This window comes from Cibotium barometz, chromosome 48 (assembly GCF_041138505.1).
Source record: "Cibotium barometz isolate CiBa-2024 chromosome 48, ASM4113850v1, whole genome shotgun sequence".
In the NCBI taxonomy this organism is placed as follows: Eukaryota; Viridiplantae; Streptophyta; class Polypodiopsida; order Cyatheales; family Cibotiaceae; genus Cibotium; species Cibotium barometz.
Window position 1 is genome coordinate 25449784 of NC_141093.1, and position 72089 is coordinate 25521872.

A 72089-nucleotide genomic window follows, 5' to 3' on the forward strand; every position below is an offset into this window, starting at 1 on the left:
AAAAGAGGAATTCCCATGGTAATTGAGATCCAAGAAATTCAATGGGAAGAAGAGGAATTTTTAGTATAATTCAATTTATGATTATTTACCAAAAGTGAAAATATGGATAGAATTGATTTCTATAAATCTCATGAATTCTTTTATTCATAAGAGGAATATTGAATATAATTCAATTGAGGAATTGAGAAGGAATATAGAAATAGTCGTTCGAGAAAAGGCACCTTTAATTAGGCCAAGCAATTGGCAAAAATTTAGAAAAAGTCCCATTATCGGGATTAACCTAGAAAAAGCTATTAAATGGGAATAGCATGTGAATGGATGAGATAACGTGAAAATAGGATGTGATAAGATGTGTATGGGATGTGATAAGATATAAACGGGATGCGATAGGATGAGAATGGATGTGATAAGATGTGTATGGGATGTGATAGAATGTGAATGGATGTGATAAGATGTGTATGGGATGTGATAGGATGTGATAAGATGTGATGTAATGAGAATGAATGTGGATGTGTATGTGGAAGAATGAATGTGGATGTGTATGTGGAAGAATGGATGTGGATGTGTATGTGAAAGGATGTGATGTCGATGTGAATGAATGATATGAGATGTGAATGGATGAGATGTGAATTGGGATATGAATGAATGAGATGTGATGTCATGTGAATCGGATGTAAATGTATGTTATGGGATGTGAATGGATGTGATGTGATGGATGTGAATGGATAAATGTGATGTGATGGATGTGAATGGGTGGATGTGATGTGATGTGAGTCGGACAAGTATGAATGAATGATATGTGATGTGAATGGATGAGATGTGATGTCATGTGAGTCAGGATGTGAATGAATGATATGAGATGTGATGTGATGAGAATTGGGATGTGAATGAGATGTGATGTGAATGAATGTAATGTGATGAGAATTGGGATGTGAATGAATGTGATATGATGTGAATGAATGTGATGAGAATTGGGATGTGAATGAATGAGATGTGATGCGAATGAATGTAATGTGATGTGATGTGGATCGGGGTAGTTATGAATGGATAAGATGTGAATGAACGTGATATGATGAGATGTGGAGATGGGTAGATGCGAGTGGATGAGATGTGAATGTGGGTAAATGAGGAAAGATGTGATGAGATGAAAAATGACGTGATTGGATGAGAATGGGTATACATATGAATTGGACGTGGATTAAGTAATGTGGATTGATGTGGAACAATGTGGAAAGACGAGAGTTCATTATAGAAACTGTATTTATGACCTATTTTTAAATGACTGTTTTATGTCAATAATGCTGGGGAAGCATTTTGACCGTCTTGAGAATGAGGTCTTGACCAGCCTTGGTCTGATTTAAATGGTGAGCTTCCGGTATGGTGGATGAAGGACCAAGGAAGCGGCCTATGAGCGAGTGAAGAGCTAGGTGACTTGCAAAGGATCCTAGAGGGTGCTGACCATACGGTGCTCTGGGTCGCCGAAGATACCCACACGTGCGTCGGGGAAGATATTGGAACAAGGAGTAAGAGTTGTTTTCTGAAACCGGGCATGGATCTGGTTGATTGACCTTGCTGGTCCTCAACGGATGAGTCCATGGCTCTTTTATATGGATCTGTTGGTTGATCTTGCTGATCTTCAATGGAGATTCCATCTTGATTTTTGTAAGTGAATATATTATCGGGTACTATGAGCTAGGAACTATCGAAAAGGCCCCTGAGGGACAGGTGGTGAGCGTTCTGGTTGCCAATGATGCCATAGGTACACCGATGAAGGAATGATTGGAAATTAGGATTCAACCGGAGATTTTGGAGGATTATGATCAGTGACACTATGGTTTCATTAAATGATTGTTTTAAAGATAGGTGAATCTGTGAAAAAGGCAATTTCATATTGGGTGTGTAAGTGGTATGACTGGCATTAAATTTGCATGAATATCCGGCTAGGGGGCCTGGGAACTCTTTTCCCTGGTACCTGAGACAAAACCTAACCAAATTTCTAATTGGATCCCATCACTACAGTGGTGGGCAGTTGGCTAACCCATGGGATGGGGTTAGGCTGGACTGATGGATCCGTAAAATAAGACTCAATTTTGTGATAGTACGATAGATGAAGTAAATCCCGGATAGTAATTGTTCTATGGAAAAAGAATCAATGGCTGTGCCTCTCGATGGGGAAAAAAGTGTTGGTTTCTATGATCCAAGTGCAAGTTTCTTCCTTGATCTGACCAAGTGACTCACAGGTTTGGTCGGATTAGTTTGGTCAGTAATGACCCTGACTACGTTAGAGTACAAATATCCTGACTACGTTAGAGTACAAATATCCTGGTGGACTGGCCCGTGCTTTCCGGTAGGGAGAAGTTTTTCTGGGTTCGGTTTTTGAAGAACCAAGGGAATAGTCTCTTGTTTGGATATCCGTGGGTGAGGCCCTGAGTGAGGGATCCAGCCCGGTGCAAGAAGTGCTACTTCCGTTGCGCTAGCACCCCCCGAATCTGTTGTGCCGCAAAGGGGGCAGGGATCTTTCATTGGGAACTACCTACTGCCATACCTTTGTGGTGATGAATTTTGGACGTCAACTAGTCTCTTGCGATTGCATCCTTGGCCCAGATCATTCATGAGAGAGAGTAAAAATGATTCATGATTGGGATACCAATCACATATACATCCGGCAAAAAGATCTAACATTCAAGATCAATCTACGAATGTGGAAGGTCCACCCCATGAGCGGTAGACCATTTGCAGAGGACTCTGTCACAAAACGATGCGATCCACTGCAGTCCATTTGTGCCAAACATGCCATAAGACACTTGAAGATGAAAGGGAGAGTCAGGGGTGTGCACCACTTCCAGAGCCTGAAGACTTTGAGAATTGGATGCACATCCTTGCTACCCTGGACATTTTGCCTAGACACACCGGTACAAGGTTTGCCATGGTAGATGGGCAAGAGATTACATCGCTATACGTGCTTAGCTCAACATACTTGCCCAATGTTGCCACCACCCAAGAACTTGAATAGGCTATTAGAACAAAGCCACATTTGGTAGCACACACTCCCATAGAACACATAGGCTTGAGGGATTCCCTGGGCCTACATCTTCCCAAATGATTTAGATACTCATTGGCTGAAATATGTGGGTGTTGTGGAAGCACATGACCAATTCAATGAAATGTGGCAAAAGGGGTTTTCAAATAGCTCTGTCTTGGTCCACACTACCATCCAACAGCCAGCAGTACCCACTGAACCCAAACCAAACTTCAAAAATTTTTGCCGCTCAGCACACAAAGCACACAACAAAAAGCTAGCACAAGTTGAAAAGGAAGCCAAAAGGCTAGTCGATGAAGAAAGTGCTAAAGCTAAAGAGACCAGGCAAGTGCCTAAACATTTCAATACCTTCCATATGGCCGATCGATTTTTCCAATATGATTCGGCTTAAAGGCTTGACAATGGGCAACCTAGGACCTCTTATAATGGTCCAAGCTAAGGTCAAGGAAACAAATTTGGCAGGCTCGGGTGAAGACCCAAGGCTGGTATTTATTGGAGAAGATCTCTCTAGAGAAGAAGAGACCGAGCTTATCACTCTACTGACTGAGCTCCAGGATTGCTTCGCTTGGAGGTACACTGACATGAAGGGTGTACCTCTAGAAGTGGTCTAGCACACCATTCCAATGGTTGATGGCGATTAAACAACGAGCTTATTTGATGAACCCTAAATACTCCAAGATGGTCCACAAACAGATCAAGAGACTTATAGATGCTAGATTCATCTATGAAATCAAGCATACAGAGTGGGTATCACCTATTGTGATAGTGCCCAAAAAGAATGGAAAAGTTAGAGTGTGCGTCGACCTCAAAAAGGTTAATGCCACAACCATAAGGGACCACTATCCTTTTCCTTTCACCGAACATGTGCTAGAATGAGTAGCAAGAAAGGAAGCTTACAACTTCCTTGACGGATTCTCTGGAAACGATCAAGTGTGCTGATCGATCCCAAGGACCAGCACAAAACAACCTTTGCCACCGAATGGGGCACATACGCATATTGAGTCATGCACTTCGGGCTGACCAATGCTCTTGGAACCTTCCAACATCTTATGTGTACGACGTACAAGGAATATCTTCAAAAATTACTTGGGGTCTTCATGGATGACCTTTGTGTCAATTCCTCTTGGAAGGAGCACCTTGCATGCTTGCACAAAGTGCTAGAAAAGTGTAGGCTATACCGTATCTTGTTGAACCCATTGAAATGCCAATTTTGGGTTCGGCATGGAGTTATGGGACACATTGTCTCCAAGCAAGGAATCTCTACCGATGATATAGCAAAGTGCGGCTCATCCTAGAGTTGCCCGCCACCCTCAAACTTCAAAGAAGTCCAACGCTTTATGGGACACGGTGATTCATTTTTATGTACACTGATATTGCTCGACCTCTGTACGGACTCCTCATTGTCTTCGAGTGGACTGATGAATGCCCAACGGGCTTACACTATGCTCAAAAAATCTTTGGCAACCAAGCACACCAATTCTCATATCCACAAATTGGGACATCATCTTTTTGTCCACATTGATGCCTCAGCCTTTGCTATAGGATGTGTGCTGACCCAACTAGGAGAACACAAGATGGATTTCCCCATCAATTTTGCCAGCTGCTAACTTAATCAAGCTGACAGGAAGTACACTACGAATGAGAGGGAGGGACTAGCCATGGTCTACACCATCAAGAGGTTTCACCATTATCTTTTGGCGACTAAGTTTGTTTTTTTTGTAGACCACCAAGCCCTCCTGTACTTGGTAAATAAGCCCTGTAGTATGACATGCATAATCACCCGGTGGTTGCTTATACTACTTGAGTTTGACTTCACTATTTACGGTGAGGATTTGAGAGGCACAGCCGTTGATTCTTTTCCATAGAATAATTTTTGTCCGGGATTTACTTCATCTATCGAACTAAACAAAAATTGAGTCTCGATTTACGGATCCATCAGTCCAGCCTAACCCCATCCAGTCCCATGGGCTAGCCAACCACCCAACCACTGTAGTGATGGGATCCAATTAGGAATTTGGTTAGGTTTTGTCCCGGGTACTAGGGAAAAGAGTTCCCAGGCCCCCTAGCTAGATGTTCATGCAAACATAAAACTAATCACACCACTTACACCAATATGAAATTGCCTTTTTCACAGATTCAGTCATATTTAAAACAATCATTTAATGAAACCATAGTATCACTGATCACAATCCTCCAAAATATCCGGTTGAATCTTAATTTCCAATCATTCCTTCATCAAAGTATCTATGGCATCATTGGCAACCAGAACGCTCACCACCTGTTCACTTAGGGGCCTTTTCAATAGTTCCTAGCTCGTAGTACTCGGCAATATAATCACTTTAAATAAAAATCAAGATGGAATCTCCGTTGAAGATCAGCAAGATCAACCAATAGATCCATATAAAAGAGCCATGGACTCATCCGTTGAGAACCAGCAAGGTCAATCAACCAGATCCATGCCCGGGTTCAAAAAACAACTCTTACTCCTTATTCCAATATCTTCCACGATGCACGTGTGGGTATCTTCGGCGACCCAGAGCCCGAGCACCGTATGGTCAGTACCCTCTAGGATCCTTCGCAAGTCACCTAGCGCTTCACTCATAGGCCGCTTCCTTGGTCCCTCATCCACCGTACCGGAAGCTCACCATATTCACATACATATTCGCATATATCCATTCACATACATATTCGCATATATCCACATCCACATCCACATTCATACATCCACATCCACATCCATACATCCATTTTCACATCCACATCCATACATCCATTTTTACATCCACATTCATACATTCACATTCACATCCACATTCACATTCATACATCCACATCCACTTCCACATCCATACATCCATTTCCACATCCACCTTCATACATTCACATTCATACATTCACATCCACATTCACATTCATACATCCACATCTACATCCACATTCATACATCCACATCCACATCCACATCCATACTTCCATCGACATCCACATCCACATCCATACTTCCATTTCCACATCCACATCCATACTTCCATTTTCATACATCTACATCCGCATCCATACATCCATATCCACATTCCACATCCTCATTCACGTTCACATACATCCACATCCACATTCCATATCTACATCATTTCTTTCACATACATATAACTACATCCATTCTTTCACATACATACATCTCCATCTGTTCATCGTTCATTTTCATCTATCTGATTCGTTTCACATCCTCATATCTATTTATAGAATACAAGAGAATTCTCATTTTTGATATAAGATTTCTTTACGCTTCTATTTATGCATAAATTCCATTTTAAGGAGAATAACACTTTCGAAATAAAAATCATGCATAAATTCCATTTTAAGGGGAATAACACTTTCGAAATAAAAATCAATCTTTTATGCATCTTCCTATGCATAAATTCATTTTAAATGAGAATGACACTTTTGAATTAAAAATCAATCTTTTATGCATCTTCCTATGCATAAAATCAAAATTGACGAAAATAACTCTTTTGAACTAAAAATAGATTTCTTTATGCATCTTTCTATGCATAAAATTAAAATTGATGAGAATAACACTTTTGGATTAAAATAAATTCTTTATGCATCTTTCCATTCATAAATCCAATTTAGTAGGAATTACACTTTTAGAATAAAAGAATTTCTCTTATGCATCTAATTTAAGCGTAGAATCATTTATGATGAAAATCACACTTTTAATATAAAAATATCTTTTATGCACCCATTTATGCATAAAAATCAAATATGATAAAAGTAACACTTTTACAATAAAATAATAATCTTTTATACATACCTCTATGCATGAAAATCAAATATGATAAAAGTAACACTTTTATAATAAAATAATAATCTTTTATGCACACCTCCATGCATGAAAATCAAATATGATAAAAGTAACACTTTTACAATAAAATAATAATCTTTTATGCATACCTCCATGCATGAAAATCAAATATGATAAAAGTAACACTTTTACAATAAAATAATAATCTTTTATGCATACCTCTATGCATGAAAATCAAATATGATAAAAGTAACACTTTTACAATAAAATAATAATCTTTTATGCATAGCTCTATGCATGAAAATCAAATATGATAAAAGTAACACTTTTATAATAAAAAATAATCTTTTATGCATAAAAATTAATAATAATGAAAGTATTATTTTTATAATAAAACTAAATTTCTTTTATACAAATAATCAAAATGTATCTTCTATGCATGAAAATGACACTTAAAAAAATATAGAATTCATAAGGATTACTCTTTTAGAATAATGAAAGATAATACTTATTTCTAAATTTTTTAAAAAATTTACCATAACCTCCTTTGTATGGTTGACCGTTTTTTAATTTTAAGTCTCTAAAATTAATTAGAAATGCATCAAGAGTATTTAAATCATTCTAAAGTAACATTTTCTACTTATTTAAGAGAAACATTATGAATGTTTATTCATTAATCATTCACCTAGGATAAAGAATGGTTGGATTTACTAGAGAAGAGAGGGGAATGCCTTTTGCAATGAGGCATAACATCACTTGCAATTTTAGAGAAGACAAAAAACAAAAAAAACCATAAAAACCATAAAATAAATGGAAAAGAGAAGAATCACCAACTTACTAATGAATTTGAGAGCTTTCCTTTGGCTTGATGGTTTGAGGGTTCAACTCTTGTTTGAGACAAGAGTGGCCACCAATCTTTTGGAAGAGGAAAGGTCAAAAACTAATGAATTATGAGTAAAATTCATTGTTTTTGGCACTTGGGAGAGGCAGGGTAACAGTGCAAAAACACTATTAAGTTTCAACAAAGGAGAGGGCTTCTATTTATAGGAAAAAGTGAGCCTCTAACCAAGCAAACTGATTCTAGAATTTTCCAGATCAGTTTGGTCAAATTTTGACCATTTTTAGGTCAGTTTTGCTCACTTTTTGGATCTAGTTGAAACAGGAGAGAGGAGAGATAAAAATATCTCATTATTTGGGAGTTTAAAACTCATTCAAGCATGTGAAATAGGCGCCTCCTTTATGAGGGGAATTCCCTCATGCAGAGGTGTCAAAAATGCATCATTACTTCTAAATATCTCTCTTTTTTAACTATTAACCTTGTCCTTAGTCAACTCTTCATCTTATGTGAGTATTTACTCATTTTTGGGGGATTTTTCTTTTATTTCTTCATTTATCTCCTCCCTACATTTGGATGAATCTTATTGGTCCATAGGAACCTTAATTTAAAATTTCAAAAAATCTTCACCCCCCCAGGATAATGCCTCTTGATTTCTAATGCACCTTCTGGAAATCTTTTTGAACTTCTGTTTTAGGGAAACTTATTTTAATAAGAAGAGATATTTTTTCATCCAAAAATATTTAAAAAACTGAATTACCACTCTCTAGAAGATTTTCTCTCTCTAGGCCAAAACTGATAGAAACAAGATCTTTTATATTTTTGAAGAGGGATTTGACTACAGGGGAAGATATGACACATAAGTGCCTATTGTCATGATGTTATGACTTGCTCAAGGGATAATCAATGCGCATTTGCATTGAACATCAATGCCTGTAGGGAAATCCAACCATATCATGATAAAATCTTCCAAAGGAACCATGGGTGTTTCAGTTAGTGTTTCAGCTTCAGATCCTGTGTTTGTTTCATATTCCCATTCACTTTGATCCTCTGTTTGGGTCTCAGCTTTTTCAAAAGTACCCAATGCGTACAATGGCACACTTGGCCCTCTGACAAGTCTTAACGAGGGCTGTTTGGAAACTTGCAAATCCTGACGTTCCTGGTTTATGTAGTCCTTGTCACTAACTCAGGTTGAGCCATGAAAGGTGCAAGTGTTGATGTAATTTTGGCTTTATCATCAGAGAAGAGCATTAAGGTTTTGAGAGATTGTTTTAATCTTGTAAGAAGGGAATTATCAAATTCCTTATGTGCTTTCTCAAGCCTATGGTTCGTATAATCTATCTCAAATGACTCTTCTGTAGTAGTAGTAGAGAGTATGTCTTCCTCTTAAAAGGGAAAGCGGTACTCCTCTAGGCTTTGTATCATGGTTTTGCTGGTGTAGGTTTGGCATTATGAGGCTCAATCACAGTCGGTGACCCTGTAAGACATTCAACCATACTAAGCATGCACTCTTGAGCTCATTTTTTGCATTCTGTATATGTCATGTGATCATTATTATTCATTTGGGGTGGTTGGGTGGGTTCTAGTTTCTTGATTGGTCTATATGGTGCACTGAGCGAAGAGTAAGAACTTGTCTCATTTTCTTTTGGGTTTTTGTATCCTGTGTCACACATATGGGTGTTGAAGTTTGTGTGGTAGTCTTTAAGGTGGATGCATCTGCATCATGTATAGCTTTTGGCTCTTTTGTGTTTATGTCCCCTTTTGGATTTATGGCCTCTACAGACTCCTTTTCCCTATCTTTTACTTCGACCTTGGTTTCGATAGTTTTTGGTCCTTTGTTTTTCTTGGGTTTAGAAGGTTTTGTTTTCTCTTTTGGGTTCTGTTTTAAAGCATGTTCTTCTACCCATGTTGAAGTGTTGTCTTTTACATCTTTCGGACTGTTTGTTGTGCCTTTGCTTATAAACGTGTAAGTACATTCAATGGTACCATGGACAATTGCCCATTTTGTATACTTAAGATGTTAAGAGTTGTATTTTGTATACTTAAGATGTTAAGAGTTGTATTTTGTGAGACAAGTTGCATTGAAGCAACTCGTCTTGGGCAATCTTGGAACATGTAATCAATGCCACATCGTTCACACATGGGTCACAAGGTGTCACTGACTATGGGCATGGAAGTCTTCCAAACTGTGCAGTTTGCCACCTTGTGAGGTCCTTTTTGAGTCCATCATGGATGAAGCAGGACACTTTTTAGTATCATGGTCAAAGGTTTTACAATAGATGCAATATAGAAAAACAGGTGCCTTGTATGCACAATGAGGATTGGGATAATCGTAGTGATTGCATTAAACACAAGGCATTTCACTCGTTTCTTTTATAGGCATTAAGGATGTCTGGTTTTGAAGGTTTTATAGGCATTAAGGATGTCTGGTTTTGAAGTTTTTCATCCTCTCTTATAGATGTTAGCTCTACAAGGTTTTAAGCAAGGCTGCATAAAATTTTAGAAATGTCAATTCCGAGATTGATCTTTCTTTTGCCATTGCTTCATTTGGTTTAGATGAGTAACATCTCGTAGCATGATCATCTTCTAGCCTGTTGTCATCTAAGCGTATTACCTCTTTACAACAATGATCGAATGTTTCCGGATTGGATACAATGATCAAGTTGTGTAAGCTGGTATTCTGTAAACCTATCATGAAACATCTCCTCAATTGAACATCGTTTAATTTTTCCCATGACTCACAACGTGAGTCCAAGAGTTTTATCCGAAGGATAAAATATCTAATGGATTCATTGGGTTGGCGTTCAATTGAATAGAGTTCTGTTGTCGCACTCCACTGATCACCTTGTCTGGAAAAGCCATGTACAAAGGCCGATTTCAAGGTTTTGAAGTTGGTCTTGATCACCGCCATCAATGCGATGAACCATCGACTAGCTTTTTCCTCTAAGCATAAGTTCAACGCATGTACTTTAGTGGGGCAGTTGGGATTTCCAAAGGCTTCATATCTTTGTTCACACTTTTGAATGAATTGAACAGGGTCTGTTGTTCCATCATATTTGCCCATTATTTTGGAAATTTGTATAGCTGTATTTCTGTATGAGTCATTGAGACCATATGTGAGTGCTCTTGTTGGAAGAGACTCACTGAGTCCTTGGGCCCACCCCCTTCTTAGACTAGTTCGTATGTCCAAGGTGTGGGCATCCAGAAAAGGGTTAGTACTTATAGGATTTTTGGGAATGTTAGGCAAAGGACCAATGAATCGAAGTGACAGGGAGGGTGTAAAACCCGATGACATGCTTGTTATAGGCATGGCCAATGGCATGGGGAGGTGAATTGGTGGCATAAATCTCAATGGCTCGAAGATGTCAACCATTGGGTTGAGTCCTTGTGTGATCCCTTCACGCGTGGAGTGTTTCATGGCATGAAACAGCACTTCACGAGGCCAAAAAAAAAATCAAAATTTAATTTCCACGTGAAGTCCGGTTTACACGTAAAGAGTGTTTCACGGCATGAAACAGCAGTTCGCGTGCAGTTCACTTTGGAAAACACCCCTGTTTGGAGGCCCGTATCTCCTAAACCATGTATCCAATGAAGGCACTCTAGGGCTCATCAGAAGGCTGACATCGAGCTCTTTGACTTTGGACTCGATCGTTCATAGTCAAAATCGATCATTTTGGACTCCGACCAGTAGCCTCAAAATTTGACCCGAAAATCGAGGCAAAAAACAGCCCAAAAACCACGATAAAATCGTAAAAAACAGCACAAAAACGATGAGACGAGCCATATTCGGGCTACTTTTTGAGGGTCTAGCGACAAAATCACAGATGAATCAAGGAAACAAAGTTGTAGTACTCCAAAAATGCTACAACTCCCTCATACAGAGTTTTTTTTCAAAATTCCTTTTAGATCACCCTAAAAAACGTGCTGCGAAACAAGGAAAAAATTCTTGAAATTTTTTTTCGACTTGAGACAGTGATGGAAAATAGGTTTTAGGACCCCCTCTTCCATCTAGAAAATTCCTAGCATATGCTGTTTCCAGAAAAATATCTCAAAGGTCATTCACGTGCGTATAGTGCGTCTAAGCTAATTAGGACAAACGAACACCTGTTTGATTCAACGAAGAGTACGCCAAGCCTCTAGAGGTTGTAACGGGCTGTGGGAAAGTATAAAAAGTAAAAAGAAACAAAAAAAACCATGATTTCTCATTAAGGAGCATTTAGGCACTCTGACATGGCCACAATAGAGGGATTACTAGGGATCACACAAAAACACGTGGAAATTAAATTTCATTTTTTTTATAGCATGAACTACTGTTTCACGCCATGAAACACTCTTCACGCATGAGCCAGAATTCATGTGGAAATTAAATTTTGATTTATTATTATTATTATTATTATTTTTACGTCGGATTTTCGTTCACGTGATATTTCCGTTCACATGAGATTTCCATTCACGTGAGATTTCCGTTCACGTCATATTTTCATTCACATGATTTTTTCCTTCACATCATTTTTTCGTTCACGTGAGATTTCTGTTCGCGTCATTTTTCGTTCACGTGAGAATTTTCGTTCGCGTCATTTTTTCGTTCACGTGAGATTTCCGTTCGCGTCATTTTTTCGTTCACGTGAGAATTTTTTTTGAGTCTAGTGGGAAATACGAATTTCCTTTTTTTGGGGGGAATATTTTTTTGAATTTAGAATGAAAGGAATATGGGCATTTTCCTAAAAAAGGTAAATGGAACCCTTTAATGACACACCTTACACCCCTCATAAATGACTCCCAAAATGGACAAATTGACAACTCATGAGCATCTTCTCATTGAATGCTCATTAGACTTAATGAGTTATGTAAAAAGGTGATTAAGATTTAATCCAAGATTAATCCTTTCACTAATCTTTCCCTCTTTTAAACTAATCAAGGACTCCAATCAACCACTAATCCCTAATTATTTCACACAATTGAGCACATCATTGGATGGAGCAAGGAAAAACTAATCTATGTGCATCAACAATTGTATAAATTAATCTAAATTAGGGGATTAATTAGACTCTTAATTATAGTCTCCTCTTTAAGGTAAAATTTAGAGAAGGGAGTCAAATTTCTCCAATTGATCAAACAATTGATGTGATTATGTGTTTTGATGCATTAGATGCTCTCAAAACACTCAAAAACCTCAATTTCGAATACTCATGATTAATTTAGAGCCCAATTAACATATTTTCTAATTTTTTAGCCTCTTGAACAAGATTAATCACCCTAAATGATAAAAACCAGTCCATTAAGAGAAATTAGTCAAATTCAAGAGTTTTTTGATGGTTTTAAGAAATTTTTTGAGAGATTAAGCTACTCCTAATGCTTGCTAACACTCTAATCCAAACAATTTCAACAAAAAATGTACAATTAAACTAAAATTAATGATCTTAGATCTATGTTTAAACTAAAGAGAGCTAACATTCACTAAAAAATGCATTCTCTTGCATTGTTTGATACAATGGATGCAAACTAAGCCTAATACAAAGTATGTGCAAGAGCTATTCTACACCAAATCTCACACAAATCACCAAATCTCACACAAATCACCATCAACAAATCCACATCTTTTTAATGAAAAACCACTAATCAAGATAATGGGCAATGGGTTATGTGTAGATTAGAGACAAAACGATGGAAAAAGCCAAGGGATGGCTCCCCGGCAACGGTGCCAAAAATGTTAAGGCTCACCCTAATCCTCCTTGAAACACATCCCCAAAAAGAGATTACCTGGTGAACTGCAATTGTCGTGAAGGATCTTTCTAATTGCTGAGCTCATAACCCTCGAGGACTCCAAGCTCTACAACTCCTTGAGAAGCAATTCCATCGTGTCTCCTGCGAGCCTTGTCACATCGTCTCATTGCACTACGGGTCCTCGTCCCTTCTCTCACCTCACTTCACTCAGACACACTCACTAGCATGCATTAGGGAGAGAGATTAGCAATATGATTAGCAAGAGAAAGACTCAATTGCACAATGGGAGAGTTTGTTGTATTATGAGAGAAATTCACTTATATACATGGCCATAAGTGTTTACACTCACTTAAACTATGGCCGGCCGGGCACTTTAGGCTCATAAGAGGCCTAATGCTATTACAATGACTACTATCATAATATATCCATGAAGTACATCACTAGGACTTCATCCTAACTTGTTACCACATGCTCTTGAAGCGGATATCGCCATAAATACTCCGTTACACCATTACGGGCACCCGTCCAAGCTGTAGATTTGGACACTATTGCTTCATATCATGAATGTATGACCTTTGGTGTATCTACTGTGACTCCTTGATGTAAGATAATGGTAGTAGCTCTTGTTAATCCTAGAATTGGATTAACAACTAATCTACCTTTTCCATCCCGTCCTTGTACCATTGTGACACTAGAATGCTCCATGGCTATGGGGGAAAGACAATCTTCCTTTTCCTAGATGGAGGTAAGAAGTAGATAGCCTTCGCATTGGTCTCTGTTCCAAAAGGTGGATGAAGAAGAAGCTAATGAGAGGGAGAAACCTATAAATAAACCTATCCAAGAAAGCAATCCATCTACTAGCATGCAAGAATCCCCAATATCATATATGGAAGCAAATGAATTTGTATTAGTTATTTTTTAAAAGTGACTTATATACAAGTGACTACTTTTCACACTAGGTCAGCCAAAAATTAAAAATCATATGGTCACTATTACTAGTCTAGCAAGTATGTATACAAAGTTCTTGAACTTTCCTACCTAACATTAAGCTCATGATAGGCCACTTTGTATGCTCTAGTGTTGGCTTATGAAAGATAGATGCCTAAGTAGTTAATATGGCAAAGCACATTATAGAAGATAAGATGGGTAGGTAAAACCATGTTAACAAAATTGGAGTGGTTTTAACATACCCATCCTATCGGAGTTATGATAGGATGGGCAGGTGAAACCATGTTAACAAAATCGGAGTGGTTTTAACATGCACCCTTCCTAATGATGATTGTGTCCTTATGTCACCCAAGTTAGTACTACTAGGTCGATGGTAAAGCTTGTTGCTAGGTTATAGAGGTGTGGATGGCCTACGATATGCCGTGAAGTTGGTGTATGTGTTTTCGTGGTTTCTTCTATGTGTTTCATCTTAAGATGGATTCAGATAACTTTATGATGTGTAAAGTTATGATAAATATAACCATTTCCACAATAGTAGTGGTCTATCTAGCACTATAAGATGTTAAAGAAAAGGTATTTGAGTAAATATAAATCATTCTAAGGTCAATAATAACACATTTACTCACAAATTTATGAAATATTATATTCAAACATTACGACTATGTATATAAACAATGTATATAAACAATATCTATATTGTATCTTCTCCTTATTTCCTCGTATAACTAATAAACTAATGAAATAGATGCTTATCTGCATGAGTTTGGGTCTCACTCAAGAAAAAGTAAAATAACACATGCGTATATAAGAAGTGCATTGCTTGTTGCCCTAAATTGGAGTAGCTTACTTTAATTTAAGAAAAATGTTTCTCTTTTTGTGTGTGCCTGTGTGTGTGTGTGTGTGTGTGTGTGTGTGTGTTCGCGCGCACGCGCACTCGTGTATAAGAAGTATATCGCTTTGTTGCCAAAAATTATGAGTAACTTACTTGAAAGAATTTTTTTTAAACATGTGTGTGTGTGTGTGTGCGTATGTGTGTGTGTATACATGTACGTGTGTGTGTGTGTGTGTGTATACATGTACATGCGTGTGTGTGTGTGTGTACATGTACGTGCGTGTGTGTGTGTGTACATGTATTCATGCATGCGTGTGCGGTGCATGCATGTGTGTGTGTGTGTGTGTGTGTGAGAGAGAGAGAGAGAGAGAGAGAGAGAGAGAGAGAGAGAGAGAGAGAGAGAGAGAGAGAGGTGGTGAAATAAAGATAGCAAATATAGAGGCTAAGAAAAATAAGGAATAGAAGGAAAAGCCATTTACAAAATCTGATTTCATGACTAAAAGTGAGTATTCTCATAATTACAACTTATAAACAACATGTCAAAATGATTGTCAAAAATGAACGAGCTAGGATATTAAAAAATATATTAAAATCCTTTGACATATTTATAACATGTCTTCTATTGTGCCCTTTTGATCTTCTTGAGAGGTCTTATACACTTGCGTTTTTAGCAATATACTTTTGCATATTGGCTAAAAATTATAGTATTCTTTTGTATGATACAATTTCAAAAACTAATCTAGATTCAAGTTCATAATACATAGATTCACATTGAAATGGAATCTCAAATGCATATTCTACTTATGATTTCATGTTCCAAAATCACATGCATATAAAAGTATGCTATTTTCTTAACAAGGAGGAGGCATGCTACATGTGGGCAATACTTCAATCTTATCAGAGTTTGAATCATCAACATCAAATTTGATGAGGTCAGGGAGGCCCATTGTGTTATGATTATATGAAGTTTCAGGTTCAGTAAGAGGCTCAAAATTATAGCTAATTAGGTCAGGTAAATGTTTCCCATTATTTTTTATTGGTGTTGTAGAAAATGGTTGCCATTCAAGAGTACTCCTTTTGATTTGGTATTCCAAAAAGCACTCCATCTACATCAAGGAAAATACTTATAATTTGAGATGTACACATTTGAAATGCCACTTCTTAATGATTTAGCTTGCTCTAGCATAATAGTCCTTATATTCTAATTAGGTTTTGATAATGAATGAAAGGTTTTAATTTTTAAGCTTTTTTATAGCTAAGATTTATTATCCATAAAGTCAATTCCATTTGTCAATATGTACCCTTTTATTATGAATGAAAGTTTTTAATTTTTAAGCATTTTTATAGCTAAGATTTATTATCCATAAGGTCAGTTCCATTTATCAATATATACCCTTTGAAAAAATGTTAATCCAAGTTACATACGCATAAAATAGGAAGATCTTACTTAGGGTGGTTGCTCTTTTCACTTATAATGAGAATCATGTCAAGTTTATGTAATGTACATGAAACCATTGTCATGAACCTATTAACAACTTTTCATCCAAGTTTGTGTCTTACTTCAATGTACTTTTACTTTGTTATTTAAAACGGACACTTAATTAAATAGGCCAACCAACAAAGAATATAAGCCTAAATAAAGAAAAGGATGCTTCATATTAAGTTTCCTTTGGATTATAAATAGTTTAATGCTAATGACTTTTTTAAAAATATAATAAATTTTTTTCCCAAAAAAGAGACTTCTATTAAGTATGAAGTAGAAAATATTCTAGCTAGTCGACTGAAAAAGTAGTAATAGTTGTTTTTGGGCTATAGAATAGGCTAGCTAACTACTAGATCTAGTTCTCAATAGCCAACCAGCTAGCTGGTTAGGTTAGACTAGAGAATAGGCCAACTAGCTAGCTAGTTGCCTATAATAAGCTAGCTAGCTAGGCTAGATTAGAGTATACACCAACTAGATTAGAGAATAGGCCAACTAGCTAGCTAGTTGCCTATAATAAGCTAGCTAGTTAGGCTAGATTAGAGTATACACCAACTAGATTGTTGTGTTGCTAGTTTGGCTAGATTAGACAATAGGTTAGCTAGCTAGTTGTCTATAGGGCCATTGGGCTAGACTAGAAAACTTCCGCCGGGGAGGAGGGGGGGTTACTCATAAATATGTAAGCGTAGCACGTGGGTTCAACAGAAGGGGTTTTTAAATCCCTTTTTTTACACATTTTTTCCATATAGAAGGGTACCATTGAAAGGGGGCATTTACAAATTGAATAGAAAACGGGTGTATTTTATTCATGAAAATTTACAGATAAGGGGTTTTTAAATTAGGCCTTGAACGCACGTGAGATATAGAGGGTTTACATATAGTGAATCCCTCGAGTAAAAAATAGGCTAGCTTTTTGGTCAGCTTTAGAGAACTAACTCCCTAGATGCTTTTCTTCGCTAGCTATATAGGAAATTAGATAGCTAGCTAATTGGCTGACCAAATGAATTATTCATTAGTTAATAAAAGAGCTAGCTAGTTAACTAGCCAAGGAAACTAGCTAGATATATGTCTCTACTTCATACCTATCTATGCCTTGGCTAGCTAGTTAGCTAGCCAAGGAAACCAGCTAGATATATGTCTCTACTGTAGATAGCAGTAGGAGCTGCCTCAGGAACTAGCTAGCCAAGGAAACCAGCTAGATATATGTCTCTACTGTAGACAGCAGTAGGAGCCGCCTCAGCCTAGAAATGTCGAGGTAATGAAGAATGCGTCTATGCCTTTGCTAGCTAGTTAGCTAGCCAAAGAAACTAGCTATTTATATGTCTCTACTTCATGCCTGTCTGTGGCGTATGAGAGGTAATGCTACGTAGCACTCCCTTAGACTGTTATATGTACTACTATAAAGCATAGACTACTATATAACACTTCCTTGAACTACTATATATATACTACTATTAAGCATAGATAGTGCTATATATATTGCTCTATAAACGATCAAACTCCCTTACTGATATATAACACTCTTAAAGTGCTCTTAGAGTTCTATCTATATTGTTATAATTGTTATAGAATTCTCTCAAACTGCTATATATATTGATATAAGCGCTATAAGTTCTATATAGTACCTCAGACTATTATCTATGTTGCTATGAAGCATATACATAGTGCTATATATACTATAATGAATATATCGTGTTTCTTGGTCTGCTATATACATATACTACTATAAATATGTTAGTCATAACCTCTATGGGAACACCCAATATTTTATTTTAAGAATATTTTATTTTGGACACGCCTTTTATTTATCTCATTTTTTAGGATTAATAAGTTTAATCAGCTGTGTGCACTGGTATGATATAGTCAGGATTTATGTGTTTAATTGGCTCTCTACGTTGACTAATATTATTTTGGATATAGGTGATGACTGAGTGATAGATTTTGTGCTAATCATGGGTGGGACATGTGTTGAACTACTATGAGATATTTTGAAAGGCACATGAACACTTATTTACGGTTTCATATTTTAGCATTAGTATTTTTGTAAGGCTAGAGGCCTCAAACCTTTATAGATACCTATTAGTATTTTATCCTTTTGGTACTCTAAAAACCCAAAGCATAAGTGCTTTTAAGTTTTGAAAATAAAAGCTCTTATAAAAATATAGCAAACCACAAATATAAAGTCTTGGGCCTACCAAAAGTATAAAATACTAATTAGTATGTATAGAGGTTTGAGGCCTTAGCCTTACAAAAATACTAATGCCAAAATATGAAACCATAATAGATGGACATCACGGTATTAACAATACCCTCGAGAAATTGGAATAATCCTTTTATTGGCCAAAAATGAGGTGGGAAAAAAGAAAGCTTTTAATACATATAAATATGGGTGAGTGGTACAAGGGTCACACTCATCCACGGGATATTTAACCCAATCTTGTGTGATGGTGGATCTCTTCTCTATTCTCTATCTCTCTTATTTATTTAATTTTATTTATTAAGTTTTATGTTATGAGATTGATAGGGAACACTAAAAGGTAAGACTAGGAAATACTATTTATATATAAAAGGTTTATATATAAATAAGGTTCAGGTGATTTCAAATAGAAAATACCTAAGCAATGGTTAATAGGCATGAAAGTTAAAGTAAAAAGGGAAGTAAATGGTGCACAATGGAAGCCCAAGGGACATATAAGAGGGCGACCCCTTCTTGAAGAGACATTTAGCTAATGAAAAGGTAATGTTAGCCAATGAAAGGTCAAGGGGCTGAAGTTGGAGGATCATGCACCACTTAGGCCTATATAACCATGAGTTTAGGGTCCATTTGGAAGGTGGTTTGGTGGAGAATCAAAGTACTAGTCTAACAAGTCCTTAAGCTTATAATGCAAGGAGAATTACATTGGTATCGGAGCCAACTCTAATTCTACTTATACCCATTAATTTCTTTTCTATTCATCTCCATAAAACCTAATCCCTATATTTCTCAAATATTGTCCATATAAATACCTCTTGCGTAATTAATTGGGAATACCTCTTGCCTAATAAATTGGGCATGCTTTGGTGTTCTCCATGGAGAAAGGGGAGTACAAGATAACCTTGAAGGACCATTGAAACAAATATCAACAAAATGGAGGAATCGACAGAATTGTTCTTCACATCATTAGGGACAATTGATAATTACCCAACTAAGTAAGGTCATTGTTGTAATACATTTTTATTGCTTTGCACAAGAAATTTTTCATTTTGCTTAGTGTTAGAGCAAATTTCTTCTCAAGGTGGGAAGGATGAAAAATGTGATGAGAAGGGGGAAAACATAATGTCCTCTTTCCATATGGAAGAGGATATTATAAAACCAAATGAAATAGATATGTAAGATTTAGAATTTAATGATTATGAGGGTATGAAAATGAACGAGATGAAAGAAAAAATATCTAATATAGAAAATAAACTTAAGAAAATGATGGGTCTTCTTAGCTCCTATGGGAGGAGAAGGATTGGGAGTAAAAGAAATATCTAAAAGTAACATTGTTGAGAGAAGGGAAAAAACTCTAGAAAAAGGGTTTAATGAAATCATAATTGAAGAAGGTCCTAAAACTAGAGACCAAGGTATGGTATTCAAAGATTTAAAGGCACACACTTTTAGTGGAGAAGAGAAGGAGAGAAATAAAGATGCGGTCCATATTTTTCTACAAAAATGGCAAGATTTGCATCTTTTAAGAAATGTGCCTAATCATAACTGCCCCATTGAAGCTAGCCTATCCTTACAAGGCAAAGCTTATAAGTGGTGTGGATAAGTTTAGAGGAAGCTAGGAAAGTACCCGATTCTTGGGATTCATTCAAGGAATTATTCTTAAAGGAATATCTTCTTAAAAATGAAGAAGGTCAAAATTGGGAGGAGTGAGATAATTGTTATATGGAACAAAATAATTTAAATCTCACTCAATATATAGCTTGCTATAGAGAAATTATCTTAAATCTTAAGGACATAGACAATTTTCAAAAAGTAAGAGGCTTCATTAGAGGCCTGAAAAGGGAATACAAGAAGCAAGTTTGCTCCAAAGAGCTAAAAAACTTAGATAAGGCTATAAGATTTGTAAAAATTTTTGACGATACAATGGGTAATAATTCAATATCACATAAAATGGAAAAAATCTTACATTTTGGGAATGACACTTTAATCTTGTTCTTGCTATATCTTAAACACACAAACTCCAAATTTGTCGGAGATCGAAGATCTAGATTCTACTCCTCAAGTGCTTTCCAATGATATGCAATATGAGGGGGTTTTGATAAAAGCTTTTGAAGGTTTACCGCATGCCCATGTTTTTAATGGGAATGGGATTTTTTCCATTTCATCTAATATTGACTTTAATGGTAATCATAAAGAAAAACATAAAATTGTTCATATAAATATCATGGAGAAAATTTTGGCTCTAAAAAAAGGATTTTTTGTTTAAAAAGGAAGAACCTTCAAAAAAGCAAAAATCCAATCCTAGTAAGTTTCTAAAAAAGCAAGATTTTGAGAGAGCGATTAAAGAAAAACTTTGTTTCTCTTGTTTTGAGCCGGGACATGATAAAAAGCATTATCCTAAGTCCCAAGGACAAGATCTTACTGGGAATGGTAATGATAAACCTAAAGGAAAATCAGTGCACACTATTCAAGTGTTGACACTTCAAGATTCTCCTAAATATAAACTGGTCGAGGTTTGTCATTCTAATGAAAAGCATTGTTGTATGGTGGAAAAATCTATGTGGGAAACATCATTTGGACCACATGATTTGGTTTGAGTACATGGAAATATTAAAGATAAACAAGTTAGAATCCTCGTAGATGATACGGCCACACACAAATTTTAAATTACAACTTAGTTAAGCTTACTTAAGGCTCCTCAAGTACCAAGTTCTCATAAGTATATACTATCATTAGCCAATGGCTATGATATAGATGAGAGGGATACTATGGGGTAAACCAAGTTGGGATAAAGATTTAAGAGTATGAGGCACTTTTGGATTTTCAAGTGATGCATTTGTCGACCGTCTCGTAGATGTAATTCTTGATAGAGAATGGTTATTTTCATTGGGAAAACACTTTCGGAGAAGCTATTTGCATAATGTTAGAATTAGGGTCAGGGTTACAACAATGCACATAGACAAGATAGAGAAGCTTGAGAGCACACAAACTCACTAGATTAGAATGAACAAATGTGTGCCACACACAAAAGATAAGTAAACACCCCAAAATGAGTAGATAAGAGGGTGTACATACGCATGGGGGAAAAAACCTCCTAGTGAGGGAAAAAGTGTCCTAGTGGTCCTAAGTGTGTGCACACACATCACTACCATATAATGTTACAAATCCCCCCTGAGGAGTGATGATGTGAACAGGCACAAGGTATGGTCGATCAATCCTGAAAAGGCAGTAAGCCCAAAGCTTTACAAAAAGCTTTAAAGTTTTCACGAGGTAGAGCATTCGTGAATAAATATGTCATGTTGTCATGTGTAGGCACATAGACCAAGCTGATCTCTGCTCGCAGAGAGTCTTTCCTTGACATAGTGGTAATGCACCTCAATGTACTTAGTCGAGCATGAAACACTGGGTTCCTCGCAAACTGCTAATGCACTCTGGTTTGTCACTGGGTTCCTTGCAAACTGCTAATGCGCTCTGGTTTGTCACAGTGAAAATTGTAGTGCTAGAAAATTGTCCAACACCCAAATCAACCATAAGATGTCTGAGCCACACACACTCAACTGTAGCTGTAAAAGCTACCCTGTACTCAGCTTCACACCTGGAAGTGGCCATTGTAGGCTGCTTCTTGTTGAGACATGATATACATGAATCACCAAAGTGAAAGCAAAATCCACTAGTGGACGCGTGTCATAACATCCAGCCTAATCTCTGAATCATTGAAAGCATGTAGCTGTGACTCACCCCCCTTTGGATAAAGTAATCCAAAATACTGAGTGCCTTAGTAAATAGCGAAAAACCTGCTTAACAGCCTGGCATTGCTTTATACCTAGGCTATGCATAAATCTACTCAACTGTGAGACCGCATAATGCATATCTGGCCTTGTGTTACACACATAAAGAAGGGATCCAATAGCCTGCTAATACAAACTAGCATCAAAAGAGTATCCTACATCTTGAAGACTAAGTCAAGTACCCGTCTCCATAGGTGTAGCCACAAGTTTACAGTCTTCAAGACTAAACCTCTTCAATAGCTTCTGTATATATTTAGATTGCAGCATAACAATGCCATCATTGTGCTGCATAAACTGAATTCCCAAATAGTAATGCAAGGGTCCCAAATCTGACATCTCAAATGATGACTACAAATCAGTCTTAAAGGCTGAAATCTGATCTATATCGGGTCTCCTGAGCAACATGCCATCAACATATAGAATGATGACCAAAAATGTGTCCTTACTCCTCTTCACATAGAGGGTACTCTCTATTGGATTGTTGTAAAAATCATTTGCAACCAAGTATGCATGAATCTTCTCATACCATGCTCTAGGAGCCCACCTAAGGCCATAAAGAGCCTTTTTCAACCTACATACTTTAGACTCTTCTCCTTTCACACCAAAACTAGGAGGTTGCGATACATACATCTCCTCATGTAAATCACCATTCAAGAATGAAGTCTTAATGTCCAACTGATGTAAATTCCACCCATGATGTGCTGCCAAAGCAATGAAACACCTAATGGAAGTCATACGAGATATGGGTGCAAAGGTCTCATCATAATCAATGCCCTTTTGTTGGGCATACCCCTTTGGAACAAGTCTAGCCTTGTAGAGCGATCAATGCTACCATCTGCTTTGCATTTTAACTTGTAAACCCACTTAGTACCAATGGCCTTCTTGCCACATGAGGTAGATCTACCAAACACCAGGTGTCATTCTTGAGTATAGAGTTATGCATAGCATGCATCCAATGATCATCATCCTGTGCTTCCTCAAAGGAAACACGTTCCTCTTCATTACATAAAGTAGAAATGAAAACATGATCCACATGAGAATAATTTGCATAATGAAAACCTGCACGAGTTCTGCTAGGTAAAGGAGATGCCAACTTGCTATCCCTCAATGTCTACACAAGCCATTTTGGCATACGCCTAGATTATTTTATGGCTGCTCTCTCCTCATCCACTACATTCTCAATAATTTTCTCATTAAAAGGCTAATTTACAAGCTGGTTTTGCACCTGCAAAGGCTGAATTTCAACACTTGGTTGAGCATTCAATCACTCTACATATGGCTACCCTCAGGGGGGGTTCACTCATAAATATGTAAGCGTAGCACATGGGTTCAATAGAAGGGGTTTTTAAAATCCCTTTTTTACACATTTTTTACATACAAAAGGGTACCATTTAAAGGGGGTATTTATAGATTGAATAGAAAAAGGATGTGTTTTATTTATGAAAAATTTACAGATAAGGGGTTTTTAAATTAAGCCTTAAATGCATGTGATATAGAGAGTTTACATATAGTGAATCCATCGAGTGGCTGCCCTCCATTAAACAAAGGTAGAAGTGAATTAAACATGCCCTGTGAGCATACATTCTGCTATTTTTTGCATGAAAGCATGGGTTGAACTGAATTTTTGACAAAAACATCTCTACTTACCAAAATCTGCTTTGAGGCCGGATGGTAGAGTCTATATCCCTTGCTTTTTGAAATGTATCCCACAAATATGCATTTAACTACCTTATCATCAAGCTTACTGCATTGTTTCTCAAGCACAAGAGCATAAGCAAGATAAACAAAAACACACAAATGAGCCACAAAAGGCTTCCTGCCATGCCAAGCTTCATATAAGGAGTTTTAGACTGTAAGGCCTTGGTAGGGCATTTGTTCAACACATAGTTTGCGCACATAGTTGCCTCTAACCAAAAACCATGAGGTAAATCTTGGGCTTTTGCCACACATCGTGCTATCGCCATGAGAGACCTGTTCTTTCTCTTAGCCACACCATTTTGTTGAGGATAGAAATGATAGAATAACCATCATTTCTATCTTGAACTGTACATCTGTCATCCACAAATTTCACCATCAAGCCTGAGAAGGCTAAGGCTGAAACTGACATCAAGTTCTTCTTAATGCCTGGCACATGTAAAACTTTAGAAAGAGTAAATGCACCCCCATTTGCAACAATGAGCATAACTCTACCGACTCCTTTGATAGGATATGAGGAACCATTTGCACATGTGATGGTTCTTGCACTTGGGACAAATTCCAGAGATGAGAACAAATTTTTTTGTGAAGTAATGTGCTTACTAGCACCATTATCAAAGTACCAAGCATCCGATTCTGCCACTCACATGCATACATCGTGAACAGAAGAGTCATAACTACAATGTACAGTCCATGCCCAATTATCTTGAGCAAAACTTACAGATTCCTTCTTCTCTGCACTTGGTGCATATTTATCAGCCCCACAACCATGCTTGATTCTTTCTTTTTCTCCTTCTTTAGATTTTTCTTGCACTCATTTATGTAGTGCCCTAGTTTCCTGCAATAGTGACACTTGCCCTTCTTTTTAGGCTTATCACCTTCTTTCTCCGCATCCTTACCTAAGGATTCCGATTTTGGCTTATAGCCACCATGCAAAGAAGCTTTACCTTTGCCTTTCTGACTGGCAACAAAAGCTTGGTCACCAACTCGCATAACAGATCTATTTTGCATAGACTGCTCTTCTTGCAAGAGTACTAAAACCAGCTTATCAAATGTAAGGGCATTTGGATTTCCCATCATCATGAGTCCAAGGGTAGAGGCAAAACTTTGATAAGAATTCAGCAATGCATTGAGAACTGTGGGCACCAATGTACTATCAAGATAAATCTCATCCACACTAGCGAGCTGCTTCTTAAAATCTTTGATCTTGGTCAGGAAGCTGTCCATTGAGTCTCCCTCATTCATGTGCTCAGACTCCAACTGGTTGCGGAGATATGTAACACGTGCTTCATTGTGCACCTGGCATAGTGTAGCAAGTGAGTGTAGCAAGTGCATCGCATGCCTGTTTTGAAGTCTTACATGAGACCGAATATGAGGAATAATGCTTCGCTTCATAGAAAGTGCAAGCAATGCATGTGCCTGTGCATCTCTTCCATCCCATCTCATTTGAGCAGCAGTGGGAGGTACTGGTGGTGCATATGGAGGAGCCACATCTGTACCAGATTCCACTTCAGATGTACTTGCAGCACCTGGTTGCACTGGTAGTTATGAAACAGGATGAGTTTCACTACCACTGACCACATTCCAAAGGCCTTTAGCAACCAGTACATGCCTCGTCATATAGGACCACAATGGGTAGTTAGTCCATCAAGTTTGTCCTCACTAGACAACATGTTGAATACATCACTACTACCAGCCACATGACCCTCTACCAAATGCAAAATCTTTCAACACACGGTACAAGTACTCAGTATTATTCACTGAATGCAACCCCGAATGGCTGCTAAACTAACTGAATCACCTGTGTCTGAAAAATAACATAGAGTAGAGAATAGAGTGTTACTGGCAAAAGTATGATGGTCAATGTTGTTGAAGACACTGTAGATGCTGCTGCACACCAAATCTTTGCCGCTCTGCACAGCCTAAACACCCAAAATCGAGTAGAACCAACCCAAAATGATGCCTCTCCAAAACATCTGTAGAAACCTTGTGGTGCCCAAAATGCGCTCGAATCATGCCATGAACCTCGAAAATGCTGTATACTTTGTTTATAGCACACTACAGTATATACCTCCTTCTCCTAAGAGGGTATCTCAATTGGAGATAGAAAAATAGGGTCGTGAAGGAGGGAGGCAAAGAACAATTTATTAGAAGAACTTAAAGATGTTTTTGCAAAAACATTGCCAAGATGTTTACTTGGGATAAAGAGATAAATCATCCCATAGAAGTTTTAAAGGATTTAAAGCCAATTAGTAAGCCACCTTATAGAGTAAATTTGACTAAAAGATAAGAAGTTGAAAAATAATTGGCTAAATATTTAGAACAAGGCTTTGTTAGGCCAAGTATAGGTTCACCTATATTATTGGTGAAGAAAAAAGATGGATCTTTGCGCTTGTGCATATATTATCGTGGAATGAATGCAATCACAATTTTTTTTAAAATTCTATTCCCAAGATAGGTCAACTCAAAGGTGCTAAAAAATTTAGTAAGATCATCAAGTAAGAATTAGAATTGATGATGTGCAAAAAACAGCATTTAGGATATCTTTTGGACATTATGAGTTTTTAGTTATGCCTTTTGGTCTAACTAATGCTCCCGTTACTTTTATGACCATGATGAACACTATAATTCATCCTTATTTTTATGAAAATTTGTGGTGGTTTTTATTGATGATATACTAGTCTTTAGATAAAGACAAAACGAACAAGAACATATTGAGCACCTTAGAAAAGTATTTCAATTATTGAGGAAAAACAAATTATGTTCTAAAAAATCTAAATGTGACTTTAAAGAAATACAATATCTTAGACACATAGTGTCCGAGGAAGGGATTTGTATGGGTCCTGATAAAGATAAAGCTATGTTGAGATGGAAGGCCCCATCTAATAGATGAATTACAAACCTTTTTAGGACTTGCAGGGTTCTATCAAAAGTTTATAAGGAATTATGCTAAGATAGTTGTTCCAATGAACGAAGCAGCTTAAAGGAAAAGAAAAACAATTTAGGTGGCAACAAACTAGTTTTGAAAAATTGAAAGTAGCAATAGTGTCAGAGTCTGCCGGCACTTACGTGGTAAGCTTCAAAAGAGCGGCGACTAATGGAGCTGTGCCCAAATTATGCAAGAAGCCAACACTAGGAAAAGCTACCTGCCTACCCAACTACAAGGAGATTGATCATGACTGCAAAGTAGGTTAGTTTTCCTAAGTCTATCCTGAATCTTGATAGTGGTCCGCATCCAGACAGGACTACACTTAACACAAGGTTGAATATTGAATAGATAGAGATATAAACAGAAGTAAGACAAAGACCAATAAGATGAGGACCACCCCATGTGTCATTCTTGAGTAATAATAATATAGTACAATGCCTTAGCAAGAGCTCTGCTCATGAACTGCTCAGTCAACTCTCTTGTCTTTCTATTCAATACTGTTCCTCTCCTTTGGGCCCAAGTAGACTCGACGTTATTCTTGGACTATCTAGACAGTAATGCACTCCTTCCCTACAATCTCAGTCGGGTAGACCAAGTCTACTCTAACCCCTATATCTCCCTTATGCGACTAATTCTCCTTTTTTCCTTTACAACTACATGGGTACTATCTGTTCTTCAAGAAGTTGTTACAAGTTTATTACAAAACAAGAAGGCTCAGTTTGTCGCACAATGATCAGTCTGAGAGTGCAATCAAATGAGCTGATTGGCTGCTAACACTTGGCAATCACATTGGACAGAGCACTTGTAGGTGAAGACCACAGTTGCTGTTCAAAAAACTTGTGTGCCTCTAAGTATGAATCCTCCTGTCCAGACTCCTTATGGCCTATTCCAGCCACCTTTATCTGGTATCTCCTCTGTTGCTATGCCCCCTGAACTTGATGGGGTGATCCTCAGCATATCTTGGTGCGTACGCCCTCTTCTTGCGACTTACCCAGGCATTCCCTATGCTAGTCCTCTCTTCCTCCCTTTGGAACTCTACATCAACGGGCCTCACCTCTAGATACCTTGCCCTTTCCCTCTTCATTGTTTCCACAGCCATGCCTGCTGTGAAGGCATGGGGCTCTGTTTCCTTTGGGGTGATGACACCTTCTTTGAAGATGGTCTTCTCAGGTTCCTTTGGTCTTCTTTTCCCGCCTTGACTCCATTTTCACTCATAGGGAGGTATTCCTATTGGTTCTATCTCCAGCACCCCCCTTCCCCTTTCTGCTTGGTGGCTCCGTTAGTGAGGTGCATTAGTAGAGTTGATCTTTGAAAGAGTTTTTGCCTCCTCACTCGAATCCATGAGTTATAAGAGCCTACTGCTTCCATGCACTGCTCTGGATCCAGGGGAGAGGCTTCTTCCCTATCTTGATGCTGCCATGCGCCTGAGAGCGCTTGGGCCATGTCTCTCTTTCTTCAACACTTCCAACTGGTTCATGAATGTTGCAATTGCTTCCCAAATAGAATGTCTTAGGGCACCTGCCTGTTGAGCTATTTGGATTAAATTTTGCATATATTTTAGAGAAGTTCCCTTCTAGATGCCCATGCTCCTTTGGCCCATTCCTTCCTGGATTCTTTTCTACAAGTATTATTTTACACCCTTTTTGCCTAGCCTTGGAAGTCCTTTAGCATCTTGTCCTTTGCTCGTACTTCCTCCTATGTGTACCCTCCTCATGGCATCCACCATCCGCTCTTGTCTTTTCCTGAGGTCCGTGTGGGCTGCTCGCACTACTACTTCTACGCCTACCCTTCTCATGGCATCCATTTGTTCTTGTGTTTTTCGAAGGTCTGTGTGAGCTATAGTCAATGCGACATTCATCTCATTCACTATCATTTTTCCTCCTCTTCTTCTTGTCACCCTTGCAGGTGTAGCAGCCTCTACATCCTTTTTGAGGGCCTTTATTATTTGCTCATCCTGTTTCTATTGCTCTTTGAATTCTTTAACGAGCACCTCTAGCTCTTCAATCTAGTCTCTTAGCGTAGCCTCATCATTTTCCTTCTCCTCTAGTTTCTTTGTAGCTTCCCATGCATGTTCTTTCAGCTCCTCATCGAGGATTAGATCCATTAATGACCCTTTATATATAACAAGTTCCTTCCCCTTCCCTTCTGACTGTGTGAGGTTGGCTTCTTTTCGTCTCCCTTCAAGAGGGTGAACCTCCTTTTCTAGACTTCTAATTCATTCCTCACCTGCTCATTTTCCATTTGCAGCTCGTTTTCCTTGTTGGCGCCTCCCCCACTAGTGCCGGCCTCCTTGCCCACTTGGCTAGGTACAACTCCTTGGCTTTTTTTGGTTCTCGGCTTTGGGCTGGATTTGGATTTGAGGATCCTCCCTTTGGATTTTCATCCTGTGAATGATAGGGCACCATTGTCTTTTGCAAGAAGGTGTGGGGGCTTACATTACGACTATCAATTTGTATAGGTATTCTCCCCACACCTCCTTTAGATCCTCGATTGGATGCCCTTCCCATTGCTCCATCTTCTTTGCCTCAAGCTCATAGACCTCCAGAAATTCCTTTGTATCTAGGACCGCTAGCCTGGCTTCTGCGCCTTGACAACTCTACCTTGTCTCTGTCGGCCCTTGCCTGCACTTCCTTTATGACCTTGAGGTGCTCCTCTTTGATCAAGGCAGCTTGGCCCTCTATTATCACTTGGCTTTCCCTGGCCTTGTCCAATTTGATTTGCAGTTGCGCATTCATCTATTCTTTTCGGGCCATTTCCTCCATATTCTCAATTTCCCTTTAAATCTCTTTGTTGGTCTTTTGGAGCTCCAAGATTTGCTTTTGCATTTCGTCCAGTGGCCCACTTCCATCCTCCTCATGCGTAGCTTTTCTTGTAGGGGTTCCTACTATCTGGATGATAGCATCCTTTTCTTTGATTGCTACTTGCAGTTTGGTCATTTCCTTCAAGCCATATGATGTCATGTAGCATTGGAGGTAGTTGAGAGCTCCTTGCACCCAGGCTATGTCAACAACATCTAGAAAATTTGTAAAACTAGTTGCATAGAGATCAGATTCTTGTTCAAGCTAGAAGCTTGCTTTGGTTGAAGCCTCTTGTGCTGGCTACTCTAGCTGCTGATGGATAGGATAGACTTGCCAATGTCGGGCCAAGTCCTCCTTAAGCTACTTGTTGCTATCCTTTGCTTTTGTTGGCCCCACTGATCCCTTCCTTAGTAGTCCTCCCCTTCTTTCTTCTGTTGCCCCCATTGATCCCTTCCTTAGTAGTCCTCCTCTTCTTGTTGGTCTTCTTCTCCCCGAATTCAAAGGCTCTTTTCTTCCCCGATGCCACATGGTCCTTTCCCTATTCGTCGGAACTTGCCTATTCTTGGGGCTTTTCAGTTGTTGCTGCTGCGTTGTCTTTGGGGCTAGCATCCTCCATGTGCCCTGCATCCTCCTTTTGCCCTGCATCTTCTTTGTGGCCTTCTTCCTTCTCCTTTACAGCTCCTACTTGTGCCTTGAACAGGGCTGTTAAATACGGGCCAATTTTTGTTTTTGTGTTTGGGTGGTTGATTTTCCCTATCTGGTTCTTTAAGTTATGATATAGTACCTATTCCCATGCCACCTTTGTTCCAGCTTTTGCGGACTTCACCATCCCAAAGGCCTTCCTCGACATGCAATATGGTTTATGGGTGAGATTCATCATCTCCACCACAAAACTCATTTGTTTTTGTCAGTCTTCATCTAATCTTAAATTCTTTGGCCTCGCCCTCCAGTGGCCCCAACTCCTTAATTAGATCCTCATCATTGGCTGGCTTAGCCTCCCCCTCATCATTGGCCGGCTTAGCCTCCCCCTCAGCCACACGGCAATTTGAATACCTAGGTGACATATAGAGGGTTGAACATTCTCTTCTCACCTGATCGGAGTGTGATGATGTTTGACTTTTGTTGCTGCTCCAACTTCTCCGCAGCCTTGAAGTTTTTCTAAATCTCCTCCTAAGGCAGCTTTGCGAGTTCCTTTAATCCCATATTTTCCATCCCCACTATAGGCATGCCTATCCACCTCCTTGTATATAAGGTGGATGAGAGGTACTCGAATTCCACTATTTTTTCGGCTTCAAGTGTGATGGGGTTCAGGGTCATAAGGCGGGGGTGAAAGCAAAGTTTAGCAGTAGAGGATTTTAGAGCACAGCTTAGCAAGGAATTTTTGCACAAAAGTGACTTGCAAATTAGGCCTTCAATGGAGAGGTATCCAGCTTGTCATGATGCACACCTCCCCTAGGTACGGCCATAACTACTCGCCATCTCCATGATTTCCCCGAATCCCTTCCAAAATCTGACCATGAGTACATGCTGCACTATTTCCAAGATCATTAATGATTGGGCTAAGAATAGGCGATGGTGATGTGATGCATTTCCCTCTCCATCCATGCACCTTTTTTGGGGTAGTAACCTCGATTTTACTGCCAACTCCACGCTGCTACTAGTTGGCTCCTCAATCTCTGTGCACACTACAATCATATTTACATATGCAATTTCTAATTTTGGATTTTATTTTTTTCTATTTTTATTTTCTTGAGAATCCTGTCTTGATTTTCGATCCTCACTAGACTCACACTCTTATTGTTGGACATTTTGTGGGGACTCGGATACTGCTTGTTGTGGATCTTCTTTGGATATGGATTTGGACACACTTTTCCTTCTTGCTTTGGCATTCTTCCATAATAAGGCTTCAGCCTATACCCATTGACCAATTTCCTTAGGCTTTCTCCATCTAGACTTGCCAGCTCAAAGGTTCTTGTGCCCATTTTATGACCATTCTGAATGGGCCCGTCCATCTCATTTGTAATTTTCCTAGGTGGGGTCCCATTCTTGATGAGAAAAGCAGGACTGCATCTCCTTCTTCAAAGATTTTTAATTTCGTGTTCCTATCCACCTATAGCTTTCTGCTCTTGTGTACAATTTTGGCTGTCCATGCACTATGCAGTCTCCTTTCATCTAGCTTAAGAAGTTGCTCAATCCTGCACCTTTGATTCTTCTGGAGGAGAGAGCCTTTTTTGCTCTTGCTATATTGAGGCTCTGTGTAAGGAACTCCATGGGCATTAAACTGCTTCCAATCCATACACCATGCTGAAAGGCGTAAGTCATGTTGCATTTTTGTAAGCTGTTTGAAATGCCCATAATGCTAAGTGCAGCTTTGTGTCCCAGTCGATCCTATTTTCATTCACTGTTTTGACCAATATTCCCTTCATGATTTTATTGATGATGGATTTTTCTTGTCCATTTGCCTGTAGAGGGCAGTGGGTAGTAGACTGTTGACTTCTTATATATTATCATATGTTGCTCTATCAGCTTCTTCATTGAGGAAGTGTGTAAGGAACTAGGGTTAGCCACTCAAGGCATGGAGTGACAACATGGGTGTAGGTCACCATCCTAACATCTCATATGGGAGAAGTTCACCATGAAAGCTTGGGCATGAGAGCTCCAAGAAAGGTAATAGTAAAATGATCAATAAAGTGTACAATGCCCATGAGCCCTATGTATCATATAGCCCAGGAACCCCAAAGGCACACAAGTAAATGACCCTAAGTCCAAGTGCCTAGGCTTCATCCCTCATGTGCATGTGACACCAAATCTACTTCCTTACAAACCATCCCCTCCTATAATGATTTCATTCTCGAAATTGAAGGGTGGTCATGCACAAACATATATAAGAGGCTACATACAAAAGCCAAAAATACACTCATAGCCTAGGTGTATATATGATTAAAAACATGTCCACGATGCTCGCCTGGATTGAATGGAAAGAATAGGAGGGTATCGTCAACAGTGAGGCCAATGATAATGATGCCTGGATCGAATGGAAATGCAAGACATGCCTGACCCATGACCATATCAATCCTGCATCCTCATGGATCAAATGGATGATGTAATGCACCACATCCATCAATGAGATACATCCAATGTCCCCCTGGGTCAAAAGAATAATGCACCCATGCATAGGTCCATGTGGGTACATGATAGCTCATATAGAACCACCCACTCGGATCATATGCAAATACATCATGTACAAAAGTAAATGCCTAATAGACTATGTCTGTGCCAATGTATAGGCATCCATGAGAGCATCAAAAGAGAATGCCTCATACTCCATAGCATGCTCCATCAAATACGAATCCATGTCCTCACTGCATCCATCACCATGAATAGGTACATAGGCATGATCAACATCACAAGTGACTACCTGAGCATAATCCATATGTACCAAGGCATAATCCTCATCACTGTCCATATAACTCTCGTAGAGGTCAATCATAGAACCTCCACTCATCTCCCAAGAAATGGTCATAGATTGGGTTACCAGAGAACCTGCATGAAGTATCCAATAGCTGCTCATCACTACTAGATGCATGAGTAGTCTCATTATCGATGTCATCCATATCATCAATGTCATCCACATCGATGATGTTATCCACATACTCACTAGCATCATAGGACTCATCCTCATCATATGTAGCATGTGTATGCATACTACCATCATCCACATCACCATAGATGCTCTCTTCATCACTAGTAATGATGGTAGATGAGTCACCAATAATTGCATAAACATCATCATCAAGATGCCTAATGTCACCCATGCCATGATCAACAATGCATATGTCTTCACCATATGTGTAATCTTTATCCTCATAGGCATGTGCATCATCACATGAATTATCATTCCTTGTGTCCAAACACAATTGCATGCACATCCAAAATATCCTCAATGATCATGTCTTCATGATCTCGTGTCATCATATCATAATCTGAAGATGTATCCATTAAAGCACTTATGGAAGTAATCCAAGTATTTCCATTTTCAACTTGTGTATTCCCATTGGCCACCATGAACACATCGATGATCTCCTTGTTTACTTGTTGTCCAGAAATTATAGCAAGTGTCTCATCCACTTTAACACCCACAATGTGTGCATAAAGACCCACATAATCACACTCTATGCAATGACCAAAAGATTGAGTGACGGGTAACCTCTTTTATCATTCTTGATATCCAAATCTTTCAAAATGAGCTAAAGCATTCCATCCCCATTCAAACATGAAGTGTAGCTAAGAATGGGTACCACCAATTCAATCATTTCTATCTTGCTTAGCTCAACAAACTTGTCGTTGTAATTGACCCTTTGGGTATGCATGTAGACAAGTCCCATCAACATCATGATCTCATCTAAACCCATATCCTCATCAATTTGCAAAATACTTTGAGACACTTGCATGAAATCTTTGTCTAATATTTGTACAAAAGCCTTTGTATTTTCCTTCTCTTTGATGTTGGGAAACGAAGAAGGAAAGGTACAAATATCTCTCCATATAGCTAGATAGAGAGTCCTCATGTGAGAATACCATGCATCGATCTCTAAAGCACTTTTGCTCTTGGGTGGTCATAAAGTATTACACAACATCATATGCCAAATTTTTCCAATCCCAATTATAGTTGTGCATTTCCTTCAACCACCAAAATCTAGCTCTTCCTTTGAAATGAGAAGTCACTTTGTTCACTTTGGCAAGCTCGTCTCACAAGGAAAGGCATGAAAATAAGCATCCCAATTACGAATCCAATCCTTGAGTCCCATGCACGTGACTCCTTAGCCATCAAATGCAAACAATCTTTGTGCAAATGGCTCTCCTCTTTTGAACCATAAACTACTCACTTGAGTAGATATCATATAATCAAGAAAATCTTGTACTTTCATTGATTCCAACAACCTTGTATGCAAAAGTACATGCATCATGGCAAATCTAAGCCTTTCTTTTGCATCATAATGTTCTATAATCCTTATGTCTTCAAAATCATATTGTCCTTTGTCTTGACTCTCTATTGGTAAAGGCCTTTGATAAGCATTTCCATCCATTGCCTTTGAAAATGAAGAATCTCCGGGGTTGACCTTGCTTGAGAGAAGCCTTGTCCTTGTACACCATATATGCTTGAAGAAGGTTGCTTGGAAAAAACATTGCCTCTTGCTTTAATGTCATCAAAATCCTCTACAAGATCCTCATTCACCATTTCCCTATCTTCCCTTATCACTTGAAGTTCCATCGCTTGCTTGAATGGACACCCACTTGGCATGATGGTGGCTGAAAATGGAAAATAGATAGTAGAAGGCTTGAATGGTGTCGAAATTTAATGATCTAGGTCTCTCTTGAAAGATCTTGTGGTGTAGAATGCAAATATGCAAGAACAAAAGATTTTTAAATAGCCCTAATATTCTCTAATTTGGGGTTTATGATTACATTACTGAAAATAGGAATTAGGCCATAGAGTACTCAAAAGTCATCGGATTTAGATGTGTGGGCTTGTGATGACAAGTACTAACTACGCCTAAGAGGGTTTGACCAAAGTCAAAGTGAAGATATCATCATGTGTTTTGACTTTTTGATCAAAGTCAACCATATAGATTTGACCCCCCAAACGACATCGAATTCGGGTGTACTATGGATTGTTGGAAGCCCTAATGATGTACATCCATCCTATGATGTCATTTGTCCCAAATAGCTTGCTATTTTTGATTGGACACAAGTTTTACCTCCAATAAAAAAATGGCAAGTTGAGGATGATGTCGGAACGAAGAGGTTTAAGGCTTGTTGGGAAGGTGTAAGGGATTACGAAGAGCCTATATAATCACCCAAACTCTAGCCCTAATTTAATTTTAATGAATTAGGGTTTTGTGAATCTATAGATTTTGCTCATCATGAGCTCCTTTAGTACCCATTTGTCTTCTGCATGTTCCACATGTACCATCCCTTGCTTCTAAGCATCATTGGCATCTAAAAGCACCTTATATGTGTCCACAATTGCCCTCAATCCTAACCATGCATGTAAAATTTGAAAATTTTTGGCATAGTTTCCTTTGTTTTAGTGACCAAATCTTCAATATAGATGTGTCCACAATCTAATATCCACTATTCACATCAACTCTTGATAAACAACCCATCAACAAATTTGCATCACTTTGCATCCCAACAAAGGACTCATTTGCCCAATCATGCATGTAATAGAGGCTCATGCATAATGCCATTGCCATTTTCCAACCATGTGACATAATTGCATTTGCCCATGCAATTTCTTCAATGCAATGCCAAATGTAGGATGTTGTTGATGCCGAAATCAATCCCAATTATCCAAGTTGTCACCCCCAAGAATAAGATCATCTACATAAATGGTGATGATCACAATACCCTTATCACTCTTGTGCACATACAAAGAGTGATCTGCATCTGCCATATGAAAACCAATAGTGACAAGATACTCAGTAATCTTGTCATGCCATGCTCGTGGATCTTGCTTTAGCCCATACAAAGCCTTACAAAGCTTACATACATACTATGGGTGACCTGTATCCTCAAAACTTGGTGGCTGATCCATATACACCTCTTCTTGTAAGTCACCATGCAAGAATGCATTTTTTACATCCCTGTCATGTAAAAACTGGCCTTTAGTTGTAGCCACCACCGCAATAACAACTCTCACAGTTTCCATCTTTGCAACTGGGGCAAATGTCTCCTCATAATCAATCCCATGTGTGCACATATCCTTTGGCTACCAATCTAGCCTTGTACCTGCTTATGCTACCATCACTATTATGTTCACCTTATACACCCACTTATAGCCAATAGCTTTCTTGCCTTCAAACAATGGCACCGAATCCCAAGTCTCATTTCCATACAATGCATCCATCTCCTCAGCCATAGCTTTCTCCCAACACACATTTCCAATAGCCTCATCAAAACATGTGGGTTTTACAACCTCCACAACTTTTTCCATATAAGCATATTGATGTGCCACATAACCATCATAAGTCAACCTCTGCACAGGTTTTTGACTCTTCCAGATCTTCGTAGCTTTGCATTCATGGCTTCGCATTCTTCACACTAGGTGTCCTCATTGTTGGAATCCCAATCTCCTCAAGGCTTATCTCTAAGCCACTAGAATCTCCATCAACAAGAGAATGCCCTGTAGAAATATCAGGCATACCAAGGGGCTCAACCACTTTCTCTTTACCTTTATGTGATGTACCAACTACATTCTCAGGACTGGTATTATAATGCAACCTGCCACTCCATGGTTTATCAAGATGAGGACTCTGTTGATCCACTCTATGATCGTGATTACTGACTTTCATTCTGTGTAACCACATTTCCACTTACATCAGCCCTAACATCTTTTTGAGCAGCATACCAACTACTCATCTCATCAAATACAACATCCCTGCTTGGCCTCAATTCACGTCGTGTAGCAGGATTATAACATCTATATCCCTTTTGCTCAAGAGAATACCCAATTAACACACATTGTTTTGCTTTTTGGATCTAGCTTGGTACGTAACTCATCTGGCACATGCATATATGCAATACATCCAAATACTTTTAAGTGAGACAAATCAAGTTTCTTGCCAGTAAACTTCTCCTCTGGCATTATATCATGTATGGTTGCAGTAGGAGTCCTATTCATTATATAAACTGCTAAAGACACAGCCTCAGCCCAATAGCTATGTGGCATATTCTTCTCTGCCACCATCAATGCTCGTGCTATCTTTGTAATGTGCCTAGTTTTTCGCTCAGCAACTCCATTTTTCTGCAAAGTGTATCTACATGTAAATTGTCTCTGAGAACTCATTAGACAAGTTTTTCAACCACCATAACTTTGAAATTATGAAAATTAGTGAACACTTCACTCTTCTCCTTCATGAAGTACACCCACACTTTCCTCCTGTGGTCATCAATGAATGTTACGTAGTACCTGCACAGCCACCCATAGACAGTCTTCGTCACAAGACCCCATACATCTGAATGCACAACAGCTAGTACATTCGTGCTTACATTTCTGTCATGTGGAAATACATGTTCTGTTTGCTTTCAAATTTATATGCTTCATAAACTTTCTACATACCTTCAACTTTAAACTTAGGCAACCCTGTAACAATTGTTTTAGTCTGTATAGACTTCATTCTTTGCACATTTACATGCCCAATTATCTTATGTCAAATGTCTGTATCTACAACAACTCCTGAACCATTTTCAAACATTGCAGCACTCACTTCAGGCATATTCACATTCAATGTAAACATTCTACCCACTCTATTGCCTTTTGCAACCAACCTACACTTATCTTTGAAGTCTTCTACATAACAACCATCAGGGTTAAACCGAACCTATAAACCCTGCTCAATCATCTGGCCAAAAGAAACCAGATTCTTTGTAATGTTTGGAACATGATGTACATCTCTGCAAGGTACTTCACTTTACCATCTTGCATAGACAATGGCACATCTCCAACATGGGCATCGGATGAGCAGTGTCATCCCCTGTTTCAACAAAACTTGGTCTTTCAAGACTCTTCATTTCCTTGAACCACTCACCATGACTTGTCATGTGGTTCGAAGCACCTGAATCAAGATACCATACATTATCTTTACATGCTGTTACATCATTTCCAGACAGAGCATTAACCACATTTTGCATAACAAACAACTACTCATTATCCTCATTATTTCTGCTAGAGGATGCATAGTTGTTTTGCTGCACTTTTCCATTTTGCATATCACTCTGCTTCTTATAGCAATGTGCCTGCACATGTCCAGGCTTACCACCACAGTAAAAACAGCCTCGTGTATCATTATGTTGTCTTTGCCAATTACCACGACCTCTTTGACTCCCCCTGCCTCTACAATGGCCTCTTCCACCTGTATGTTGTTGTTGTGAATCTTGGGACTATTGTTATTACTGACCATAATTCTGATTACTTGTACGGCCACCACCTTGGCCACGTCCACGACCTTGGCCACGTCCACGACCTCTACCTCGTCCTCTACCTGAACTTGTGTAGAAGGCGTGCTGCTCTGAACTGTTTTTGTTATGTGAAGACTATTGATCTTCACCCAAGTTCTTCTCTTCAATGACCAGCATCATTGACACCAAATCTGTGAAGTTGGGAATGTTCTCCCGAGTCTGAATAGACATCTTTAATGCCTTGTCTTGTGGCCCGAGACCACACAGACACACTTCCACCTTATCATCATCATCAATAGAAACACCAATTGATATAAGGGATTCCACAATATGCCCTTGATCTTCAAAGCATAATCATTTACATACAAATCCTTTTTTCCATAGTATGAAGCTTATTATTCAATTGGATCTTTTGTACCTTGGTGTTAGTTTCATACAGCTTCACCAAGGTGTCCCATGCCTCCTTAGGTGGCTTGGCATCTTGTATATGCCCAATCATGGTGTCCTGTATACTAATGGAAAACCAATACATAACTTTCCTTGCTCCTTGATTCCAATCCTTGAACTCTTTTACATCTATAGCAGTTGGATTAATCTCCGATATCTCCGGTGCCTCCTCATGTTCACCTTCAATGTAGTCCCAGTAACCTTTTCCATCATCAGGAAATTTGTCAATCTAAACCTCCAAGCATGGAAGTTGTTCTTGTCAAGCTTCTCTGCATCTAGTTTTTTCCATCATTCGACATCTTTTCTGCAACACAAATTTACCAACAATAGCACTCTTGCTTGACCTGCACAAACTACTGTGCGGTACTATACTGCACCAAACTATCACAAACAGTGATCTTACTTTGCATACATATACCCAATGGCATCTTTGAGACCTCTTTGCGTACACATAGTGTCTGCACAACCAATCACCCTTCCTGCAGTTCCAAAAATAGAGTTCTATAGAGAATCGAAACTTACAGTACTTGTGAACGCCTCTACGAACTGAAAAATAAAGGTCTAAACATGCCTAAAATGCCTTTTCGGCCTGACAATATAGTTTCCCTATAGCTCTCCTCCTGCGAAGAAAGCTCCTCAATTAGAGTTCGTTGTCGGTGCCTCCCGAAGAGCTCTCAACAAGGGTGTACTAGCCAACAGAAAGGACGAAGAGTAGATGAATCTCTTACCCTTGTACTGCTTCCTATGCTTCTCTTGCTTGTCGCTCAGCCCTTAATATGAACCAGGCTCTGATGCCATGAAAAGATGAAGAGGCTTGCTTTTGCCATTACTCTTGGATTCGTGTTTTGAGTGTTGTAGAAACATGTCTTTGCTCTGTGATTGTTCCTTCCATAGATGGTACATATCTACTATGTGTTCTTTAACTGGCACTTCTCCTTCATGTGACCTTGATTATTACACCTTGTGCACCAGATGTCCGGTTCGAGGCCGGATCCTGCATGTCCTCTGGCAATCTTGGCTAGAGCAGCCTTTAGTTCTTCTTGAACATTTATTGCTTGCTTCCTGCCTTTTTTTTTCTAGGGCCTTCTCTCTTCGGCATCCCACTCCTGGCTGGACTTTGGTGAATTATGTATAGATTTCTTGGTTATGTGTTTATTTGATTAAGTATATTTCTATTTTAGCATTTCTATTATGAGAAAATTATGCACACTCATCATTATGGATTGCATTTGGAGTCTTGGAAGCTACTCATGGATATTTAGAGATCTTGAAGCTGCCCATGGAAGCTAAAAGTGGAGATTTCAACAAGATTAGAGAGATTTGGAGCCGCTGATTTCGAGTTCGAGTGAAAAACAACATGGAGGTTGCAAAATGAAGCTGCCAATTAAGGATGCAAGAAAGGATTTGCATCATGGAGTCACCATTATCATCAAAGAAGCTAAAATAAGGATTTTCAGTAAGTATGAAAGTTATGGAGTCTTTGATGTCAACAAGGAAGCAGCCAAGGAGACAAAGGTGTCTCAAGAAGGTTGGTTTTGTGAGTTGATTCATGAAATTGTAAAGAAGGGTTTCTGATTTATGGGATGAGAATATCCCATGGTTCTTTGCATTTGGGCAAAGAATGTAAGAGCTACAAAGCTTGTATACGAAGGGACAAGCGGTTATGGGATTGGAAGAAGTCCATAATAAGCACAAGCACATTGGAAAGGGAAGATGCTCATTGGTATGCTTATGAAGTATGGGCAATGTTGGGTGAAAGCAACTGGATCTTTCACAAGGTTTGCACTTGAGATTTTTTGAGAGAAACCAAAATGGAGAAGCACCCTTTAGAGTGTAGCATGTAAACAAGAGAGCATGTGAGTTTTTGGGACTCATCAAAAGGAGCTCACTATAGAAATAATGATGACTACAAGAGCCTTATGGTGGGAAGGAGATTCCACCAATCGTTTAAGAGGTGCAGTAGAGTAGCACCTTGGGCCTCCTAATGGTTTAAGAAGGCAATCCAAAAGCAATAGGGGCAGTAGAATGGTAGCCACCAATAGAAGCCACAACAGTAGCATATTGAAGCAGAAGCATCCAGGTGTGAGAGCCTATGCACCCTTAGCAGCATTCTGGCGACAAGCTCAATTTTGTGTGGTGAGAAAAAAAACTACAAGATAAGGTTTTTTTAAAAAAAAACTATAATATGAAAAATGTGTGGTGTAAAGGGGCCAAATTTAAGCCTTTGTTCACATGCAATGATTTGGGATGGTTTTGAAACTTTTTTTTTTGAAAAATCTCTCATTGGAAAAATATTGACTTGATGATTATAAGCCGTGGATTTTATTATTATGACCACGTGGATTCTGTGGGTACCCTGCCCTTGCTTGCACGCATAAAAAGGATTGTATTTTCTCTCACCCAAATTTATAAGGGTTCCTTGCCCGAGCATATGGGTGCTCAGGTTTGTAAATGTGGTGTGCATTGAGTTGTGCATACATAGGCACTACACTTCATGGGTTGGTTCCCACCCGAGCATTTATATTCAAATTGGACTCATCAGTGGTTCTGCTGGAGCAAGTGGACTCAAAATGGACTTTATGTCTAGGATGGCTAGGCACATGCAAACACACTTGTTGAACACTCCAAATTACATTGAGGGGGGGGAGTATTGAGATTGCCAATGCCAAATTGGTTTGAAGTGAGAGATGAGTTGATCAAATTGATTGGAGAGATTGTATGTACACACGACCAAGTTTACATTGAGGAGGGGTGTTGAAATGTGCAATGTAAAATGTGTGAGAGTGAATCTTGGGCTTGAGTATGTGAAAGCACCCTAGAGGTGCAAGATATTGTTGTAAGATAAGAATGTCACATGTGATATTGTATGGTGTGTGAGTGTTGATCAAAAGACTAGAAAAGGGAGTGCCACATGGCATGATGATGTGTAAAGTGGGATAAGGTTAGAAGGCCTTTATCATGTCAAAATACACAGCGGAGATGATAACAAAATATGAGACCACAAGAGCAAGTAGAGTGCAGAAAATAGACAGCACACAAGAGAAGGAGAGAGATAGGCATGTAAACAAGATCCCGCAATGAAAAGATGATACAAAAAGTGGGGGGCCATGGGGCCATTTTATACGGCCCCATGAGTGCAGACGGCCAGTAGAAGGGTAGTCGACAGCATGCTGAAGTCACCTGACCAGCATTTACTCCAGTCGGCCACCACCAGCATGCATACACGTGTGAAGTCGGCCTACTCCAGTCGGCCAACAGCCAGTACTTGACCAGCATCTGGAACTTCCTGCCAGCACAAGGTAGCCTCCCACACCATGAAAAAATGGGAAAAAAATACGGGGAGTGAGAAAAAATGAGAAAACACCTATACAGGGTGGGCACACCCACAACAAAGACCTTGGTGTCTGATAAAGACAGGAGATGACTTCTAACACCCCCTCTCAGCTCTTAACTATGAAATCAACCCTAGGGAGCTGGAGTGCTGCCTGAGCGTGGCCTGAGGTAGAGACTTCATGAAGAGGTCCACCACATTGTCCTCCGTCGAATAATAAAGTAGCAAGATGTCACCAGCCAATATCTTCTCATGTGCAAATTGATACTGTATCTCTATGTGCTTGGTCCGAGCATGGAAGACTGGGTTCCGAGCAATAGCTATCACACTGGTGGATGACTCTAGGCTCCTTCTGTGTAGAAACCCAATCTCACCTAGCAGCCTCTGCCGTAGCCACACAACCTCGCAAGCAGCACCACAAGAAGCCTGGTACTCTACCTCTGTCGAAGATAGGGCAATGGTTGGCTGCCTCTTATTGCTCCTGAGCCGAGGGTAAAACTATAACCTGAAGTAGATCTCCTCATGTCTTGATCTCCTCCCCAATCTGAGTCACTCCAACCTTGGAGTCTGACTCCATCCCCTCCTATGTAAAAGAGTCCTAAATCCTTTGTACTCTGTAGATACTGCAAGATCCGCAATCCTGCGTCCCAATGAGACTTCAATGGCATTTGCATAAAAGAGCCAATAGCTCCACGGAGAAGCTCAAGTCCAATCTGGTGTTCAGCAACCAAATCAATGAACCAACGAACTTCCGATACTGTGAGGCATCAACTGGCTCACAAGGATCATTAACAATTAACTTTGTGTTTGGGTCCATCGACGAAGTAATAGGCTTGCAGTTCTCCATCCCAAAGGCCTCAAGCAACTCATGAACATACCGCTGTTGTGAGAGACAAAAAACCCCCTCTAGGTTTGCCAGATCTCCAATCCCAAAAAGAAGTGGAGTAAGCCTAGGTCGGTCATCTCAAACTCCTTTGACAAGGTAGCCTTCGTCACGCCAATGTGCTCCACATGACCGCCGGTGAGAATGAGATCATCCACATAAAGGATGATAATCATAACCATGCCGCGTTCCCGAAGAGATACAGGTTGGGATCTGCAATCGATCTCTGAAAACCAGTCCGAGCAAAGAAGGAATCAATCTTCTGATTCCAAGCCCTGGGAGCCTGCTTAAGACTATACAAGGCCTTATGTAACCTGTAAACCATCCCTTCTGATCCTGGAACAACAAAGCCTGGAGGCTGCTCAACATACACCTCCTCCTACAGGTCACCATTAAGGAATACAGATTTTACATCCATTTGATACACTGGCCACCTCTGAGAAGAAGCAAGGGCAAGAATAGTCCTAATCGTGGTCATCCGTGTTGTCAGTGCAAAGGTATCCTTATAGTTAATGCTTGGCCCCGCTGAGCATAACCTTTATCCACAAGTCTGGCTTTGTGTTTGTCCATCGACCCATCTGACGTATATTTGGTCTTAAAGACCCATTTGACACCAATGACTGACCGTTTCAACAGCCTCGGTACCAAATCCCATGTTTTGTTCTTCTCAATGGCATCAAGTTCCACCTGCATGGCTTTCCTCCAAGTATCCTGTGAAAGGGCTTCCTTAACGGAAGTGGGCTCCTTGTCCCGCATAATACATCAAAGCATCAATCCTTGAACCGTGCAAAAGCTTGGTCCTTCTGTGAAAGAAAGTAGACCCACGTGAATCTGGTACAGTCACATCAACAAGCAGCATGAAATAGAGAGATCCTCCCAATGATGGTGTCTACTGAGGTCCACACAAGTCAGTGTGAATCAACTCCAATGGTTTTGAAGCCCACCTGGAAGCCTGCTTTGGAAAGGATTCCCTGTGCTTCTTACCATGTATGCAAGAACTGTAACATCCTTGCTGCCTGCTCTGCTGCTGCCAACATCTGGCAAGCCAACCACCATCTGGTCTCGAAAAGCTCGCCGCAGTGCATCCACATTTAAGGCATCCACCATATGGTCTCGGAAAGCTCGCCGCAATGCATCCACATTTAAGTGGCCAAAACAAAAGTGCCACAGATCTCCGACCTGAGAACCTGTCAACAATGAGGAGAGTGTAGAGAGCTTGTAGTAGATACCATTCTCCACACCGCCTTCCCAAACAACCTGGCCAGTCTCACGATCCCGCAGAGCAACTGAATGCTCCTCAAATTCCACCCAAAAGCTAGTCTTGCATACTTCATGCAGTGACAGAAGATGAAAACCAAGAGCAGGGATGTAAAGAACACGGGAGGCAAGCAGCCTTGCCATCGGGAATAATCTCCATCCGGCCCTCACTGTGTATCAGAATGGTGGAGTTGTTACCAATGAAAATGCAACCTGACTGCCGTTTCAAACCCTTCCATCTCCACGACGAGAAGCGCAAAGATATTTTGGCCATAGTGGAGGTGGAAGTTGATGTGACGACCTATCCATGGTCTAGCCATCTTATTTCATCCGGCCTACAAATCGTCAGTCCTCTTTAGCGACGTGGAGTTGCTTGAGGACCCAAATGCTTTTTTGCCAAAAGCATTGCTAGAGAAGTATCATGGGAAGTTCTTGGAGGAAATCATTAGCTACAAATGACTAAAGGGAGGGAGACGCATTTGCATCTCCCACTTGCTGGAAGAAGGAATCGATGGCCTAAGCCTCTCTTTTGGTGGGGAGACATTTGGATATGTGCATTGCTGCCTCCAAAAGGTGGCTTTGAGGCTCTTTTCTCTTTGGGTGCATGTGAGAGGAAATGGAGTTCCTACTCACTTATACACATGAACATACACAATCTCTTGAGCACACAATAGTTAGAGCGGCTAGTGTATTGCCGCACTAACTTGCGCTTGTGCGTGCCATGCATAAGATGGAATCAGTAAGGCAGGTATAAGTCTTTTCAAGTTGTAACTTATCATATTGCAATTTGTAATGTATTTACTAATATGTGTATAATCATAATGTGATCAACTGATTATGTAACTTGTAAACTGTAGGTGAATGTGGATGCATTCAAGCTGACAGGGGACACTCTTGAGAGTGTCCACTTTCCATAAAGAGCACGATGAGGAGAAGGATAGAATCTATGTAGAGATCTATAGAGAGCTTGAGGTGATAAATCAACTACTTACTTATATTCACTATGGGCGTGCACCTAGTGGGAGAGGAGTGCGAGTAGGCACTTGGGGATGCATCATTCGTCTCGCAATTCAAGGGGGGCGGTGCAAACCTACATGCAGCATGGTTTTAGGAGCGCTTTAGCTGCTCTTGAAGATGTGGATGCTCCCCTTGGCTTCTCACATGAGGTCAGAGAGCTCAAGTTTGATGAGGATGGCAACCTCCTTAGCGATGTGGCGACTTTGACAAGGGCTCAGAGGCGCCCTCTTATCCTATAGATGATCTCAATGAGAGCTTCGATAGTGATGCGATGACGATGCCTTCTCCATCTAGGTCCTAGGATTTGGATTCTAGCCTCCACTCTCTTATCCATTGTACTCATTTTTTTATACTTGCGGCATAGGTGCATTGCACCGATCTTACGGTCTAGCTGGCGGCTACCGTTGGGCCTTAGTACTATGCTTTGTACTTTTGTTGTAGCTTGTTTTTAATGGAATTTGGGCTTGTAACAACCTCTGAGCTCTCTATCCTTTCAAATTGATATTAGATAAATTTACAAGTGTTTTTTTAAACCATACTTTATCATATCATACTCCAAAATTTCATACGGTACGGTAAATTCCCCTACAATACCGTAACATACCATATCGTACAACCATACGTGAATAACTATGGCCATACCTTACTGGCTAGAAATTTTGAGAAGAAAAGATGCTAATATAAAGCTTGAATTGATGTTAGCTACTGGTGTGATGAACAATCTATAAACTATTGAAAGTTAGTAGTAGAATCAGATAATCCAAGGAAGTAGAATCGGGTGATCCACGAAGTAAAATCAGTCAATCCCAAAAAGTAGAATCGAATGATCCCAAAAAGGTATAATTGATCGATCCAAGAAGTGGAATCATCAAAGTAGGATTGCCAAGGTAGAATCACGAGAGCAGGATCTCTGAAAGTAGAATCACTAAAAATTTGAATCGGCAAAAAGTGGAATCACTAAAAATAGTGGAATCGTAAAAAATAGTGAAATCGACAAAAAAGTAAAATCACAGAAAAAGTGAAATCACCAAAGAAGAATTGTTAGAGTAGGTTCACTAGAGAGCCATAAATCGAAGTGATTTCCAAAACGTGGAATCGTCGATCAAAGAGTGGAATGTGGAATCAGTCCATCCAAGAAATCAATGATTCAAGAGTTGAATCAACCGATTGCAAAATATATTGAACAATTCAAGATAAAAATGATCCAAGAATCTAGTCATTCTATCTACCATGTGTCAACACCACTTGGTGAAGCAGTGCAAAAGTGGGATTAGATCATAAGAAAAACGATTCAACTCTAAGTGAAATGATTTGATTGTGAAAAAATTGAAACTTGTATAGCTATGTTAAATCGCTTGGTTGTAGCTTGAATCCCTTGTACAAATTGATTGTATGGGAGCTGATTCTTGAAGTAAAAGAGCTCATTCAAGTTGTAAAGAGCCTCCTTCACTCATTAGAGAGAGAGAGAGAGAGAGAGAGAGAGAGAGAGAGAGAGAGAGAGAGAGAGAGAGAGAGAGAGCTTCAATTGAAAACTCGAATACTAATGTTGGATGCTTCAACCTAAACTGAAATCAACTGATAAAGACCAATTGAAATAAGATATTGAAAGTTTAAACACAAGCTATGGAAGCCTGCACACAGTAAAGAAGAAAACTAGAAAGCAAGCTATGGAAAAGCCTTGCTCTAATATGAGTGTTGGTGGAGAGAGCCCGACTCACACACACACAATGCTCAATGACAAGAACACAACGATGTAGAGTGTGAGAGAGAATGGCAAGCTCAAAGGAGAGAGATGATAGCTCTTTACAAGTACAAAGAGAAAGTATAAATGAGCACACTATGAATGAGGTTTCTTATATACTAGCTAACCTTAAGGTGTCTGTTCACACCTGGCGACGCTGTGGCAATGGAAAAAAACCCAATGGGACATATTCTCCCATGGCATAAGTTCATGACCTTACAGTGAAGTTACTACCAAATATCTAACGAGAAAATCCCTTAAGGTAGATAACCACCTTCTTAACTCCCTCCCCAAACCTCTATAAAAACAAATGAAGGGAATGCGGTTGAGAAATGCATATTTTGGATCTTTGCTCATTTTAGCTTATTGCTCATTTTGGTTTGGCTTTAGGAAGTTTTGTTATTCATTTGGTTTAGACCATATTAGGGAGTTTGGGAAAATCCCAATTCCCATTTTGCAAGATAAAAAATTGGTCACAATGGTGAATCCTTATAAGATTTTATCAAAACACTCTCATGTGAAATATCCTTGGAAGCTCTTGAAGAGTAGGTTCTAAATCCACATTCTTCGACAATTTTGGAATTGATACGCTCAAGATATACCAAGAAGTATATTGAAAAGAAAATTCTCAAAGTAATGGGATTTTCCTAAACTCCCTAATATGGTCTTTTAATAGCCTTAATTACATTCTTTTTTTGAATCTTGATTAGTAAGTTGAATAAGCTCAATTAATTAGTCCTTGATATAGAGCATCTACACTCATTTGAGGTAACTTTGAACTCAATGAAGACCATTTAAGGTCACTCTAAACTGAGCTTATTTAAGGTCATGTGTTCCCATTTGAGGTTATTATTCATAATTGAGTGCAAGTGATCCTACGTATATATGCGCTTGGTGTTTTTGTCATATAGGTCCCAACCATTTTTGAGCAAGCACTCTTAGTGGACTATGGCACCCAAGTGCATTTGACGTGCAAAAATGCACATCCAAAGTGCATCCTATGCATGCACCAGTTGGGTATCAAACCCATGACCTCTGGTATCAATTTAACTAGGAATTTCATGTGCCCAATTGTGACTTTCACGAGGACAGTTGGGTAGGAACGAATCGAAGTAGCCAAGATGGCACATGTTGCCTTTGGCAGAGGTGCGGGTGGTTGTGCCACCCCAATTGTGACTTTCATAAAATTCTATTTAAAGAACATAATCTTCTTGGGTCCCGGCCTAGGACCATTTTTATATATTTTATTTTTTTTCCATTTCTTAGCTGGTCCTTAACTTTGTGATAATAGATCCAATGAGATTAGGGTAAGTTTTATAAGCCTCTTCATTAAAATTAGAGTTAGAAAAATTTCATATATGATTAGGAATTGCACCTCTCTCGAGATCATTTGCACACTTCCAAGAATACTTTGCAAGCGCTTCTTGGCCTCTCCATGGTTCATCATTTTGTCAAGGGTGGTGAGATAGGAGGTGCTTCGGATGACAGAAACAGCTTCCTCAATTATTGCATTGAATTTACGAAACAGATCTCTGGATTGATACACAAAGATCAGAGGGATGAAGGCTAAGCTGCAGGCTGTGTCAATACAATAACACAAGAAGCGCCCACAAACCCTAATCATGTCTATAATGCATGCCGGCACGTCGACGTTGGTAGTGATGACGCCGCGTCGTAGATTAATATCATGCAGAGAAAAACCTTAGGTTGGTAGTGATGCAGACGCCGCGCGACGTAGATTAATTATACAATGCAGAGAAATCTTAGGTTAAAATGTTGCAGGGTGCAGGCACGTGAATGGTACTAATGACGCCGCGTCGTAGATTAATATCATGCAGAGAAAAACCTTAGGTTGGTAGTGATGCAGACGCCGCGCGACGTTGATTAATTATACAATGCAGAAATCTTAGGTTAAAATGTTGCAGGGTGCAGGCACGTGAATGGTACTAATGACGCCGGAGAATGATATGATGCAGAGATCTACCTTAGGTTAAAATGTTTTGTGGGTTAAGGTACCTGGCGCCTTCTTCCTCGTGTAGGAGCTTGGGTTGTTTGATCTGCTGCGTGCGGAGGAGGAGGGGCAGAAGCGCTCGCACGGTGGCACAGATGTGAGCGCAGTGCGTGCGGTAGTTCTTCACGTCGTGCGACGCATCCTCCACAGCCTCCATCAGATTCAAGCACTTCTGCACTTCGTCCACCCCCCCATCTCTTGGCCTCTTCGAATTCGCCTCCATTCAGCGCCACAAAGCCCAATCACCTCAACCGGCGCGTGTAGTTTCATTTTTACAAGAATCTCTTAAACACATATTAACGCTACTAATGGCTCTTTTCTCTCTCTCTCTCTCTCTCTCTCTCTCTCTCTCTCTATTTCTCTCTCTATCTTGGCTTGAAAGTAGAAACAAGTACACAACCTACACACACTCCTATCACTCTCACAAAGATTCAAACCCACAACCTCGGGACTCTCCAACTCCATTCTAGCCCGGGGACTCTTGTGTTGATCAGTAGTCTTGCCACTCCTAACCGGTTCTATGCTGCATTATACACTTCATGCATTGTCTTGCCACTCCTAGCGGGTTCTATGCTGCATTATACACTTCTTGCATTGTTCCGTTAGAGCTTCACACCCTCGGACTCTGCACTAACATATGATTGGTGTTTGTGTGAAGGACCTTCTGGCATTTCTTTTTCGTTTGTGTTCCCTTTTGGCTTCCTTCCAAGAAAAAATAAATCTACAAATCAAAGCAATGGAAACAAAACATAGCTTTATAGAATTTTAATTTTTCTTTGAAAAATTAATTGTATTCATTTATAATCAAGTGGAAGTGTATTATTGAAGCAATCTTTTTTTATAAAATCAAGAAATTACAATCATACTTTTGTTTGTTTTGTACAAAGCAATTTAGTTTTCCTTATGAACACTTCCTCACTTTGTGTTTCATTATGTTTACATTTTCTCTTATTGTTGCATTCCCTAAAACGTCTTCTCTATTTTCATTCCTTTCTCATCTATTTATGAACCACAATCTGATGTGAGAGGCAGTGTGATGTATTATAACTTTGATTAAAGATAACTTCATAATTTTCTTTGATTGTTGTTGTTGAGGATGGAAAACCATTTATTTCAATAAAGTATTCATAATTTATCTCCTAACTTCATTCCTAAACTAATCTAATTTGAAGTCTAACATTACAATATTTTTCAACTCAAAAAGGGACCCTCTAAGAAAGCATTCATTTGTCTCTTAACTTCGATCTCTAAGAAATATTTTAAAAACTTTTGAGACCTTTGGAGTATCCAATGAGAGAGCTTGGATTCTAGATCCATGTTCTATTTTGGAATCTTATGAATATTAGGATTTCATATTTAAAAAAGAGATAAATGTCAAATGTACCTCATTGTCCTCACCATATAGAAAGATAATCTTCATAATGTAGTTTCATTTCCCTCCTCTTTTATTTTCCCCTCTAATGTTTTTGTCCTTTTTTAACTATGGAATTCGATCTTGTCATATTTTCTCATTCTCTTCTTTATTTTTTGGAAAATTTCGCATAGATCTTACAACATAGCATCACCACATTCTGGTAAACTTTTAGCAAGTTTGGACAAAAACACATAGAGATAGTCACATAGTATCGTGGAATCTATGTAGAAGCCCTCCCTTGCAAACTAGTTCATTAATCAAAGATTTTGAGTAAGAAGAAAGGTATGGAGGACTTTTCATTTCTCGTTAGAAGCCCTCCCTTGCAAACTAGTTCATTAATCAAAGATTTTGAGTAAGAAGAAAGGTATGGAGGACTTTTCATTTCTCGTTAGTATCTTCACTGATGTACAAGCTATGTTTATATTAGAGAGGCACAAATATTGCTTTCTTATTATAGATTTTCTATTCTTTTGGTTGAGATTTTCTATTGTTAAAAGGTCTGATAGCATCTCATTCTAGTATTGTTGTATGTATGCAAGCATATACATAATATTGTAATGGTGGTTAAATGTACATTTTATATTCAATCATCGAACTCAGGTAAAATATGTATTATAAGTTAATTACTTATATTACTAGACATTATTGTGCTATCTTTTGAAGCTAATTTCTATTAGCAAAACTATATGAAATTGAATATCAAAGGCAATAAAGCATCCAAAAGTCAATGTAGTTATTTGTTGGAGAGATACGCTATTTTTCTCTCCTTACTTAAGGGCTTTCTTAACCTCATCTCATTTTTCTTTATTCTAGATGTCTCAAAGAAGAAAATCAAGAAGTAATATTATCCACACCATGGAGGTTTCAAATAAAAAAAGGTCAGGAGGGGAAGTCGCGGATTCCAGATCATAGTAACTTATACTCATGGGTGTTTGTGTAACAAAGAACTTGGGGTTAACTACATAGACACCACATAAATAGCAATGATCTATCCAAAAGCATTGGAAAGTTACAACTCTAGAATTTGACATCAAAATGATGGTACATGTACTATCATGGAAGTGCTTGTTTAGCATATTTACATACACATAGATATCCACTTGCATCCTATCAATTGCAAGTTGAAATATTAGCATTACATTAGGGCCAATTTGGACAAGAAATGGGCTGTCTAAGGATCTAAAAAGGGGCAACTTAAAAAAGACCATGAAGATCTTACCAAAACTATTCAACATGGGTACTCATTGGATAGAGCTCATCAAGCGCCACCTGTGGACCATTTGAGCGCTAAATTTGGAGTTCATATGTAAAAGTTATGGCTAAAATAGTGCAAAATTTTCCAAAAGTAAGTGAAGGAGATCTTGACATGTGTACAAAAATGCCATACTTCTTGACACGTGGCTCCTCCTTGACCCTTAGATCAAGAATAGAGAAACCCTAAACAGCCCTTTTTTCATCCAAATTGGCCCTAATGATGCAGTTAGAATGAAATAGATATGGAAATGCTTATTTAGCATATTTACATACACATAGATATCCACTTGCATCATACCCAAATACAAGTTGAAACATTAGCATTACGCAAATAGAATAAGCAATCTCAGTTATGCAGTTGGTGTAGTCAGTTAGTGCAGTTGGTGTAGTCAAGCTTTTTATGCAGGCACCCAAGAAGCCTCATTTGGATGCTATTAGATGGATCCTCCGTTATGTGAAGCATACGCTCAACTATGGTTTACATTATATGGTTGATTCTAAGCCTATTTTATATGCATATACGGATGTTGATTGGGTAGGTAGTGCAGATGATAGGAGATCTACTTTTGGGTATGTATTTAACCTGGGATCTACAGCTATTACTTGGTCATCCAAGAAGAAATCGATAGTGGCCTTATCTTCTACAGAGGCTGAGTAGCCATGTGTGAGGCAGTTTAGATATGTATGCTCTTGGCATAGGCAGGGTATGAGGTTGGAAGTGGATGGCCGATTTGGGAACAACTCTCTTTGACTTCCCCTATTCTGAGGTGGAGGTCTTGCATTACTTTGGATTGAAACTACAGGTTGGATAGAGGTTCTACCTCTGGGATTTCCCTGATTTTGACAGATAAAACCCTGATTACTCTGGACAGAAGGGGCTGGAGTGTGGAATCTTGATCCCTGATTTTCCTGCCCTGAAAACGTTGATCCAAAAAGAGTTGGGCAATCCATGTTGCGATGTCCAAATCCTTTATAGATATAGCATTTCACTCCGATTGTTTAAGGGTGGAACTTCTAAAGTTGAAATCCAGGGGATTGAGTTTCGAAAAAAGGACATTTCTTCCATTCTGGAGCTTCTCATATCCTGGGTTTGACCCTGATATCTCTTAGGCGGAGGAAGGTTAGAATCATCTTCTGGGAATAAAAACCTTTTGAAAGGTGATGGTGCTGGCTTTGGCAGGACTTTGACATCAAAGGCTTTGGCGAAATCCTTCGCCATCCGAACTGCTTCGGCCATGGAAACTGGCTTGGCATTCTTCACCAGGATATTCAAAGATCCGTTCAGTCCCCGAATAAACCTGGCCATCAGCTGTTCTTCATCCAGCGGAGGCGAGTATCTGAGGAGGAGGGTGAATGCTTGGTGATATGCTTCAATAGTTCTACTCCCTTGGGTTAACTCTAAGAATTCGTTCATCTTTGTTTTTGAAAAGCCGGGACAAGGACAGAACCTCGTCCTTAGGTAAATTTTGAGATCAGTCCAGGTTTGGATATTTCGGTCGAGATGGTTTGTCTCATAGTGGTTTCTCCATGCCACTCTAGCTGTCTCCACTATCTTCAGCCTTGCAAGAGCCATTTTCCTCTTCTCATTGTACCCGGTGATATCGAAGTATTCTTCCATTGATTCGATCCACTTCTCCACAGCCTTGCCCAAGTTTTCCCCTTCACCCTTGAAAGGTCCAGGCTGCGAACTATGAAGAGTTTTACGAACATCCAGGTTGAGCTCTTCTTCATCGAGTTGGGGGTTAATATTTCTACCACGACGACCTCAATCCATGTTCCTATCAATACGAAAATTCTTGTTAAGTCTCTTTATTTATGATTCAATTTGATTTTTGATTCAAGTGATTCCGGGGTTCTCTAAATAGGTCAGCTTCCCACAGAATCAAGGGATAAAGATACTCATATAGAACGCATTATCAGTTAATAATTCATTCAGAATATCTCATTCATATCTTTAACACAATAATGGTCCATCATACTAATTTTTTCCATCTGAATAGTCCTCCATGGGATTTCAATTTTTCAGATTTTTAATTTATCATCCCTTAACTTGATCCACTGGACAAAAGTTAATAGTAGCGATCTACCAGCACAATCCACTAATCTCATAGTGATTGACTGAAGTCATTAGCGTCATTCTAGTTAAGAACATCATCACAGGGACTCATCCCATTCATCCTCATTGCGGTTTCGCTCAGCTTATTACATTTCAACCAACTTTCAGGGATCATCATTTTTCAATCAGAATCCAAATCAACTCATCAGTTCTCAACCAGAATTTAAAAATCATATCAACCACATTCAAATTCATCATCTGGATAGCATTAATGCTTATAATTTCAAGTCTTAGATTTACTCGTATATAGTGCTAGTAAAGAGCTGCAGTTATACCCTCGGTATATACGGGTAGTCATGGTTCTTGGAACTACAAGGTAAATACCATCATGTCTAGGCCTCAAGCAAGTGAAGATTCCATACAATTGCGGTACTTCCATTTGAAGACCCAATTACCAATTTACAAATTTCAGTTTGTATGAATTTTATCACACAATTACAACCTTTTAGTGCTTCTTGATAAACTTTTGACATAGTTGGCTTCTCGGTTGATCCTCATTAGCCAAATAGCTCTGATACTAACTGTAACATCCCTGTCCCCACCGCGCAACAAATTCAGGGATGCTAGGAGCGGAAATAGCACTTCTTGCATGGGGCAGTGTCCCACACTCGGGGCCTCGCCTATGGATATCCGGACAAGAGACTAATCCATCGATTTTTCCAAAACCAAACCCGGAAAAACTTCCTTTACCCGGAAAGCACGGGCGATTCCACCAGGATAACTTTTCCCTAACGTAGTCAAAAGCCTTAACTAACTGAGTTCATCTGACCGAACCCGTAAGAACATAGTCAGATCACGAAAAAAGACTGTACTTGGATCATAGAGACCAACGCTTTTTTCCTCATTGAGAGGAACAGCCGTTGATTCTTTTCCATATAATATTTTTTGTCCGGAATTTACTTCATCTATGGAACTAAACAGAAATAATTGAGTCTCGATTTACGGATCCATCAGTCCAACCTAACCCCATCCAATCCAGCCTAACCCCATCCAGTCCCACGGGTTAGCCAAGGCCCCCTAGCCGGATATTCATGCAAACATAAAACTAGTCACACCACTTATACACCCAATATGAAATTGCCTTTTTCTCAGCATCAGCTATCTTTAAAACAATCCTTTAATGAAACCATTGTGTCACTGATCACAATCCTCAAAATCTCTGGTTGAATCCTTATTTCCAATCATTCCTTCATCGGTGTACTTATGGCATCATTGGCAACCAGAACGCTCACCAGTTGTTCACATAGGGGCCTTTTCAATAGTTCCTAGCTCATAGTAATCGGCAATATATTCACATAACAAAATGGAATCTCCGTGGAAGATCAACAAGATCAACCAATAGATCCATATAAAAGAGTCATAGACTCATCCGTTGAGAACCAGCAAGTTCAATCAACCAGATCCATGCCCAGTTTCAGAAAACAACTCTTACTCCTTGATTCAATATCTTCCACGACGCACGAGTGGGTATCTTCGACGACCCAGAGCCCGAGCACCGTATGGTCAGCACCCTCTAGGATCCTTCGCAGGTCACCTAGGGCTTCACTCATAGGCCGCTTCCTTGGTCCCTTATCCACTGTACCGGAAGCTCACCATTTAAATCGAACCAACGCTGGTCAAGACCTTGGCCGACCATGCTACATGAGACGTCCTTCGTTGACTCTCCGTCAGCTGTTGCAACTTTATCAGTTAGGTCTCCACAACCTTAATCACAAGACGGTCAAAATGCTTCCCCAGCATTCTTGACATAAAACAGTCATTTACAAACAGGTCACAAATACAGTTTCTATAATGAACTCTCATCTTTCCACATTATCCCTCATCAGTCCACATGACTTATTCCACATTCCATTCATATGTGTACTCATTGTCATCCAATCACATCATTTTTCGTCTCCTTAGATTCATTCATATCATTTATTCACATCCCAATTCACATGTCATCACATCTCATCCATTCACTCATATCGATGTCACATCATTTCACATACACATTCGCATTCATTATTCTACATACACATCCACATTCGTACATCCACATCCATACATCCACTTCCACATCCACATCCACATCCACATTCATACATACACATCCATATCCACATCCACATTCATATCCATACATCCATTTTCACATTCACATCCATACATCCACATCCACATCCACATCCATACATCCATTTCCACATCCACATCCATACATCCATTTTCACATCCACATCCATACATCCATATCCACATCCACATCCATACATCCATTTCCACATCCACATCCATACATCCATTTTCACATCCATATCCACATCCACGTCCATACATCCATTTTCACATCCACATCCCCATTCACATTCATACATCCACATCCATTTTCACATCCACATCTCCATTCACATTCATACATCCACATCCACATCCACATCGACATTCATACATGCACACATCCCCATCCACATTCATACATCCACATCCACATCCACATCCACATCCATACATCCATTTCCACATTCACATCCATACATCAATCTACATTAACCTACATCATTCACACATCAAACCACATCATCCATACATCAATCTACATTAACCTACATCATTCTCATCACATCAAACCACATCATCCATTCACATCCGATTCACATGTCGTCATTCATTCACATCCCTTATCATTCATTCATATCACGATTCACATTCCTTCACATCCTATACCATTCATATCCTAATTCACAGGATATCACATCCATTCATCCATTTTCATTTATCTGATCCATATCACTTCCATCCATCCATTTACATCTATCTGATTCCTATCACATCTCATCACATCTATTTATATAATGTAAGAGAATTCTATTTTTTTGATATAAAGATTCTTTACGCATCTAATTAGGCATAAAGACAACTTTAGTAGGAATAAAACTTTTATAAAAATCCTTTTATGCATCTATTTAGGCATAAATTCAATTCTAAGGAAAATAACACTTTCAAATTAGAAATAAATCTTTTATGCATTTTACTATGCATAAATTCCATTTTGATGAGAATAACACTTTTAAAATAAAAATAAATCTTTTATGCATTTTACTATGCATAAATTCTATTTTAATGAGAACAACACTTTCAAAATAAAAACAAATCTTTTATGATGCATCTATCTATGCATAAATTCAATTTCAATGAAAATAATACTTTCGAAATAAAAATAAATCTTTTATGCATCTTTCTATGCATAAAATCAAAATTGATGAAAATAACTCTTTTGAATTAAAAATAAAATTCTTTATGCATTTATTTATGCATAAAGTCAAAATTGATGAAAATAATTCTTCTCAAATAAAAATAGATTTCTTTATGCATCTTTCTATGCATAAAATCAAAATTGATAAGAATAACTCTTTTGGATTTAAAGTAAAATTCTTTATGCATCTATTAAAAGTTTTATTTATGCATAAAATCAAAATTGATAAGAATAACTCTTTTGGAATTAAAAAAAATTCTTTATGCATCTATTTATACATAAAATTAAATATGATGAGAATAACACTTTTGGATTAAAATAAATTCTTTATGTATCTTTCCATGCATAAAAACTAAATCCAATAAGAAATAACTCTTTTAAAATAAAAACTTTCTTTTATGCATCTATTTATGCATAAATTCAATTTTGATGAAAGTCAAACTTTTATAATAAAACAATTTCTTTTATGCATCTAATTTATGCATAAAATCCATTTATGATGAAAATCACACTTTTAATATATAAAAAAAATCTTTTATGCATACAATCATTTATGATAAAAATCACTCTTTTAATATAAAAGAAATTCTTTTATGCATCCATTTATGTATAAAAATCATTTATGAAAATCACACTTTTAATATCAAAAAATCTTTTATTCATAAGTTTATACATACAAATCATTTATGATGAAAATCACTCTTTTAATATAAAAGAACTTATTTTATGCATCCATTTATGTATAAAAATCATTTATGATGAAAATCACACTTTTAATATAAAAAAAATCTTTTATGCATAAGTTTATGCATACAAATCATTTATGATGAAAATGACTCTTTTAATATAAAAGAATTTCTTTTATGCATAAAAATCATTTATGATGAAAATAACACTTTAATAATCAAAATAACAATTTTAATATGCTTCCTTCTATGCATAGAATGTAATTCTAAAGAAAGTAACACTTTTTTAATAAAATATTTTTAGTATGCATTTTTCTATACCTAGGATGAAAAATAACACTTTAAGATGACATATACGATGGGAATTACTCTTTTTGAATTAAAAAAAAAGTAAAACTTATTTTACACAATTTTAGAAAATTTTGCCATAACCTCCTTTGTATGGCTGACCATTTTTCAAATTTTAACTCTCTAAAATTAATTAGAATTTCACCAAGAGTATTTAAATCATTCTAATGTAAACATTTTCTACTTATTTAAGAGAAACATTATGAAAAACTTGATTTTATCCATTAATCATTCATCTAGAATAAAGAATGGTTGGATTTACTAAAGAAGAGAGGGGAATGCCTTTTTTCAATGAGGCATAACATCATATTCATTTTAGAGAAGACAAAAATCATAAAAACCATAAAATGAAATAGAAAAGAGAAGAATCTCCAACTTACAAGGAGAATTTGAGAGCTTTCCTTTGGCTTGATGGTTTGAGGGATCTACTCTTGTTTGAAACAAGAGTGGCCACCAATATTTAGAAGAGGGAAGGTCAAAAACTAATGAATTATAAGTAAATTCACAGTTTTTGGCTCTTGGGAGAAGCAGGATAACAGTGCAAAAAAACACTATTAAGCTTCAACAAAGGGGGAGGCTTCTTTTTATAGGAAAAAGTGAGCCTCTAACCAAGTAAACTGATTCTATAATTTTCCAGATCAGTTTGGTCAATTTTTGACTATTTTTGGGTCAGTTTAGTCCACTTTTTGGATCTAGTTGAAACAGGAGAGAGGAGAGATAAAAATATCTCATTATTTGGGAGTTTAAAAATCTCCCACACATGTGAAATAGGCACCTCCTTCATGAGGGGAATTCCCCCATACTGAGGTGTCAAAAATGCATCATTTCTTCTAAATATCTGTCTTTTTTAACTATTAACCTTGTCCTTAGTCAACTCTTCATCTTATGTGAGTATTTACTCATTTTTGGGGGATTTTCCTTTTATTCTTCCATTTATCTCCTCCCTACATTTGGATGAATCTTATTGGTCCATAGGAACCTTAATTTAAAATTTCAAAAAAAATCTTGACCCCTAGGATAAGGCCTCTTGAACAGATTATACTTGATTTCTAATGCACCTTTTGAAAATCTTTTTGAATTTCTGTTTTGGGGAAACTTATTTAAATACAAAGAGATATTTTTCCATCCAAAAATATCCAAAATCTGAATAATCTCTCTCTAGAATATTTTCTCTCTCTAGGCCAAAACAGGTAGAAACAAGATCTTTTATATTTTTGAAGAGGGATTCGACTACAGGGAAAGATACTGGATATCCTGAGAGGCTAGGGAGGAATCTTACATTCTACCCCACTTAAAAAATGCGAGATGTCCTCATCTCGCAGGTGGAGTATGATCTCTTTCATCTTCTTCTTCTTCTTCAATCACTTCTAGCATTACTACCTTGGAAGTGGACGGCCGATTTGGGAACAACTCTCTTTGACTTTCCCTATTCTGAGGTGGAGGTCTTGCATAACTTTGGATTGAAACTGTAGGTTAGATAGAGGGTTTACCTCTGGGATTTCCCTGATTTTGGCAGATAGAACCCTGATTACTCTTGACAGAAGGGGCTGGAGTTTGGAATCTTGATCCCTGATTTTCTTGCCCTGAAAATGTTGATCCAAAAGGAGTTGGGCAATCCATGCTGCGATGTCCAAAGCCTTTATAGATATAGCATTTCACTCTCTTGTTCAAGGGTGGAACTTTTGAAGTTCAAATCCAGGGGATTGAGTTTTGGAAAAAGGACATTTCTTCCATTCTGGAGCTTCCCATATGCTGGGTTTGACCCTGATATCTCTTAGGCGGAGGAAGGTTGGAATCATCTTCTGGGAATAAAAACCTTTTGAAAGGTGATGGTGCTGGCTTTGGTGGGACTTTGACATCAAAGGCTTTGGCGAAATCCTTCGCCATCCGAACTGCTTCGGCCATGGAAACTGGCTTGGCATTCTTCACCAGGATATTCAAAGGTTCGTTCAGTCCCCGAATCAGCTGTTCTTCATCATCTAGCAGAGGCGAGTATTTGAGGAGGAGGGCGAATGCTTGGTGATATGCTTCAATAGTTCTACTCCCCTGGGTCAACTCTAAGAATTCGTTCATCTTTGTTTTTGAAAAGTCGGGAGGATAGAAACTCGTCCTTAGGTATTAGTCCAGGTTTGGGTATTTCGGTCGAGACGGTTTGTCTCGCAGTGGTTTCTCCAAATGCCGCTCTAGCTGTCTCCACTATCTTCAGCCTTGCAAGAGCCATTTTGCTCTTCTCATTGTACCCGGTGACATCGAAGTATTCTTCCATTGATTCGATCCACTTCTCCACAGCCTCGCCCAAGTTTTCCCCTTCACCCTTCACCCTTGACCCTTGAAAGGTCTAGGCTGCGAACTATGAAGAGTTTTACGAACATCCAGGTCGAGCTCTTCTTCATCGAGTTAGGGGTTAACATTTCTACCACGACGACCTCAATCCATGTTCCTTTCAATACGAAAAATTCTTCTTAAGTCTCTTTATTTATGATTCAATCCGATTTTTGATTCAACTGATTCCGAGGTTCTCTAAATACGTCGGCTTTCCACAGAATCAAGGGATAAAGATACTCATATAGAACGCATTATCAGTTAATAATTCATTCAGAATATCTCATTCATATCTTTAACACAATAATTGTCCCCATCAGACTAATTTTTCCATCTGAACAGTCCTCCATGGGGATTTTAATTTTTTAGATTTTTAATTTATCATCCCTTAACTTGATCCACTGGACAAAAGTTAACAGTAGCGATCTACCAACACAATCCACTAATCTCATAGTGATTGGCTGAAGTCATTAACGTCATTCCCGGGGGGTTCACCTAAAAGTATGTAAGTGTAGCACGTCAGTTCATCTAAGAGGGGTATTTAAATTCCAAAAAGTTACAGGTTTACATATACAGGAGGGGCTTTTTTATCCAATTTTGAAAAAAAGTTGTAAGTTTCTTAAGAAAGAGGGGTCATTTTATTAGCCTGTGACATGTAATTAGAGGGGGTTTTTTATTACCTCTTGAACGCACGTGATATGCAACATTTTTTAAAGGTGAACCCCCCGAGACGTCATTCAAGTTAAGAACATCATCACAAGGACTCGTCCCATTCATCCTCATTGCGGTTTTGCTCACCTTATTACATTTCAACCAAATTTCAGGGATCATCATTTTTCAATCAGAATCCAAATCAACTCATCAATTCTCAACCAGAATTTAAAAATCATATCCACATTCAAATTCATCATCTGGATAGCATTAATGCTTATAATTTCAAGTCTTAGATTTACTCGTATATATTACCAATAAAGAGCTGCAGTTATACCCTCAGTATATACGGGTAGTTATGGTTCTTAGAACTATAAGGTAAATACCATCATGTCTAGGCCTCAAGCAAGTCAGGATTCCATACAATTGCGGTACTTCCATCTGAAGACCCAATTACCAATTTACAAATTTTAGTTTAAATATCAAATTGTATGAATTTTATCACACAATTACAACCTTTTAGTGCTTCTTGATAAATTTTTGACATATTTGGCTTCTCAGTTGATCCTCATTAGCCAAATAGCTCTGATACCAATTGTAAGATCCCTGTCCCCACCGCGCAACAAATTCAGGGGTGCTAGCAGCGGAAATAGCACTTCTTGCACGGGGCAGGGTTCCACACTCGGGGCCTTGCCCCACGGATATCCGGACAAGAGACTAATCCATCGGTTTTTCCAAAGCTGAACCCAGAAAAACTTCCTTTGCCCGGAAAGCACGGGCGATTCGACCAGGATATCTTTTCCCTAACATAGTCAAAAGCCTTAACTAACTGAGTTCATGTGACCAAACCCGTAAGTCCATGGTCAGATTAGGGAAAAAGTTTGTACTTGGATCATAGAGACCAACGCTTTTTTCCTCATTGAGAGGCACAGCCGTTGATTCTTTTCCATAGAACAATTTTTGTCCGAAATTTACTTCATCTATCGAACTAAACAGAAATTGAGTCTCGATTTACAGATCCATCAGTCCATCCTAGTCCCACGAGTTAGCCAACCGCCCAACCACTGTAGTGATGAGATCCAATTAAGAATTTGGTTAGGTTTTCACCACTTACACACCCAATATAAAATTGTCTTTTTCTCAGCTTCAGCTATCTTTAAAACAATCCTTTAATGAAACCATTGTGTCACTAATCACAATCCTCAAAATCTCTGGTTGAATCCTTATTTCCAATCATTCCTTCATCGGTGTACTTATGGCATCATTGGCAAACCAGAATGCTCACCACCTGTTCACATAACATACACATCCACATTCGTACATCCACATCCATACATCCACTTCCATATCCATATCCACATCCACATCCACATCCACATCCATACATCCATTTCCACATCCACATCCATACATTCATTTCCACATCCACATCCACGTCCACATCCATACATCCATTTTCACATCCACATTCATACATCCATATCCACATCCACATCCATACATCCATTTCCACATCCACATCCATACATCCATTTTCACATCCACATCTCCATTCACATTCATACATCCACATCCACATTCACATCCACATCCACATCCACATCCACATCTACATTCATACATGCACACATCCCCATTCACATTCATAATTCCACATCCACATCCACATCCACATCCATACATCCATTTTCACATCCACATCCACATCCATACATCCATTTCCACATTCACATCCATACATCAATCTACATTAACCTACATCATTCACACATCAAACCACATCATCCATACATCAATCTACATTAACCTACATCATTCTCACATCAAACCACATCATCCATTCACATCCCTTATCATTCATTCATATCACGATTCACATTCCTTCACATCCTACACCATTCATTCACATCCTAATTCACAGGACATCACATCCATTCATCCATTTTTATTTATCTGATTCATATCACTTCCATCCATCCATTTACATCTATCTGATTCCTATCACATCTCATCTATTTATATAATGTAAGAGAATTCTAATTTTTTGATATAAAGATTCTTTACGCATCTAATTAGGCATCAAGACAACTTTAGTAGGAATAACACTTTTATAAAAATTCTTTTATGTATCTATTTAGGCATAAATTCAATTCTAAGAAAAATAACACTTTCGAATTAAAAATAAACCTTTTATGCATTTTACTATGCATAAATTCTATTTTAATGAGAATAACACTTTCAAAATAAAAATAAATCTTTTATGCATTTTACTATGCATAAATTCCATTTTAATGAGAATAACACTTTCAAAATAAAAATAAATCTTTTATTATGCATCTATCTATGCATAAATTCAATTTCAATGAAAATAATACTTTCGAAATAAAAATAAATCTTTTATGCATCTTTCTATGCATAAATTCAAAATTGATGAAAATAACTCTTTTGAATTAAAAATAAAATTCTTTATGCATAAAGTCAAAATTGATGAAAATAATTCTTTTAAAATAAAAATAGATTTCTTTATGCATCTTTCTAATGCATAAAATCAAAATTGATAAGAATAACTCTTTTGGATTAAAAGTAAAATTCTTTATGCATCTATTAAAAGTAAAATTCTTTATGCTCTATGCATCTATTTATGCATAAAATCAAAATTGATGAGAATAACACTTTTGTATTAAAATAAATTCTTTATGCATATTTCCATGCATAAAAACTAAATCCAATGAGAAATAACTCTTTTAAAATAAAAACTTTCTTTTATGCATAAATTTAATTCTGATGAAAGTCACACTTTTATAATAAAATAATTTCTTTTATGCATCTAATTTATGCATAAAATCCATTTATGATGAAAATCACACTTTTAATATATATATATATATAAATCTTTTATGCATATGTTTATGCATACAATCATTTATGTGATAAAAATCACTCTTTTAATATAAAAGAAATTCTTTTATACATCCATTTATGTATAAAAATCATTTACGATGAAAATCACACTTTTAATATAAAAAAATCTTTTATGCATAAGTTTATGCATACAAATCATTTATGATGAGAATCACTCTTTTAATATAAAAGAATTTCTTTTAGGCATCCATTTATGTATAAAAATTATTTATGATGAAAATCACACTTTTAATATAAAAAAATCTTTTATGCATAAGTTTATGCATACAAATCATTTATGATGAAAATCACTCTTTTAATATAAAAGAAATTCTTTTATGCATCCATTTATGTATAAAAATCATTTATGATGAAAATCACACTTTTAATATAAAAAAATCTTTTATGCATAAGTTTATGCATACAAATCATTTATGATGAAAATCACTCTTTTAATATAAAAGAATTTCTTTTATGCATCCATTTATGCAAAAAAATCATTTATGATAAAAATAACACTTTTATAATCAAAATAACAATTTCAATATGCTTCCTTATATGCATAGAATTTAATTCTAAAGAAAGTAACAAAATAACAATTTCAATATGCTTCCTTCTATGCATAGAATTTAATCCTAAAGAAAGTAACACTTTTTTAATAAAATATTTTTAGTATGCATTTTTCTATACCTAGGATGAAAAATAACACTTTAAGAAAACATATACGATGGGAATTACTCTTTTTGAATAAAAAAAAAGTAAAACTTATTTTACACAATTTTAGAAAATTTTTCCATAACCTCCTTTGTATGGGTGACCATTTTTTAATTTTTAACTCTCTAAAATTAATTAGAATTTCACCAAGAGTATTTAAATCATTCTAATGTAAACATTTTCTACTTATTTAAGTGAAACATCATGAAAAACTTGATTTTATCCATTAATCATTCATCTAGGATAAAGAATGGTTGGATTTACTAAAGAAGAGAGGGGAATGCCTTTTTTCAATGAGGCATAACATCATATTCATTTTAGAGAAGACAAAAATCATAAAAACCATAAAATAAAATAGAAAAGAGAAGAATCTCCAACTTACAAGGAGAATTTGAGAGCTTTCCTTTGGCTTGATGGTTTGAGGGATCTACTCTTGTTTGAAACAAGAGCACCAATCATTAGAAGAGGGAAAGGTCAAAAACTAATGAATTATGAGTAAATTCACAGTTTTTGGCTCTTGGGAGAAGCAGGGTAACAGTGCAAAAAACACTATTAAGCTTCAACAAAGGGGGAGGCTTCTTTTTATAGGAAAAAGTGAGCCTCTAACCAAGTAAACTGATTCTTGAATTTTCCAAATTAGTTTGGTCAATTTTTGACCATTTTTGGGTCAGTTTAGTCCACTTTTTGGATCTAGTTGAAATAGGAGAGAGGAGAGATAAAAATATCTCATTATTTGTTGGGAGTTTAAAACTCTCCCACACATGTGAAATAGGCGCCTCCTTCATGAGGGGAATTCCCCCATACTGAGGTGAACACCATATTGGGGAATATGGGAATTTCCCATAAGTTTGGGACACGTGGTCAAAAGTTTGGATTAACCATAACTTGAACACCACTAATCCAAAATGAGCGCTTTATAGCTCTTTAGATTCCATTTTTCAAGCGCTTTCCAACGGTAGGTCATATGATAGGGTTTTGAGAAACTTACAAACATGTTATCCATGTCCCCCTTTTTTAAGTATTCAAAAATGGGAACTGGGAAATTCCCAAATTCACTAATATGGTGTTGGTGTCAAAAATGCATCATTTCTTCTGAATATCTCTCTTTTTTAGCTATTAACCTTGTCCTTAGTCAACTCTTCATCTTATGTGAGTATTTACTCATTTTTGGGAGATTTTTCTTTTATTCTTCCATTTATCTCCTCCCTACATTTGGATGAATCTTATTGGTCCATAGGAACCTTAATTTAAAATTTTGAAAAAATCTTGACCCCTAGGATAAGGCCTCTTGAACAGATTATACTTGATTTCTAATGCACCTTCTGAAAATCTTTTTGAATTTCTGTTTTGGGAAAACTTATTTAAATACAAAGAGATATTTTTCCATCCAAAATCTGAATAACCTCTCTCTAGAACATTTTTTCTCTCTAGGCCAAAACAGGTAAAAACAAGATCTTTTATATTTTTGAAGAGGGATTTAACTAGAGGGGAAGATACTGGACATCCTGAGAGGCTGGGGAGGAATCTTACAGAAACATTAGCAGCAGCATGCTTACTACTAATAATCCAGTCTTTCATGCTCGCACCAAACACATGGAGGTTCACTATCATTTCATATGGAGAAAGTTCTCAGTCGAGAGATCAACTTGAAGTATATGCCAACTAAGGAGAAGGTTGCAGATGTATTTACAAAAGCACTGCCAAAGGACAAGTTAGAGTACATCCGATCATGCATGGGAGTACACACCTTGAGTGAGGCAAGCTCAAGCACTCGTCCTCCTTGTGATATATTGGGACCTTGTCTTTGGCCATAGAAGCCCAATGCAAGCCGGACACAGAAGCAGTGCAACAGGATACATCAGCGCAAAGAAATTGTAGAAGCTATGTAAATTAAAAGAAGAAAACTCCAAGCTGACCTCCTTCTTTGTAAGAAACCCAACAAGAGCTTACAACCATCAAGTATGAAGCTGAAAAACAACAAGAAAAATTAGAACTGCTGACGAAGTCGGTTAAGAAAAAATTGGTAGAATTACATAGAGAAATTCAACTAAGAGATACAATGTTAGCAAAAGCAAGTCAAACAAATGCTCATGCAGGAACAAGGAAAACAATGAAAGCTTCATAAGGAGATACTGAGACAGTAAAGCAGTGAAGAGATCATCAGCTCCACCAGTACAAACAATCAAGTCAACATCCCTCATCTAGTACTGGTGAACCTACAAGAGGCCAAGTAGAGACAACAGACATAGGCAGCAGAATAGTTGAAGGCAAGAGCAAAAAATCTAGAGTATGATGTCTATAGCCTTTCTAAATTCAATCACAGCAGTATGATGAAGAGGGATGGAACCTGCCTGTAAACCCCTACAAGCTAGATGAATTTCTCAGCAAATATAAACCAGAGGAAAATTCAACATCCTAAACCCCCGCGCCTCATCAACGTATCCAAAATGATGGTGCATAGCTGCTGTGTAGGCTAAGATTCGTTCAAAGTAGAACCAGATATCCAAGATGAAGATAAATATGCACTACATTAGTTGGAATACAAGAAGAAGATACAAATATCTACCAAATTATTATTTCATTCTTTGAATTATCAAGCTGCACATGCTGATGAAGAAAAGGTTTTTGATATAATACAACCCCAGGATAATAAGGGAGGCTTAAGATTTGATCCCTAGGTAGCAAAAAGGCACTAGGAAGAATTAAGAGTGGCTTTAGTCAAATAGAACTATGCCACCCCCACCCATTAATTAATGATTGTTGTCAGCCTCTCTGAGGTAGCTACTAGTGTAGAGCCATCGAGCATGCCAGGTGTTGATCATCTGGACGAAAGTTGTGGACTAGTGGAATCTAAAGAACCATATGTATTTTCTTGTAATAGTCTTGTAAGAATGTTCTTATAATAATAGAAAGGCCAACTCGACGGGACAAGATATAGAGTCCTTCCGAGTTCATAAAGTAGGAAGTTGATAGGATTAAGAGATAGAGAGAATAGATAGACAAAGTGGAATTGTATGAGTTTGAGAAGCACAGTAATACTACTCATTATGTACTGTATGAGTGAGCGGGTGAGCATTTATGTTTTTTGTGTATTATTAAATCAGTCTTTGCGTCTATGAGTTCCAAACCCATTAAGCTTAGGCATTGATAAATTTATTTTCAATCAATAAAGAGATTGTCTTTTTTGTCAGATTGACCACCGACACTTTGGCGATCCTACTGCATTTACTATCATCACTTTCTACTAGAAAGCATTTTTGCACAACACTCCACCAACAGGGGAGAGGCACTTCTTGCCTACTATAACAAGGCAACTTTTGCCAACACAGTGCAACATCAACTGCCGTAGAGCAGTGCACCTTGCTTGGCTTGGAAAATGCTTTCCCTCTCCCCAACATCACTTAGAACCAAATGGATAACCAGGGAGGAAACAACAAGTACCGCACCTACAAAGGTAAGGAGGATTAAGACCCCAACACATGTCCATGAAGTTCGAGGCTATATGGAAGGTAAATCACACTCGCGCAAATGTTTTAGATAAAAGAAAGAGGGATCAGTTCCAGGCCATAGCTGGAGACATACCAACTGAATTGGAGTCCCAGTATCAACCAAACCACTTCCTCACCTTCCAAGCATTGAAGGAGGAATTCCACAAAAGGTTCTGGATTGTCAAAACTAATTCTAAACTACATACAAGCTCAGAAGTATAAAATAGAAGACGCTACCCGCGTCAAAGCCTATGTAGCCAAGTTGCGCACTCTCCGTCCAAGGCTATCTCTAGTAGACATACCATCAGAAGTAGTTCTTGTGAACTAGTTCCTACATGGTATAAACAAGAAACTGAAGCTAACAGTAACAGCCCACCAACATCGATACTAAAGGGTTCGATGGGCTCATGGAAATAGAAAAGAAAGTAGAATGGAATATGGGCTTAGAGAAGAAGTTCAAGAAATAGAGAAGCAAGAAGTAGGACTCTTCAGACAGTGCCTATGGAAGCAAGTTGGAATCAGAAGACTCGGAATCTTAGTCAAAAGCTGAGGATAAGACTAGGCATAGAAAGAAGCGCAAACACAAGGGCAAGACGGAGGAAGTAGACATCCCAGCCAAGAAGGTTACAGAGAATCTGGTTGTGGGCTCTAGAAAGACCTCCACCTCATTTGACTACGGAACGTGTGTTTTTTGTTCGATCCACAAATAAGGGACATCTGACATAATAATGCAAGATGTAGCTAGCCTATGCCATCTTCCAAACCTTCACACACTTGACATCAAATTGTAGATATAACATCAGGAATTAGGGAGGCATAGCTATCAATGTAGTAACAATAGTAGCACCCATGTCTGCTACACTAGCACCATATAGGCCTTACTATGGCCAAGGGCATGGTAGAGGAAGAGGTGGTGCTGGGGAGTCGAACAGATTCCAATGTTATTACTGTCAAATCCTAGCCATAGGCAAAAGACTGTCAGCTATTTCAGAAGCACGAACAAGAGCTACAGGGAGGATCAAGAGGGGCAGATGTTGGAGCAGCACCGTCCATCAATGTGATTGAAATCAAGGAACTAAAAGATGCACAACCAACTGTGGTAGTAATCACTAGGTCCCAAAAGGGAAAAGAGATGATGATTGTGTTAGAAGAACCAATGAGTCAAAAGGAAACCACCATGTAATGGAAGAAGCAAAAATAGGTAAGGTTCAAGAACCACATAAGGGAAGTCGGAAGAAAACCCCTCGGGGGGTGCAATACTAAGAAACCCTTTATATCATGTGCATTCAAGGGGTATTAAAAAACCCCTTACTTGTGAATTTTTCATAAAATGTCCTCTTTTTCTTTATGGAATTACATTTTTTTAATTGATTAAAAAAACCTTTTGTAAATGTAATTTTATAAATTTATCTTAAAATTTTAAATTAAAAATCCCCTTCATTTGAACTCACGTGCTATACTTACATATTTTTAGGTGAACTCTCCGAGGAAAACCCCTCAGATCAGAGAAGGTCTAGGGGGAATAGAACAAAAGCCCAAAGGAGGTAGAAGAAGAAAAGATGTGAAAAAATAAGCCTCACAGAGGATTTAAATGAAGAAGTTTGCGAGAAGACTCCGAGAAGATATAAGCCAACAAGGAGTCAAATGAATAAGTGTCATGAAGAAGATAATCTTCACATGATGGCAAAGTAAGGAAAGCTGCGGGAAGATACGCTCATTGTTGTGAGATCCCTCTGCCCCCTCCGCACACCGGACTCCCGGTAGCTTACAGAGCGGAAGCAACCCCCTCATGCATGGGGCAGGGTTTCTCACTCGGGGCCTCACCCACGAATGTCCGGGCGGCACGAGACTAGGCTGGTGGTCACCTGAAAACTGAAACCGGGAAAATTTCCCATACCCGAAAAGCGGAGACGATTCCACCTTTTTGAATTTTCTTAACGAATTTTTTTTTTCTAACGAGATCAATTCTAAACTATCCTTCACCTGAATAAACCAGATAGAAGGAAACTATCGCTGATATAATTTGATCATTTGAGTAATTTCAACGCTTTTTTCCTAATCAAGATCAAGCACATCCGTTGATCCACTGAATTGAGAAATTTATCAGGGAATTAACTAGCTACTCGAATCCTAACGTAATCCTAAGATTTCTCAGTTTGATTATTAAAACTCCACTGATTTCAGCCTAACCCCATCCGGCACATGGGTTAGCCACCACCGTGCCCACTGGAATATGTAGATCCAAACATGTACTCACCCACCCATAATTGAAATGCCATTCTTAACTTTAGCTTTAGAAAATAGATACGCACACACTCCTCTTTAAAACTTTAATATAAAAATAATCCATTTACAAAATAGATATGATCACAGATTTCATAATTCAAAATTTCCATTCAATCCCTTGTTTCACAAAAACAGTACCAATCTGGACTCTCCGTTGGGACCAGCTCGTCACACAGCAACGAGATCCAGTAACAGATTACAATAATCATTTCGTCAACATACATATATATATCTTCCTCGATATACATATGGGTGTCCTAAGCACCGCGAGCCCGTGCGTCACCTGGTCAGAACCCTCCAGGATCCTCCTTAGGTGTCCTGGTACTTCACTCAAGGACCGCTTCGTCGGCCCTCGCCCATCGTACCGGAAGCACACCATTTTTCACCATACCCAGGCTGGACCTAGGCAGGTTTTTGCTGCGTGAGCTGTCCCTCAAACACTCCCCACCAGCTATTGCAACCGAACTTCCCTTAGATAAACATATATGCCAAATGCTCCCTCCAGCATTTTGGCGTAAGACAGTCCTTTAAGAAAATAGGGTTTCTATGCAAGTTTTCAGTTTTGATTTTGTTTGAAAACCATGAATAATCTTAAATCCGTATCTCAATACTTCTAGATCTAGGTCTGAATTCCAAACAGAATTCCTTGAATTCTGTTAACTTTATCCTCAGATCAAAATCAAAAGTCTTAACTTAGTTTCAGATTCGGTGGGAGATTTGAGTACATTTTTTCTGAACTGGGCACGTCGTCATTGATTGAAATTGACGAAGGAATTAGGTCTTGGTCAATAGTCTGAATCAGATTTTAGGTTTGGAAAGGTTCTTCCTAAACTATGTTTCTCGAAAGGTACTATTTCAATTTCTCTTTTTCTAAATTTCGTTCGATGAATATTTGCTTACAGATTTCTAAAACATGAATTTCTTATGAGAAATAAAATAATCATTTATCTCGATCTCCAAC

General features: G+C 38.3%; 1 protein-coding gene across 1 annotated transcript; it reads right to left on the minus strand.

Annotated features, from left to right (window-relative positions):
* Nucleotides 1–16035: 16035 nt before the first annotated feature.
* On the minus strand, nucleotides 16036–49953 carry LOC147610997 (uncharacterized). The gene is made up of 3 exons (XM_086785320.1): nucleotides 49719–49953; nucleotides 49078–49234; nucleotides 16036–16290 (listed from the first exon to the last, which is right to left on the minus strand). Exons 1-3 carry the CDS (start codon nucleotides 49934–49936, stop codon nucleotides 16036–16038), a joined length of 630 nt encoding a protein of 209 aa, XP_086641446.1. The 5' UTR covers nucleotides 49937–49953.
* Nucleotides 49954–72089: the final 22136 nt, after the last annotated feature.

What these genes read in the sequence shown, in the direction of transcription:
- LOC147610997 (XM_086785320.1), bottom strand. Translation starts at nt 49,936, where the DNA reads ATGGAGGCGAATTCGAAGAGGCCAAGAGATGGGGGGGTGGACGAAGTG. An exon ending in CACGAGGAAGAAGGCGCCAG is followed by an intron (nt 49,235 to 49,718) that starts GTACCTTAACCC and finishes GTATCAATCCAG; the next exon opens with AGATCTGTTTCGTAAATTCA. An exon ending in TGCAAATGATCTCGAGAGAG is followed by an intron (nt 16,291 to 49,077) that starts GTGCAATTCCTA and finishes TCCTTGATGTAG; the next exon opens with ATGGAGTGCTTTTTGGAATA.